The 60,948-nt window shown below is 34.8% G+C and overlaps 2 protein-coding genes across 4 annotated transcripts; one reads left to right on the forward strand and one right to left on the reverse strand.

The window, feature by feature from the left end:
- The first annotated feature begins 14,972 nt into the window (after positions 1–14,972).
- LOC143251913 (zinc finger BED domain-containing protein 5-like) lies at positions 14,973–16,792 on the forward strand. 2 transcript variants are annotated; one of them, XM_076503284.1, is made up of 3 exons: positions 14,973–15,364; positions 15,522–16,236; positions 16,507–16,792. In XM_076503284.1, the coding sequence occupies exons 2-3, from the start codon at positions 15,535–15,537 to the stop codon at positions 16,528–16,530; spliced, it is 726 nt and encodes a 241-aa protein (XP_076359399.1). In that variant the 5' UTR covers positions 14,973–15,364; positions 15,522–15,534; the 3' UTR covers positions 16,531–16,792. The 2 variants fall into 2 exon arrangements, with proteins under 2 accessions (XP_076359399.1, XP_076359390.1); XM_076503275.1 differs by lacking the exon at positions 16,507–16,792 and having other exon boundaries at positions 15,522–16,445.
- An 11,227-nt stretch (positions 16,793–28,019) lies between these two features.
- Positions 28,020–59,655, reverse strand: LOC143251922 (interferon regulatory factor 2-binding protein 2-like). Of its 2 annotated transcripts, none has more exons than XM_076503300.1 (3): positions 59,602–59,655; positions 33,691–34,871; positions 28,020–29,544 (listed from the first exon to the last, which is right to left on the reverse strand). In XM_076503300.1, exons 2-3 carry the CDS (start codon positions 34,529–34,531, stop codon positions 28,871–28,873), a joined length of 1,515 nt encoding a protein of 504 aa, XP_076359415.1. In that variant the 5' UTR covers positions 34,532–34,871; positions 59,602–59,655; the 3' UTR covers positions 28,020–28,870. The 2 variants fall into 2 exon arrangements, with proteins under 2 accessions (XP_076359415.1, XP_076359410.1); XM_076503295.1 differs by lacking the exon at positions 59,602–59,655 and adding an exon at positions 35,091–35,186.
- Between the last annotated feature and the right edge of the window lie 1,293 nt (positions 59,656–60,948).

Genomic DNA, 60,948 nt, shown 5'->3' on the forward strand with positions numbered 1-60,948 from the left:
GTCCACAGACGTATCACTGTACCACTGGGGGAGGGGTCATTAGTTTATGGATTTAACACTAGGTGTATATCATGAGTAAATGTAAGTTCCCACTAAAACACATTCATTTGCACATGGATTTAACTGTAGAATTACAACACTAGTACATGTAGTTCACGCTAATTCATAAATATATGGATTCAACACTATGCCTATATCATGAGTAAATATCATTCACATCAGGACACATTCGTTCGGATATGGATTTACTGCTAGTACTACAAAACTCTCTGACACACGCAATTTCACAATAGAATGAATTCCCTAGTGCATGTCAATTACATTAGGACTAATTCTCTAGTATATGTAGATCATGCTAAGGCTAATTTTAATTTACCAATGGATTTTGATCACATTAGTAATCTTTCGCTAATGCATATAATATATAGCAAGACTGATTGATTGCTACATGTTGTTTGCAATAGGAATACTTCATTACTTTATTAAGTTCATTGGTTTTCTGTATATGGAAATAAGGAACAATAATATTTTAGTTAGACATTTGAAAAAAGCAAATTTTGAAGGAACACAACAAGAATTATCAGTTATAAATTGGGCGGCTGAGTTATTTGGAGACACTGATTAGAAGTGGAATATTTTTTAAATATTCAAGGTAAACAAATTTCTTATAGAAAGAAAAAGGTAGCTGCGAATAAAAATCCTGCTTGGTTCACAAAGAGATTAAGAGAAAAAATTAAAGAAAAGTATAATAAATTTAAGAAATTTAAATTGACTGATATTAGGGACAGTTAGAATAATAAAGAATATTAAGAAGGTAAAACAGGAAATTAGTACATCAAAAAGTATGTATGAGAAAACGTTGACTAAAAATGTTAAAATTAACAGTAAGGATTTATTTAAATACATTAAAGGTAAACAAAATGTTAGAATGGGGACAAGACACTTGAGAAATGATAAAGGAAGGCTAGTACCTGATGATTATTAAATGGTTGGTTTATTAAAGTTTGCTTTTTCTTCATTTTGTACTACTAAAGCTGCATTAATTCTGGGCTGGTTAAGCTGGGAAGTTTTAAAAAAACAATAAGGCTCATGGCCCAGATAATATTTAACCAAGGGATTTGAAAGAGGTTGAAGATATGATATTTTTTGTGAGACTTTAAATAGTGGCTGGTACTAGAGGATTGGAAGTTAGTTGATGTAATTGCTCTTTTCGAGAGAGGCAATAATAAGTGTCGCAGTAAATATAAACCCATTAGTCTTACATCAGTTGTGGGAAAAGTTTTGGAAATTCTGTTTGCAAAGTCATTCAACAAGGTTTAGAATCTAACTGGATAGTCAACATGGTTTCACTAAAGGAAAATCATGTCTTTCAAATCTTATGACATTTTTTGAAAAAGTTACTGCCCATGTAAATGACGGTAAGGATCCAGATTTGGTATTTTGGATTTTCAAAAAGTATTTGACAAGGTGCCACACTCAAAAGGTTTATCAAATAACTTGTCTCAAAAGGTGTGGGAGTATAAGTTAGCAAATTGGATAGGAGACTGGTGGCTATATGGAAAAAAGTAGAAAGTTGTTATAAATGGAGTTCAGTCAAATTGAATTAATGTCACAAGTGGTATACCTCAGGGCTCAGCCTTAGGACCTTTGCTCTTTTTGATTCACATCAATGACATAGATGAAGGAATAGCCAATAAATTGAGAATTTAGGTCATTTAGTGAGTTGGGAAAATGAATGTCAGATGGGTTTTACTGATGATAAATCCAAAATAATGCATGTGGAATATCATAATTTGAATTATAAATATCATTTGAATAGGAATAACCTTAACAATGGTATGAAAGAAAAGGATATTGGAGTAATAGTCGATTACTCTCTAAAGCCATCCAAGTTACTAGTAGTAGAAAAAATAAGATCTTAAGTTGTATTTATAAAAATATTAAACATAAGTTTAGAAAGGTTACAATTTTCATTGTACAGATCACTGTTTAAGTCACATTTGTAATATTGCGTTCTTAACTTAGGGAAAACGTTGAATTGTTAGAAATGGCTCAGAGAAGGGTAACTGGAATGGTGCATCAGTCCAAGGGTTGTCATATGAGAATAGGCTGAAATCTTAAATTGTTTTCTGTTGAGAAAGGAAGAGTTAGGGCGGATCTGATTGAGGTGCTTGAGATTGTAAAAGAAAATGATATTATTGATGCATCCATCATCTTTTTCATATTGAACAGTGAGAACAGTAGAATCAGGGGGCATAAATATAAATTTTGACGAGGCAGGGTTTTATTTTTCTAACAGAGTTGTTCGCCTTTGGAATGGATTGCCTTCAGGTATTGTAGAGGCAGTAAATTTAAATGAGTGAATTTAAGTTACTTTATTTTGGAGTGTGAAACAGTCATTAAGTCCCAAAACGTTACGTTATGTTACTACATATATGTTCCACACAAGAACTAATTCACAAGTTCATTTATACTTTACTATTATACATAATTAATGATTGAAATTAATTCACTAATATGCATATTTTGAATTAGGACTAAATCACTCGTACACTATATGATTAAATCACTAGTACGTATACTTCCCACTAGAAGTAATTCACTAATACATGAAAATTCGCACAGGGCTAATGCACCAGTTGTGTTTGATTACTGTAGGACAATTCACTCCTTCGTGTGGGGCTCACGAAGACTAATTCACTTGTGCATATAGTTCACAGTATAAGCATTTCATTACCACACGCAATTTCACATTAGGTCTAATTTACAATTTACGACTAATCTAAGTTTTCTAAGCTCTAAAAGCAATGGGGAATATTACTGGGTTTACGGCCATAAATATCACTAAGAGCAAGGATTCCCAACTGATTTCTTGTTGTTTATTTCTTTTCAGAGATTCGTGCAAAGCTACTCAAGGACTAGCTGCACTAACCGTCATTAATTTAGCAGTAATAGATTGGAGGGCAGGCTAACAAAACTCACCAGCTCTTATTTGTCCGCTGTCACTTTCATAATCCACCCATGGCTCCAAAGTGCGGAGCGTGATTTCTTGTTGTTTTTTGTTGCTGTTACGGATCGATCTGCAGATCCATACTGTGCCACTCTAATCACGGACCACACTCGTCCCCTTAGCTTATAACACGATGCATTGTAAGCTTTATACGTTTTTTTTTTTTTAATTTCGCGCAAAGCTACACAAGAGCTATCTGCGCTAGCCGTACCTAATTTAGCAGTGTAAGACGAGAGGGAAACCAGATAGTCATCACCACCCACCGCCAACTCTTTGGCTACTGTTTTACCAACGAATAGTGGAATTGGCCCTTACATTATAATGCTCCCACGGCTGAAAGGGCGAGCATGTTTTTTGCGACGTGGATTCGAATCCGCGACTCTCAGATTACGAGTCGAACGCCTAAACCCACGTGGCCATGTCGGGCTATATTTATACGTAAGAGCAGTACATTTAATTACCAATAATTGCTATTGGATTGATTTTTAGTTTTGATATAAATGGATCTTTTGCTCTGGTCGAAAAGCAAAGTGAAACTGTGTTAATAATGAAAATAGTAATAGTTGATAGACTACGTATTGTGCAGTAATTATTGTATTTTAAATGTTGTTTTCTACATAGTTGTGTGTGTATAAATCAATAATTTTGATAATATAATGTTAAGTTATTTCTTTGTTCTTGATAAACAGTGCGTTTATATATGTATCTGTTATGCATAATCTATATAATCAATAACAAAACTTTGGATTTTGTGTAGTAATGTCTTTACGTTGTACACTTTCTTCAATAGATGTCGCTAGTAAAATTACAAGTTTTATTTATCGTTCTTATAAACGAATTTGGATAAAGTCCACAGTTATCTTAATAACCATCGACAAAAAATTGATAAGATATAGATGGCAGACCTGGTATAAAAATAACAGAAAAAAGTTATTAGAAGTAACATAAAACAAATTAACTTCTGTCTCTTTATGTGAATCAAATATCCAACAGAGGCTTAAAATTTTCTGATAAAACGAAGCAGTTTGTTTATTTTAGTATTTTTGGATAGAAGATACCGAAGTTTTGTTTTATTTAGCTCTCGCTTTAAACATTCGATTACTGTCAAGATGATAACTGAGATATAGAGTTACACAACAGTTAAACTCGTACTTTAACGAATGTTTTTAACTTATTAAAGATCGTTATGTAATAATACATAGATTAAAACTAATAGCTGACATTTTTTCTATGACAGTTGAAATTAAAGAATTTTCATCTGGCATTTAAATGTTAGTACCGTTTTCCGTCTGTGAGTGCACTTTACGGTTTTATTTACCTGAATTTACGAATGCAAACCAGTTAGTTGCACAGTTATGTAGAGGTAAACATATATCCTGTCAACAGTAGCATCATAAAAAGCAACGTTTCTTACTCGTGTGTTTGTACAAGTCAAGGTCCACTGAGATATAACATTTCTTTACATAGTAATGCTAAGATGGATTATTTCTTTCCGAATTTTTTGTTTTCACGCACAGAATTACTTGATTGTGAGAGTTACTTGTCCTTCTGTAGATAGTTGTTTTCTTACAACAAAGCCACATCGGACTATGCGTTGAGTCACCGAGGGGAATCGAATCCCTGATTTTAGTGTTGTAAAGCCGTAGACTTACCGCTATATCAGCGGGAGACTCTTTTCTTGAATTTTTTTAGCAGCGTCATTACGGTTCGTGGGCTGCCTCTAAGTTTTTTAAATGCAAACTTTTAGCTCACAGATCTAGCTCTTGGTCTTTTTACAATATAATTACCGCCGCGGCCATTGAGAATTCCCTCTTGTTCAATTTAGCATCCAAGAACGAACGGGTTAGTTTGAAAGATGTAGCTTTATTTATTTGTTACTTACTAACGAGTTTCTAACAGTTAAATAAACGACAAAAAGGTTTTATCGGATTTGAGATTCATAACCAGTAATATAAAGGTGAAACACTATAATCTCTTTTAAGGCTGCTTTAGTTGCATTGTGAACAGCTTTAATATACTGAAACCCCTATCCCAGACAGTAGCCTCAGTATCGGTCGACTTATTATCTTTCAAAACTCTCCTGACCTGGCATGGCCAAGCTGTTAAGGCACTCGACTCGTAATTCGAGGGTTGAGGGTTCGAATCCCCGTCACACCAAACATGCTCACCCTTTCACTGGTGGGGGCGTTATAATGTAACGGTCAATCCCACTATACGTTAGTAAAAGAGTAGCCCAAGAGTTGGCGGTGGGTGGTGATGACGAGCTGCCTTCCCTGTAGTCTTACACTGATAAATTAGGGACGGCTAGCGCAGATAGCCCTGAGTAGCTTTGCGCGAAATTAAAAACAAACCAAAAAACAAAAGCAATCCCCATCTCAAGCAGTAGCCTCAGTATCATTCAACTTATTATCTTTCAAAACTCTCCCCAAACACACCGTTCACCAATAAACTGGTACTTTTTATTAAGGATCTAAGCAATTATTAAGGCCTTTATACTTTAGAAATTTAGCAATGTTATGTGGTTTCTTTTCTTAATATTTGATAACTTTTGCAACTACATGTATATTTTCTCTACAACTGTTTTACGAAAGATGTAGAATTTCAATTTACAAGCTTAAGTCATTTTAAATATAATTTTCTAGTTTTTTGTGTTTATTAATATACTCACCTTATATAACGATTACTACACATAAACAACGGTAGTTATTAACTTCAACATATTTGAATTATGACGTCATTTATTCTGCTTCAGGGGAAAGTTTGCTAGAAAGACAAGTCAGGCTCGTACACCAATACACTGATGATTCACGTACCCTTTGTTACAAAACAGTACGGGAGCTAGTGACAGAAAAGGCGTAAAATGGGAACGTGGCTGACGTGCAGTCAACAGCAGTGCATATAGCACGAGACAGCAATAGCTACGCGCTGCGATTATGACGTCATATGTGAGAAACTCATGTACAGCAAGTAAGCAACTATCTCTCCACTGTTGCTAGGCCCTGTGCATGACCTAAGTAACCAGAGTGCGCATGTGTAAATTTTGGCGTTTGTCCGGGTTATCTATTCGTACACATACAAGCAATGTTTCATGGCGTCTCTGCCTGCTGTGTTGGTGAACATTCTCTCGTTGGCCTGACACGTGTCGTAAAGTTATTTTTATCTTAACTTGCCAAATCTGAAGGGGTGTAAATATCACGTGACAACTCACATTCTGGGAACTTGTGTCACGTATACCGATAAATAAAACACTGTTGCTAGATAAGGGGTTAACATATCAAGTAACGGGAGTGCTGTCTCCTATATGTTACTTGACTGAAGTCTACCTGAATAGATACGTTCATGTTTGTTTATAATACATGATGATACGTAACATGTAACACAATACTTTTAACGAAACGTTAGCTTCGTATTAAGATGCCGGTTTCCTCGTTACTAAAAACACGTGATTTATCTACTTCGGTTTATTAGATTTCTAGTTTTAACCACCAGAACTGCTGGCCTAAGTACGTGACACAAGAATGTTTACGTCAGTAACTGTCACGCTTGAAACAGTATGATATTTGATAAGCACAAAAATATGTGGATGAATACATGTTAGTAAATAGATACGCATGTCCTATATTTATTTCAAAACCTCATTTTGCCGTTTTTCATTGAAAAAGAAACCGTCAGGAATCCATTAATTTCAGTTGAGGAATTCGCTTGTTATATATTTTGAAAAAATAAATAAAAATAAAAAATGTAGCATTATCAACTTCAGATACCAATTGCAGACCACACTACACGTTATAATATCCGAAGGTTTGATGAATTATAACGGTCTTATGTTTCATGTGACTACAGTTACAATCATTGTATATTTATTTACTAACTGGAGTACCATCTTTTGGACGGGTGAAATAAAACCTCGTTTGTAACAAAGAATAAAAAGTTGTGCTTCGATATTTTGTCTTAACATAATACGCATTAAAATTTCAGTAAAAATATATAAAGGTACCAATACTGAAAAGAAAGACATAGTGTTTTCAAGGATTCTATAATATGAAAATAAATGAGGGTGGCGGTGTCCAACCAAATACACTTAATGACCTTCCTCATGCCATCCTGTATCACTGGGTCAACTTTGATGGTGATTCATCAAGAAATGTGAAAACGTATGAAGAAAGGATGGATATATATATATACACATACTAACGTTTATTTATATAGATTTTTGAGACGCGACAATAAATCAATACAACCAGACGTTTGTTTATATAGATTGTTGACACGTGACAATAAATCAATATATCTACGTCTCCAGAATTTAAGAAACAACAACAATAAGACTGAATATAATCGATTTGTCATCAAAAGTACAAAATTAACAGAGATTACCTGTCACGGTGTCCAGATTTATTGTTCAAAATATCTACATTTCTTTAGCTTTTAGGTTATCTAAACTTGTGGTGTCTAAGGAGTGCAGTGTAAATTATTTATCATGTCTCAATACCCTCGATCTAAATACAATAATTTGCTATTCAATGTGTGTGTGGAAGGGAGTTGGGAATGCTTAGTTAGACTGGCAGATCTTGCAATAAGAAATTAGAAGTATAAGGAGCTGATAAAAGCAGTTCTCGTGCTGCCAAACACAGCTCAATCTAGGGGAGTTCTGGGGCATGCCTCCCATGAACATTAATATAAGTTATAGTTGCTATATAAGTGAAGTGTGTAAAAGTGAGGGTGTTATAGCACCCCCCTGGTTCCGACGCATCTGCTATTAACTAAGGAATTAACATAGCTACAATGTGAATATATAATAGTATACTTTTGTAATTGCATGTATTTGCTTTATACAAAGTATGTGCATCTTGGGGCAGTGTTTTACTTTTCCACACTTTTATGAGTTAAGTGAAAACTGGATTTTATATTAACTATCAGTTATTTTTCTTGTAGTTTAATCTATCTTGTGAAATGTACACAAATTTCGAGTAAAGTTGTTACTAGTGTAATCAAAACTTATTCACCTGAATTTTTTTGTCAATGCATGAAATATACTAATGTTAAAATAAGGTATTATTATAATGCGTTTTTTTTTTGGGGGGGGGGAGGTAGGTGCTTTTGGATTATCTGGTTAAAGATAATCCGAAATACAGTCCACGCAAATTAGGTTATTTCTCTGTGCATTAACGTTTAGTTTGCTAAAGACTACTTTCACTTGTAGTTGAAGGCCTAAGTACACAATCAATGTCTCAATAGAAATCACGAGACTAATCGTATGCTTAGCTCACAAATCAGCTTACTCACGAAATTTCCTCACTAATCCTTCGAATAACCGGACAGACGCAATAAATTACACCTATAACACTGAATTTATGAATTCACTGAATACTGTCTAGTTGTATTTGTAAATGCCATATCCTTGTTTCTCGATATCAGGCTAAACGTTTCAACTGTCATGTCAATAATAATTAGCAGCTCCATCTAACAAACAGCTAAGCTATAACGTTAAAAATATAGCTTACAATACTGCTCTCCTTTCTGGGCTGTGAAGCTATTTGAGCAATCATGACACACGCACACACACACAAAGCATTACACTAAATTGTTGATTCACCAATTCTCTTTGTTGGTTTTCTTCTCCGAGAGTTATAGTATGCAGATAGTATGATTTCTTGCCCATCACTTGCTGTTCTGTCACTGGGAGAGTTTTCTCTAGGTAGATGTCGTAAAAATCCACTGGTGGCTCCAACCCTTAACGATCCTCTGGAACTGATCTCAGCTGAAGCCTTGGAATCTTCAACAGGTTGAAGATTATCTTTGGAAGCACATCAGGTAGATGACCTATGGTGTGGTGTGTCTATATTTCTATATTGTGTAAATCACATCATTTGATTCTTTCAGTTACAGTATGACTCTTTCCAACACCAGTTTGGCTTTGCATTTCATCATGTTTTGGAAGAGGATTGAAGAACCATACCATGTCATCTCGATGAAAGTTTTGGAAGAGGATTGTAGAACCATACCATGTCATCTCGATGAAAGTTTTGGAAGAGGATTGAAGAACCATACCATGTCATCTCGATGAAAGTTTTGGAAGAGGATTGTAGAACCATACCATGTCATCTCGATGAAAGTTTTGGAAGAGAATTGTAGAACCATACCATGTCATCTCGATGAAAGTTTTGGAAGAGGATTGAAGAACCATACCATGTCATCTCGATGAAAGTTTTGGAAGAGGATTGTAGAACCATACCATGTCATCTCGATGAAAGTTTTGGAAGAGGATTGTAGAACCATACCATGTCATCTCGATGAAAGTTTTGGATGAGGATTGAAGAACCATACCATGTCATCTCGATGAAAGTTTTGGAAGAGGATTGTAGAACCATACCATGTCATCTCGATGAAAGTTTTGGAAGAGGATTGTAGAACCATACCATGTCATCTCGATGAAAGTTTTGGAAGAGGATTGAAGAACCATACCATGTCATCTCGATGAAATCCAATATTATCAAAAAACATCATGGTACTTTTTCATTTTATCACTTACTTATCTAAATTTTGCTCAGATAAAAATTGTGCATAATATCTTTATTATTCAGTTCCACAAGAGCTCTTTCAACCATCACTCCTAAATGAAATGTGTGTTTGTGTGTTTTCTTTTAGCAAAGCCACAAAGGCTATCTGCTCAGCCCACCGAGGGGAATCGAAACCCTGATTTAAGCGTTGTAAATCCGGAGACATACCGCTGTACTAGCGGGGGGCCCTAAATGAAATGCAATACTGGAATGCTTAGTTTCAGTATACTACACCCAACATATAATGACTGATTTCTAATGCCTCCTGCTATAAGTATTTCATTTCCTGATAAGGCAGTCATTAATCTCCTCGTTATTACTGGAACTTTAGCATCTAGTATAGCAATTATAATACAGTGCACAGAAACTTTCTGGGCGTAGACTATGAAACTATTTAAACATAGCCTAACCTTACATTCAATTCTCCAGATAAAGTCAACTCTCAATATGCATTCTTTCTTAATGTCAATTGCACACGCATCACGTAGGGATAACTTCTACATTTCTTCTTGTTGGAATTTTATGTACACCTGCTGTTTCCATCAAATCCTCTTATTTCTTCATTTATTGAGGAAAGTTCCCAACTTTTTTGCCGAATCAGGTTGAACTATTATAGTTATAGAGTGGGTGTTAACATACTACAAAGCCTTTCTTCAATAAATCCATGGACTCAAAGACAGTTATCTTTAAATAAAGAACTTCTTATCCATTTCGAGCATTTGCAGATTAGACATCATCTCATATTATCAGCTCCTTCCTGTTTTTACAATATCTGGTTAGATTTGAAGACTCATCATTGAGGTATATTGTCTCATTGGGGTACTAAAAGTTATAAATTTGTTATAGGTTCGGTTTGAATTTTGCACAAAGCTATAAAAGGGCTACCTGCGCTAGATACCACTAATTTAGCTGTGTAAGGCTAGAAGTAAGGCAAATAGTCATATTTTAAAAACGAACGTCACATTAAACGCCCCCTTCCCCAGCTGAAAGGGTGAGCATGTTTGATGTGACGAGGATTCAAGCACTCGACCCTCAAACTGCGCTTCGAACGCCCTAACTACCTGATCATGCCAGGTCAATTTCTTACAGTCATGACTGTGTCTGCTGTTCTATACAGTATGACCTTTAAAGTGTAACTAGAAATGTTTATTGTCTTGGGGTTTGATATCTTCATTCTGTGGACTAGTTGTCTAGAAATTTCTTCATTCTGTGGACTAGTTGTCTAGAAATTACTTCATTCTGTGGACTAGTTGTCTAGAAATTACTTCATTCTGTGGACTAGTTTTCTAGAAATTACTTCATTCTGTGGACTAGTTGTCTAGAAATTACTTCATTCTGTAGACTAGTTGTCTAGAAATTACTTTCAGTTCTTCTAGATTGTAATCAGTGATGTTACAACTCTACTCGAGCTGCTGATACAGTAACTTCAAGTGAGTACTTGTAATATTTTATCTACGATTTTAGTGGATTTAATATTCATTGCAAACTAAAGCGCATCCTTTAAAGATATACATATACGTTGCTTCACTCAAATTCGTATAGCCTCGCCTGCCATGAAATATGTAAATCTAATAGTTGCCAATGAAACTATCGTTTCATTCACAGTTTTTGGATAAGCCAATTGGTAAAGCTATTCCAAATCTTATCCAAGTTTGACCAACATTTCTTCTTTCATTCCACTTTATTCGAAAACTTTGCTCTGGATACTTCTCTGTGTTACGTTCCTCCAAACCTGTTGGATAAAGCAGCTACCAATGCTTCATATTTGTTACGGCTCTCAAATTTTAAATCGTTTCATATCGTTATTTCCGGTCCTTTTAAATGGACAGCAACATGAAGAGTTTCTTCTTTAAAATTCTACCAGTTTAATTTTCAAATTATTTCTACTTGAGTCTGATATGCCTCCCATGATGCCTTTCCAACATGGTCTGTCATCTTCTCAATCGAGCAATGTTTTTTAAGTTGGCTAACTAAATTCGGAAACAAGATTTGGTAGTTACATACTTGGAGTAGTCTAGGTAGGTTGTGCAACAAATAACAAAGTAGAAATGTTAATAGGTGTTGGCCAACTAGGTTCTATTATTCTATATTTTGAAGTGAATAGTATTGAGCAGAAGCGGAAAGAGGTGTGGCTGATTTAATTTTCACAATTACCAATTCGTTTACCAGATGTTTTTTATGTCGCTGATGTTTTCTTTTCTATCTAAATAATCTGTTTTTTTATTTCTTGATCTTGTCATTACAACTTTCCTATACTTTGTTAATGTCTATTAACTTCTTCAATTTTATTATTACAGTCTTTCTGTAATCTGGTGTTTTTTGCATTATATCAAGCCTGTTGTTGTAACTTATCTGTACATCCCTTATAGCTTGACCAGTCTTGTGTTCTATCATATTTGTTTTTTAATTATTCTTTGAGCATTATATACTTTTGTTTAATTCTTTTTAGGTTTCCGTTTCTCACTTTTTGATCTTACTTCAGTTTGCTCAGTTTCTCTTTGGTTTTTCAATCTTAGATTTCCTTTTCCTGATTTTCTACCTCTTTTTCTTTTATTTGTTTTTCTTTTTGACATTCTGTTAACTGTTTCTTTTTTGACATTCTGTTAACTGTTTGTTTTTGACATTTTGTTAACTGTTTCTTTATTCCTAACAAGATTTCAATCTCACTTCTTGTTCTGTTGTCATTTTAAACAATTAGGGTTTAAGTTTTCAGTCAAAGTTCCATGTCTTTTTACCAAATTAACTTCACTTCTGGCATCAGTTGTTTGTTGTATCAGTTTCTTTAGGATTATTTGGTAAAAATAATTGGAAATCCAGTCCACCTAACGATAACAAGTTAGTTTATTTCTCTCATTACGTTTTTCACAGGCTAATTTTAGGTTACTCGTAGTCGTAGGCCTGTGTGCACAAATACTGTTTCAACAGAAAATTCTGAGATTAATAGTAAATATCTAACTCGCAAATAAACTTAAATATTTTCCTCACTAATCGCTCGAGTAAATGAATAGACTTGATAAACCTCACTTCTAGCACTGAACTGTGAACAACTTTATGAAAATGAACTCGTAAATTCACTAAATACTCATTAATTTCATTCACTGTCTGTTCGTATTTGTAAATAGTTCACTATTGTCAATCTATACTTGACAAACCTCTCGATTATCACATCATCATGACTATCAGCTTACTCTGTCAACTAAATTACAACAATAAAAATACAGCTTATAGCAGTGCACATGAAGAAAAGAGACATCTTTTATGATGCTTTCAGTTTGAATCTAAGTTGTTGTTTTTTCTGTGTGTATATAATTAACATAAACGCAACAATTTCTGTAATACTTTCAACCAAGAAAAATTTTGTTTAAGAAATTCTACTCAATGCTTTCATATTTACTTATTTATAATATCTTGTAAATATTTTTGCGCACGTAGTTTTTTGTATAAAGCATTAACATGTACTTTTACTAATAAAAGTGGGTTGTTTCATTCTCTAGTGAGTGTAGCAATAAAATACTGTTAAATACAAAACTGGCCGTGTCTTTTGATTACGTCATCAAAACTTTTCACATTTGGGTTTCGAAAGCTTCTCTAGATCAAAAACGTTAAAATATCTTAAGCCTTATTATCTTCGAGAGTGCAGTTAACGGATCCTCTTCTGGATTATTTATGGTTTTATTTCTTCTAATAAGCACTTGTATCACAAGATATGCAGATTATGAGAATCTCAGTGTCTTTAAAATAAATTCTTTAAAATGTCAAAAGTTTACATATAGTTTTTACCATCATATTTTTGATAGTTTTCAATATCATTTTAGCTTTTCAAAGAAATGTTTTCAAATTTGTTACAAATATTCTCTTATTGTAAGCCATGTTTAAAAAGCATTGACATCATATTGAAATACTTAGGGTTTTACATTGTATAAAATTAAGAATCACTTGTCTTCTTAAATTATAGTACTTGTTAATTGTTTCTAAAGTTAAAGAACAAGCCATCCATGATTTTCAAAACATTTTTCAGATACTTTTAATAAATTCGTCATGAAGTTTGCTGGCTAAGATATTCTACATTTTATATGTTATAAAGAACCAAAGCACTAAGTTTCTACCTTTCTAAGTTTATTTGTTTTATAAGTTATTTAGTCTTTGATTATACGTAAAAAAATACAATGAAATAGTTTAACTCTCTATTGCACATTGTAACGTACTGCTAACAGATTTATCTTTGTTGCTTAATCCAAACAAGTGCAAATGTTTCAGTTCTGTAGTTATATGTTCTTACTTGTAAGTAACAGTCTAAATAAATCAGGGAATTATTTTTGTTGACTTTTCAACTGAATAACATTTTTTCTTCAGGTAACGTCCCCATTTATAACTTACCAAAATATATCTTTTGTGCAATATACAATTACTTAAGTAAAAATTCAAAGACAAGATATTGTTCTACTATACAACGTATCTGCTCAGATGAGCGGTTTACAGTGAACACAATGCATCACCAGCACTAAACCAAAAGCATAAAAAGGATTAACACTATAGGATAAATATACATATATATATGCACATGCTGTTACGTCAAAGTCTGATGAACTATTTACATGTTAACATATAGTGAGTTAAGTTAAATATTTAAGTTAAATGTTTGCGAGAAAGACATTTGATAAATGTGACATAACAGTTCTCACACATACGAATATCTACCGAGGAAATGAAAACAGGAATATGTAATATGGAAGATGTAATAAGTTTATTCATGAACGAAGCATTTCCTTTTTCCCGTCTCGTGCATAAATAGGCATAGGTTAGATCATATGTAAACAACGAAGATGAAACAACATTGAAATCTCTTTAGTCTGTTTTTCTCTTTAGACATTATATGGTAAATCATGTGTGACCCACGTCGGACGGAGAATCTTTGGTTCGTGTCCCGTTATCGTTAAACCCCTAACTTTAGGGACATGGGTGCGTTATAAGAGTGACGATCATATCTCGCTATTCGATTAGAGTATTCCACAAGTTGCCGATGGGTGACGTTTAGTAACGAGCCGCCTTCCCTCTAATCTGTAACTTCAAAATTAGGAACGTTTAGCACATATGATCCCGAGTAACTTTGCAGAAAATTCGACAAAGGAAACAAATTGTTCAGTGTTATAACATGAAAAATAATATATTGTAGAAAACGCTTTCGTTACTTGCCATATAAGTAGAGATTTTGTTACAATTAGACAATCTTAACAAACAAATAACTTCCTTTTTCAAATCTAACTATTTTTCCTGATACAACCATGCTTTATATACTTATTTTATTACGAACTCTATTAACGTTTTGTAATACTGTTGGTTTCACGTCATTGTTCTAAACCAGTGGTTCCCAAACTGGGGGTAAATTACTCCCTGGGGGTAATTTAACAATTTATCGGGGGTAATGGAGGAGTGGCAGAAAAAAAGTTAAAATTCTGAAAATCAAGAAAACATTGAGGTAGCTGGTATTAGGATTAATGTTAACTTAGTCTTAGTATGTAAAGTTGTAAATTAAACCTATTTTAAGTATGTAATAAAGTTAAACCAAATAACAATAAACATCAAAAACTAATATACAGTAGTAGAAAAGAAAAAATATGTATCTAAGTGTGTGGTAACCTAAAAGTATTTTGACAAGTATGCTTCAGAACACAAGTCACTCAGTAACCCTGATGACTCATCGACGTGTCCAGTACGCGTCACTCACTGCCTGAGGTTGCCTCTATTTCACACTGTCAGTTTCTATGTGAGCATCAGCCGAGGTAGACAAAACCTGGTATGTATGTGTACTGTCCTGTGCAGTATAGTTAGTATTTACCTACTATTACATCATTCCTATGCTGAATAAGCTCTTTTAATGCTATCTAGAAAAAATAAATAATAAGTTCACATTGTTCACACTTTTTTATGCAGTTTTTTTTTCTTTTCTGCAGATTAAACAATAAAATGTCTAAAAAGCGCACCTACTCTGACGCCTTTCTTCGCTATGGCTTTGTGAATTTACCTTCTGGTGGAGAGGATCGGCCACAATGTGTAGTATGTTACAAAGTGTTGACAAATGAAAGCCTCAAGCCATCAAAACTCTCAGCTCACCTCCAGAAGTGCCATCCAAATCTTCAAAATGAGGATCAGGCTTATTTTCAGCGCCGGGCTGTAGCATTGAAGAATATCCAGTTCGGTTCATCTGAAATTCAAGCTGCGGTCAAAGCATCTTACTTTGTTGCATATAAAGTTGCCGAACAACAAAAATGCCACACCATTGCAGAGAATCTGATTATGCCTTGTGCATACGAGATGGTAAGCAAGGTATGTGGGGAGGATCAAGCGAAGAAACTGAGTGTCATATCTCTATCAAACAACACAATCCGCCGACGAGTCGATGACATGGCATCAGATATTATGTCCCAAGTTACAACAGAGATCATGGAAAGCTCATATAGCAAATTCTCCTTGCAATTTGATGAATCGTGTGACGTAGCCAGTTGTGCTGTTCTCCTTGGGTTCGTTCGTTACGTCCACCAGGACAAGATCAAAGAAGAGTTCTTATTATGCGAAGATCTGCTGACAACCACGAAGGGAGAAGATATCTTCAATATCATCAACAGTTTCTTTACCACGAATGGATTGGATTGGAACAGCGTTCAACAGGTAGGGAGAGATGTTTATATAAAGTCTAGATTAGTATAAATACAATGAATTACATGGCATATAGTCATATAGTTTTATTTATTGTACAAGTAGCTGTAGTGTAGCTAATATTTTATACATAATTCACAAAAAAGTATCGTGCCTGTCGTACTGAAATACTAAAGTACCAAAATAAATTAAATTAAATTAAAAACATATAATTATAACGCAAAAGATAAGTAAGAATGACTAACTGACGCAATCTATAATAGTTTTTCTTTTTTAATCTAGGTCTCCGTGGATGATGGGTCGTAATCGTGGATTACGGGGATACAAGCTGTGAATCCAGATCTGTAGATCATTGCATCATTCATCGGTACTCTCTTGGATCAAAAAGCCTGCCTGGTAATCTGAAATTAGTGTTTGAAGATGTGTTGAAAATCGTCAATTTCATCAAGTCCAGGGATGTGAATTCGCGCATATTCAGGGAGCTGTGCAAGGAAATGGGAGAGCAGTATCAAGTTCTGCTCTACCACACTGATGTTCGCTGGTTGTCACGAGGCTAGGTTGTACGTCGAGTCACTGAGCTCCGAACGGCTCTTCAGGAATTTCTGAAGCAAGAAGAATCTCCTTTTGCTACCAAGTTCACTGATAAAGAGTGGCTTGCTCGACTTTGTTACTTGGCTGACATATTTGCGGAGCTGAACAGTGATAATCTGCAACTCCAGGGCCAAAACACGACTGTCGTTGATGCCCATCACACTGTAACTGCATTTCTGGGAAAACTGAGACTCTGGATTCGACGCTTGGAGAAAGGAGTGATTGCTCAGTTTCCCAACCTAGACCAGTTTGTTGAGGAGAATAGTTATGATACTGGATCGCTTTTACAGACCATCAACAAAGAGATGAGCGCCCATTTGAAGGGGCTTGAAACAAGCATGCAGCACTACTTTCCAGAGAGTGACCTAAAAACAGCCAGTCTTCAGTGGATCATTCATCCCTTTTCTGTACCTGATGAGGCCATTCATGATGATGATTTCTTTGCAAAGGAGGAGTGGATCACAATGCGAGCAAATGAAGCCTTGAAAGTCAAATTTCAAAACCAAAATGCAGATTCCTTTTGGATTTCACAACTAGCTGACTCGCCAACTCTGTCCAAGAGAGCCTTGAAGTTGTTGGTATCATTCTCAACAACGTATCTGTGCGAGAAGGGGTTCTCAACCGTGCTGGGGATGAAAACAAAAAAGAGGACTCGCTTGAATGTTGCAAATGATGCCAGGCTGGCACTTTCAACCACAAAGCCAAGAATTCCTAAACTAGCTTCAAGTATGCAACTCCATCCATCCCACTGATGTTCTTGACATCTTTGGCAATATTCATTAGAAATGCACAATGATCAAATACAATAATTAAAAGTGTAATTCAGTGTAAATAAATTATATAAATAAATTGTAAATAAATAAAGTGTAATAAATAAAGTGCAATATATCTCTAGTTTAATTTAGCCATATATATCAATGTTGAAAACATTTTGTGAAAGGGGTAACATGCTTAATGTGGCATGTTAAATTGGGTAACAAGCTGAAAAAGTTTGGGAACCACTGTTCTAAACATTCATCTTCGTCACTGTTAAAGATAGTGATCCTTAGTTTTAGTTCATACTTGTAAATGCTCTGTTTAAAGTAGAAGTGAGTTGCATTAAACAAGAAAAAGGTTTAGTGATCGATGAACACGATCGAAAGAATACGGCTAATCGATAAACTAAGCATTCGCAACTTCATTTTCTCAGAACTGAAACAGAATTGTGTAGTCAAGGGTAACAAGAGCTGAAAATACCGCTGACAACGAGGGTATCCAACTAACGAAACAACACGTTATAATAATTATAAATAAGAACATAAGAATAGTATATTAAGTATATCTATTTCTGAATTGGTCTTTACATATCATCTGTGTAGGTAACATTATTTGATCATATACTACAATTAACGATACATAGCTGTTTAAAATTGGCTTCTTCAAATAAGAAAATAATGACAGTTTACTGGAAACCAGTTTTACATCATTTTGTTCCATCGACTGTATGAAGGTAAAGTCCAGTATAATTCCAGAGTTTAGTGAGTCACCTGAAAACCTAAGCAACCCACTAGATTAATTATACCATAAATGTGTTTAAATTCTCCAACTCCATATTTTGCATTTTCACAAACTATATTATTACAGAAGGAAAAACAAATACCAGAATGGTATCCAGTTTATTAACTGCACAACTTTTTGGTTTTAAACATTTGCTTTGCTGGCAAGTCACGATAAGTTTATTTGTTTCCACGAGTAGTTTTGGGTCAATGTTTTGATATATATTTAACATTCTGTGTTTTAAAAGCACGAACAGTCAGTCAGAAATGCTAAACTATTAAGTTGTAATGACTGTAATAGTCATTAATTTCATCCTCGTTCCATAACTAGCTTACAATATATCTTTTTTTAGATATTTTCGGGAGGGAGGGAACAATAATAGCACATCAGCATAATAATGTGATGATTAAAAAATTAAAAAAAAACATAAAAACTCACTGTTTTGTTGATTCCTTAATAATTTGTGTATTATTTTGCTGGTATGCTATTATGTTTTTTATTAATTAGAAAAAAAAAATCTATTCTTTAAATATATTCAGATAAAGTATTTTAATTTTTGTGTGCAAGTTTTTATACGTGTAATATAACAGTCTCGTTAACCGAGTCTCGGTTGTAAATTTGTGTTAATCGTTTTATCCACGTAAAGGGTGTATATATAAAAAGTTAAAAAAATTGTGTAATTTTTACCTAAAAGGCAAATTCTTACACAAGTTGATCTCATTTTGAGTTTTCTCTATCAAATATTGTTTGGATTCTGTTATACTGCACTTTGAACGTTTTGGCTGAACTTTGACCTGTGTGAGTGAGGGGAGGAAAGTCTCTTACCTCTAACAGACGGCATAGTTCTAAAATCTATATGTATAGAACATAGAACATATTTAGGGCTCGCTTCCCTTGATGAAAAACACGAACATCCAATTTATGAAAAACATTGGAAAAAAAAATGGATATATAACTTAAGAAAAGTCTCACTTAGCTACTTAAACATACTGGACACAATATGAACACACCCCTTCCTATTAAAACATGTGGACACAGAACTCATTAAAATACCCCTTCTCTGCTATAAAACTCTATATATACAATTTATGTAATTACTCTTTAATGATGAAAAACATTAGGCATACAGCTTTTAAAAATCCTACATCTCTGTTCAAAATAACAATGAACATAACCTCATGAAAATACACATTTCTTGCTAAAACATGCAACTTACGAAAATACCTCTTCCTTGCATAAAAGCAATCTTTGTCACACAACTTTCCCTGCAATAAAACACTGGAAATACAGTTTGTAAAACTACATGTTTCGTGACAGTAGCTCGGCGGCAGGTCTAAAGGCTTATAATGCACAGCACAGATAGTCCATTGTGTAACTTCGTGCTTTTCTACAAACAAATAAATCTGCTTCGTGATGGAAAATATAGAATAAATCATTATCGGTCTGAGAATCCAAGATTTTCCCACGCCTCTTTATCTAGCATATAACATGGTAGTTCAGTGTTAATGGTGTATACCCCAGTGACAGAGCGGTATATCTGCGGATTCTCACCGTTAAAAACCGGGTGTCTATACCCGTGGTGAGCAGCGCACAGATAGCTAAATGTGTAGCTTTGCACTTAATTTCAAAACAAACAAATTTTAATGGTGATGAGAAATGTTATGTAATATAACTCATTTCAAAAATACAACAGCATTAATTTTAATAGGAGTCAAACTTGGACTTTAATTATTACAGCGTTTCGACCCAGAGTAGACCTGGCCTGACCGCGTAGTTAGCTTTCTCGACATGTAATCTGTGGTTTTTTCTTTCAGCTGTATGGGCGTTATAATGTGACGGTCGAGTTCAATTTTTCCTTGTAAAGAGAACGTCAAGAGGTAGCAATGGGTGGTGTTAATTAACTGCCTTCTCTGTAATTTATTACTTCTAAATTACGTATGACTAGCGTAGATAACCCTGGAGTAGCTATGCTCGAAATTCAACAGACAAACGACCCATTTCATCAGCTTATCTTAAGGTAAAAGTTACATTCATAGAGGTAAAAATTAACGCTATTGTATTTTTGAATTCATTATTCATTTCAGTAGATTTCTCACCCAACAAAAGCAGTTTTGGTTCTCTAAGAAGTAATTCCTCTTCAGGTTCTTGTTTAGGCCTGATCTATTGAACTGACAATTTTAGTCTCATCTCTGATCCAGACCTCATGATTTGACAGCTCTAGTCTCTTCTCTAATCCTCATCCAATGACCTCAAAACTCTAGTTTCGTCTCTAATCCTTGTGTCATGACCTGAAAAACATCAGTCTATTTCCTAACCTTGGTGTAAAATTTTGGATTATTCTTGTTTTCTCTTTATAACCTGGCCCGGCATGGCCAAGCGTGTTAAGGCGTGCGACTCGTAATCTGAGGGTCGCGGGTTCGCATCCCCGTCGCGCCAAACATGCTCGCCCTCTCAGCCGTGGGGGCATTATAATGTGACGGTCAATCCCACTATTCGTTGGTAAAAAGAGTAGCCCAAGAGTTGGCGATGGGTGGTGATGACTAGCTGCCTTCCCTCTAGTTTTACACTGCTAAATTAGGGACGAATAGCACAGATAGCTCTCGAGAAGCTTTGTGCAAAATTCCAAAACAAACAAACAAACTCTTTCTAACCACTTTGATACTATTGTCTCGTTAAAGTTTGGAGCAAGGTTTAGGTGACATCAAATTCGAAACGTACATCTGAACCCACTACCTGAATGTATAACCTATAAACCCCTTCTCAATTAATAATACTGTACATAGAACAAATGAAAATACATTTTCATGTCAAATCCGCCATGCATAAAATTTATGAAAAGTCGTCCTCTTTGCTGAAAAACAATATACATGAAAGTACATCCTTCCTGACGAAAAATAATTGACAGACAAGTTATGCAAATACAACTATTCATCGAATAAAACACTGGATATATAACTTATCAGAAATAAAACAAGAGAAAAACCTATAGCAAGCGCTGGAAATGAACTTGTCTTCTTATGTCTTCAAGATCTATAGAGAAAACCAAGAAAAATCTTGTGTTGAATGCTCTATCTAAAAAAGGGGGCGTATTGCCATGTTTTGATAATCGAATTGTGCTTGTAATATTCAATTCTAACGGAAGTCTGGTCAAATCAGATCAAATACACAGGGAAGATATGTGACGTCAATAATGAAAAAAAGTATTTATTATACAAATGATAGAAATATCGATGTAAATGTTACGGTTATTTTCAACCTTGTTTAATATAAAACATTGTAAACAAAACTCAATGTTCGGGTTAGTTGCAACATGAGAATTGTGTTTGAAGTAAATACGAATACGAATTACGAATATCACGTATTTTGTGCTGGAAAATAGGTAGCACTGCAACACACACACAAATAAATACTGCAGGTCTCGTCTTTTTCTTGTTCAGTAAATACAACGTTCCAAAGAAATACACAACAATTTACGAAATGTTGCTTTTTTTTTTCTGTTAGCACTCACACATATAATTAAAATACAAAAATACACGATGAACTATAAAGATACGTAAACATCTTTTAGTATTGCAGCATACTTTATGTTTGAAGAGAAAATATCGAAATTAAGAAGAGCCACAATACATAGCAGAGTAAGCATTAAAATAATTCGTTTTAGATAAACGCCACTGATACTCAAATACAAACTATACAATCAAAACTTTGAAACAGATTCAAAAGTTAACTCTCAACATTAGCTACAGAAAAAATGGGACTGAATATATCAAACTCCCAGATATTTATACTTAAAATATTCCTTGATTATTTTCGAATCCCCGTCTCACCAAACATGCTCGCCCTCTTACCCATGGGGGCGTTATAATGCTACGGTCAATCCTATTATTCGTTGGTAAAAGAGTACCCCAAGAGTTGGCGGTGGATGGTGATGACTAGCTGCCTTCCCTCTTGTCTTACACTGCTAAATAAGGGACGACTAGCGCAGATGGCCCTCGTGTAGCTTTGCGCGCAATTCCGAACAAAACAAATCCTTGATTATTAAAACTGGAAATTGAAGTAAACCGAATAAAACAGCAAATTATGTAATTTTAGTTATACTTTTCGAAACTGTTTTGGAGTTTGTATTTTTAATTCATCTTCGTAACAGATGTTTTTTTGGTGGTGGGTGGGTGTAGTTGTTCATGTATTCTACACAACATTTCCAAATAAAAATCTAGTGTCACGTGGCGAACGCCGGAAAGCAAACTCGGTCAAAATTGTAATGCCACAGTGGAACCAACGCATGAAACTGTGTCTACGTCCATGACGTCACCTCCAGTCATGCCCAGCAAGTAAACGCATGGGTGGAGTTCTCGTAATAGTGACCTTGGTGTGATCAAGCGTGCTGTTGCTATGGCTCTTAGCAAGATTGTAACAGTAAAGAGGGGGTGATATGCAACTTGTTTAAGATGAAATAATATTCATAAGTGGATATTGAAACAAAATAGCTTGAACAGAGAGAATATAAAAACGTTTTACGTTATGAAAATTGTCTCCATTTCCGTTGATTAATTATACGAGAGAACAGAGTTGGTTACATCAAAACTGTCATTAATTAATAGAACTTTCAAAAACACGTGTCGTAACTTCGCTTACCGGATGTGTAATGTTATTTATATCCTGAGAACGTGTTATTCTAAAAGTACTTCTGTGAGGTTTAAAATATTATGTACGCTAATTTAGAACACAGATTACCGTACTTTAGGTTATGGGAAATTAAACTATTTCCAGAGTTTCAAGTACATACTTCTTTATGAATTAGGCTGTAAATGATAAAACTTATCCAATTTCGAATAACACACGAACAGCAAGGTTTAAAATTACATTAGTTATCAAATAATTTCAGGATAATCTGGTGAAGAATAATGCACTTTTAAATTTTTTTGTTATGATAGATAACATATTATCGTAAGCACACGAATAAAAATTTCAAAATTTGTCTAAAAATCTTTATACAAAGAGATTTTAAAACTACACAAAAATAGCTTATAAACGTAGAGATAGCATCTATTATAATAATACTCAGTTTTTGCCTGTCTTCAAAATGCGAACATTATTTTCTAAATGCGCATGCGCGCGGGCTTCATATTAACGGATGTAAACAAAAGGCGGATGTAAATATACTTTAGTAGACGTTTTGTACAACAACATACTAAACGTTTATCAAAGTTTATAAAAGGGTCCAGATTAGATCGCAAAATAACATTATAAGTTAATTTATTGATAGTATTAAGTACGGTATAGTTTTCAGCCACAACTAAACTAAAGCAAAAAATGTACACACGTTACACTGTTATCTCTTTATTGAATATAGGCTGTACTTAATTAAGAATTAATTAAGGTTAGGCTTAACACAAGTAAACTTAATAAATTTTGGTGTCTGTATATGTCTGCTTTAGAGCAAATGCCATATTGGGCTATCTGCTGTGTTAACCGAGGGTAATCGAACTCCAAATTTTAGCGTTGTAAGTCCGTAAACTTGTACGTTGTTCTACCGGATGATTCGGTGACAGCCATTGTAATTGTTTAGAATTATTCCAGTTCGCCTGTATTTAAAGACATACAATACCACTTTTACCACATATATTTCTGCTGGTTAAAAAATGGTCTTCATGCAATACATTTTATATTCGGACAAAAAATTGCTTCGAGAATTGTCTCCCCCGTGTTATAGTGGTGTGTTTGAGGACTTACAATGCTAGAAACAGTGTTTCGATACCTGTGGTGAGCAGATCACAGATAGCCCATTGTGTAGCTTTTTGCTTAATTCCAACTAAACCAAAATGATCTTGTTTGTTTGTTCTAAATTTCGCGCAAAGCTACACGAGAGCTATCTGCGCTAGCCGTCCCTAATTTAGCAGAGTAAGACTGGAAGGAAGGCAGCTGGTCATCACCACCCACTGCCAACTCTTAGACTACTCTTTTATTAACGAATAGTCGGATTGGCCGTTACATTGTACTGCCCCTACGGCTGAAAGGCGAAGCATATTTAGTGTGACGGAGATTCGAACCCGCGGCCCTCAGACTACGAGTCGACTGCCTTAAAACCACTGGGCCATCTAAAATGATCTTACGTTACATAAGTTCGCTATTGGACGAAAATATTTTATCTATAGTAATGATTTATATATTTTTCAAAAGGAAGACGTGAAATATATATATATATATATATATAATTCAACTTGTCCTTATTAAAATTCTAAGTGTTTAACGATTTTTCAAATAGTTTTTAATGATGGTTGATATAATTATTTTCTCATTTGAATAAATAGAAAAGCCTAACTTTTAAACATGGTTTCTGAGATAAAAATGTTTGCAGACGAAAATACGTAAACAAAAAGCTAATGCTATCAAAGCACCATAATTAAAATACTGCATTTCATAAATGACATATTCAAAATTCATTCGCTCTCTTTTTGTGAACAAATGAAATCGTATTGTTTTATTATTTTGAAAAATAAATATTAGACTTTAAATTAATATCAGAGTGAAGCCCACAATTCAGTTATCTCTTTCAATAAGTGAGATATATAAATGTGTTAATGACATCAAACAATTGTTTTATAAGTAATTGCCTACTACACTTTTCATTACCGTTGCATTAATATTATTGATTATAATGTTTAAAATAATTTTATGTACTGTTAGTTTTTTATAATTAAATTATTATATTGATAATGCATAATAATAATAGTCCATATTAAAACTTATATGGATTTAGGATTAGCTGTTTAAACCTCACGAAATATTAATAGTAAAGTCGAAAATATAATTAACTGTGTGCTTTAATGCACTTTTATATTGATTTTTTATACTTAAGTACGCTGGAATGTATTTATAAATTACATTTTCAGGTTCGAATCCTGGTCGCACCAAACAGGCTCGCCCTCCCAGCTGTGGGGGCGTTATAATGTTCAGGTCAATCTACTATTCGTTGGTAAAAGAGTAGCCAGAGAGTTGGCGGTGGGTGGTGATGACTAGCTGCCTTTCCTCTAGCCTTACACTACTAAATTAGGGACGACTAACGCAGATAGCCCTTGAGTTGCTTTGTGCGAAATTCAAAAAACAAACAGACATTTACATTTTCATTTCTAACTATTATATTTATAATATTTAGTTTAATACATACATTAAGGTAGACTAAGGTAGACAAAAATGAAAAACTTCTGTCCTTTTCGTTAAATTAAAGTCTCGCGATTTATTGGTTATACAACACATCACTTTCAGAGTTTATTTTCAATAAGAACTCTAAATCGAATTCTTGTGTTCTCACCACGTGATGGTTTATGTTTACACTCTTCAAAACGGCTGGATCGATCTATTTATTTGTCTGTCGTTAGGTTGTATTATATTGTATTTTTAACAATTAAACGACCGATTTGCAAAATCTAGTTTTAAACTGCAAAAAATATATAATACGCATTATTTTAAGAAGGAAAATAAATTATCATACAGTAAGCAATGCTATAAGATAAGAAATTTTAAAGAAGAACTTGTATCGAATAACCACTTTAATTCCATTTTGCGATAAAGTGTGAACATGTTATGATATTATAATATTTTAATATAATAACACAGTAAAAAAAAACATCTTAAATTATTTTTCAAAGTTATTAGAATTAAAGCTATTTCAATTCTTCTGAAAGGAGTCTTAATCAAGTAACATATACTCCAGAATATGTTGGCGTTTTGTTTATTTACAAACTGTCAACATATCTTTGTGACACTTTGATCCACGTGACAATGCATCTTCGACATGTTAAAGGTTTTAAGTGTGACACTTTGTCTTATAAAATTGAAAACGTTTTTGTAAAACTTAGAGTGGTCAGTTTTGCTTATGGAAGGAGGTTTTATTTTGATTTCTCAAACAAACTTTACAGTGATTCACCTAGCTGAAAATAAAATTGTTACTTTTACTTGCGAATCATGAAAACGTTTGAATCAATACTACAAATCTTAGAGGCTTTTGTTTTAAATACTTGGTGGTGAGGTTATCACCAATATAACACTCGAATGAAGAACATTCTCTGTATTAAAATGGTACAGCCTAAAGCTTGATACAATTTTGATGCATGAAGTACTATTTTTAAGAGAGGAAACCAGTCTGGTTTCTAGTACATTAGTTACTTTTGCCTTTTCGTTAAGCAGTGTAAATATTATTATTCAATAGAGGTGTACTGAATTTCGTGAACTTCTCTTACTAAAAATACTAATTTTAGTGGTGTTCTCCTTAACAAATTCGTCAGTAATTATTAGCTAATACGCAAATAGAAAGTCTTAATTATTACTTCGAAAGTTACTTTTAATCTGTTCCATTTACAAACAATTATTCAGGATACAAAATAATAACAAAACACCATATCCAGCCCCTTTATAATTAGGATCATAAGGGAGAAAAGTGGTTAACATTAAAACTACAAATGGGTAATGACTACCTTTTCTATAACAAACGAGACAGGACTTCACAGAAACTCCTTAAAATCTATGTCTACTTTTGTAGGACAATAAAATTAGTTTGCTGCTCACACTTCATTGAATTATGGGTATCTATTGTTATTGTTAAAAATTATATGAAGTTGATGCATTATATAGAAAAAACAAAACTGTCGAACGTAGTGTAAGATTGGTGCGTTCTACAGACTTAACTGAAACTTGGTGTACATGGTTATACATTTGTCAAAAATTGTTCTGGTGTGTTATAGAAACTGCATTAAAATTTGGTGTTTATCATTATGCAGAATATTGAGCACATTATATTAAAATAATTTTTGAATATGCAAATTAGGAAGTCATGTGACGACCACAGCCGATATATAATGGCGAAGGAACGACATATATGAAAACTGAACTTAGACTTTGCTTGGCAAATCACTGGTAATGTGATGCCACTGAAAACTGATCGATTTTGGGAACAGTCCTTTCTGATGTAAAATATTTGTATAAGCAGCTCGAGGATTTAGACTTTCCAAAATGGAGATATCCAACAGCCCTTGCTCTCATTAACATTAGAAAACAATGGAATATGGATCAACTTAGGGCCCCACGACCATCCAGAAAGAGACCAGCAAGAAGTCTACTCCAACTATGGTGAACAAATTGCGTCATCTTGTAACATTAAAATTCACGAACATAAAAGCTATCCATGTGCCCAATCCAAGAGTGTGCAATAAAATCAAGAAAGATCTCCCCTTGAAAACAAGGCCAATAGGGTATGAATTCTCCAAGATGAGAGATAGCACACCTCAAGCTGCTGAAGAATGAAACAGATATTTATGGACACCAGTTTCTCAGCGCCCGTTTTGAGGGAATATAGAAAGCAGGCAGGGAGAAGTAGTGTCCTTTAACCGTGACAATCTTACATCAAAGCCTTTCGCAATGGAAACACCTCATGACTATTGTAAAAATGCATAGTCTTCAGATAGTGTATCAGATAGTGTACGACGTACAAACTGTAACAACGTAAAGAAGTTCGAAAATCGTTTTGATGTAATATATCTAACCTTACGTATCTGTTAAACATTGTACGAAGCTTACGTTATACGCCCCGTTCTAATTTCCTTGATTTCTTCATTTGAAAATATTAATAAAAATTATAAAATTTGTTATACATTAAGAAATTACGAGACTAATACTAATTTCTGATCTTTATTCACGTTACGGATAAATACAGGCTGTCATTGAAAGAAATCCTGACTCTTGGAAACAAACGAGAGAAATATGAGCTACTACGTCAAACTTGACAAGACTAGTAGAAACAAACACATTCGTGCTGAATTTTTTTCTATGATACAAATTTGTTGAACGGCTAGACAACGACGTGAAAAAGGTAACAACAATAACGTTTGGCAACAAACAGATTGCTATAGCAACACATTTTCAATAAGTCAACATTACTACTTAATGCGTATAATTATGCAACAAGAAAAACGAATTTTAGTAAACATAAAATGTAAAAATTCATTAGATTTAAACACACACATAACGCAGCACCAACTTATGATTTCGAAGAAAATGAGCAAATCTCAGGCGAAAACGTTATATCATCCTCAAACATCAAGCAAATAATTTGTTCAATACAATAAAACATGGTTGGTAAACAAGTTTCAAAACATAATGGTCCTTTTACGTTGAAACAAAACAACGACACAAACATGGAAAAATGGCTGTTCTTTTTGCTCCCTGAACTGGGAAAAAAATTGACGTTTTTCTCGTTTTCTTTTTTTTTTCATCTCGCTTCACACACACACACAATGTCTTCGGCAGCTTCATAAATAGTCAAGACGTCAAGTAAAGATCCAACATGGCTGACTACCTTCCTTCGGCTTCATCTTACTTTTCAGCTGAAAAAAAATCCAAGCTTTATGAAACCAATGCAAGGCGTAGTTTCGTTTACGATCTCTGCACATCTGGGTTTTGAAAGGAAATATTTTGAAAATTATTCCTTGTTTCTCTAACTCTCGTTTCAAATCTCTTTTCTTCTTTAGGTATCTCTCTCCTTCTTCACTTTCCCAGAAGACAGGTCATCACCAAGAATGGTGGCAATTTCTCCTTGCATGAAAGCCCAAGGGACATTGGATCCCACCAGAGGGCATTTTTCACCGCTTGGACAGTAAACTTCGTTTCCGTTAACTGCTCCCTGACTTTTAATGCTTTCACGTGAACACGGAAAGCAGAACTTATGATGTTGAATCGATGGACACTGAACAAAATGAGTATCTTCCAGCCTCTCGTTACACAATGTGCACTTCAGACCAGTAGTCGCGTGAGATGTCTCAGACGAAGTTGTGGTTGTTGTGGCAGAAGTCGTGTTAGTGTTACTGGCTTCCACCTCCGTACTAGAATTACCAGAGTTATGGCGTCCTCCACCGGAGGATTTCTTTCCAGAACCTGGAGGTGCTCCAGTAGGAGAATGACGAGTGGTGGATGATGGCCTAGTAGCTCCACCAGATGGCGAAACCAGGTCTGTCCCTGGAATAACACCTCGTGGTGATCCAGGTGGGAGGTTATCAGTAACAGACATAAGGGCTGCCATTGGTGACGGGCCATTTTGAGATGTGGCAACAGCAACGCTCTCTGGTGATTTTGATGAGCGACTGTTCATAGAAGGGGTAGGCGTAACGGAGGAACTAGAAGCGTTGGAAATACTCGTGAAAGCTGTAGAGAGAGAAAGAAAACTTTACATTTAAACTAATAGTTAACTTACACAATATCAACCAAAAATACTTTTCAGTATTTTAAAATATTTCACTATTCACTTATTGTTGGATCAAATTAAAAACTTTGCAAAACATATTAGAAGACATATATGAAGTTAACTAACAAATTTACAACGGATACAAAAACCACTTACTAAACAAAGATAGATAACGTGACGTTAACATGCAGTATTTTCTTTTTTTAACACTTTATGTAGGTTACTCAAGACAATAACAGTGAACAGTTGGTACTGCGTCGTCAGTTAAACGATATGATCATTTGTTAATGAACCAGAACTAACTTTAAATATGTCAATCTGCAAGTCGACAGCATAGGCCACTAAAACGTATGTACGAGTAAATAAAAATTATTTTGCCATTATTTGTATTTTTTGTCTGTGAGTGCAAAAACTAAAAACTGTGAAGAAACAAAAAAAACAAATTCTAAGACAAATTTCATGTTAACCTATATGTAAATTAAACTGTTGTACATCTGTTTTACTATATACGCTTTATTCATTTAAAACTGTGCAAATTAATGTATGCCTTTACTAAAACACTAGGAAATATTTGTATACGCCCTAGATTGAGGAAAGCAAAAAACAAACTAAAACGATTGCGTTCTCTTTAGTTTGATTACTTAGAAAACAATTTCATAAAACTTGATTCTTTATAATGTACTTTTATTTCCTACAATTCCCATAATTTGCTACTTATTATACTATAGCACAAATGTTACTGTACAACAACGCAACATTTTAAAATACACAGAAACGGAAACTCTTCGGTAAAAGAATTATGTTGTCGACATGTAGGCCAAAGAACCTTAGAACCCTAACATTTTAGATAAAGACAGAATGTAAAGAAATAATATTCAAGGGTCCAAGAAGTTTAAAGTTCTAGAAATTAAGGGTGTAAATGTTGTATTTTCTGAAGAGGCACTTGTGATAGTAAAAAAAAAAAGTTATATAAATACTACGGTCGAGACAAGGGCAGTCTAGGACTGTTAGACTTACGTAAACAGTGTGTGTGTTTTCTTATAGCAAAGCCACATCGGGCTATCTGCTGAGCCCACTGAGGGGAATCAAACCCCTGATTTTAGCATTGTAAATCCGTAGACATACCGCTGTACTAACGGGAGGGGGTATGTAAACAGAGAAGACATAACTGAGAACACCGAATACGCACGTTAAGGAAGGAAGTTCGTTATTAACCATGCAGTCAGTCTTCAGTAGTTTGTTTAACAGTTTTGGTATGACGTGATAGAGTTGCTGTCAGATACTTGTTTCTCTGCTTCCTCTAAATGATAATCTTTTGACAAGGAAACAACGGAATCTTTTTTGTAAGCAAGCTTGATTAAAATGTCTTCCTATTGCGTAAAGTTTGGAGCATATTGCATTTCACAACTAACAAGTGAGGCTTAGCGAACTAATCTATTTACGGCATCTCCTGATGGAATAAAAGATAAAGCTTATAAATGCCACCAATAACATGCTTTATCTGAAAAAAAAAAAAAGTACAGGTTGATTTCATAAAAAATTTTCCCACTGACAGAAACAGATGGTTCGTTATGGAAATTACAAGTTTGTCTAAATCGTGTTCATCTTTTCGGTAAGCGAAAACTATATATATTCAGAAACATAAGCGTATAGTAAAAGCTTCTGCTGATAGACATTTATATTTTAGTTTATTTACATTACATTAATGTTGGGTCAAAAGATCGGGCCTAAAAAGTAAGATTTGTTGTAGTAATTTCGCGCAAAGCTACACGAAGGCTATCTGCGTTAGCCGTCCCTAATATTGCAGTGTAAGACTGGAAGGAAGGCAGCTAGTCATCACCACCCACCGCCAACTCTTGGGCTACTCTTTTACCAACGAATAGTGGGATTGACTGAAACTTTATGACGGCAGAAAGAGCAAGCATGCTTGATGTAACAGGGATTCGAACCCGCGACCCTCAGATTACGAATTCAACGCTCTAATGACCTGGTCATTAAAAAGTAAGAGCTGGATGGACTCAATAGGATTCCCCTCGGTGGGCTGAGCAGATAGCCTTTGTGGCTTTGCTAAAATAAAAACACAGGACTCAATAGGAATTGTTCAAATATATACCAAACCCTTATGGCCCGGCACAATCTAAAAAGTCTTATTTTCTTGAAGATACATACTGCATAAATTATATTTTCCAGTTTCAAAACTAATATTGTCGATTAACAACTTTTTATGAACTTTTTGGTATTTTATTTCCACGTTCAGCGATAAAAAAACCTACAACTTAATCAACCTGAATTTTATTACTCCACGCATTTTAAATCAGATATGTACATGGTATTATTTATGTGAATTATGAACACATAAATGCAGCACAAAAGTAATAGGAAACCTCCGTTGTAGGTGGGTGATACGAAATTCTTTTTAACACTGTTTTGCGAAAAATGAATTGAACGTTATTCTAATGTTAAACGTAATAAATCTACTGATTCATTTCTTATAAATAAGAACGTTTTCATTAGCTTGCATGATTTCAAAAATTAAAATAAATAAATTATGTCAGGTTTACTTCAAATAATTAGTTTGCTTTAATGGTGGGCATGGAACTTTTTTCCGCAACAGTTAAAAATAAGCTACATAATTATTTTATATTAAACAGTGCGAAAATAGTTATAGCCACTAGAGGGTTTGTAAATAACGTCTGTGTGGAGTTTAAGACCTTTGTATCATAATTCCACAATGGTATTACGCAAGCCAATGGCAGAACGAACTTCAGCTACATTGTAAGTTATTTCAACAAGAAGTAGAAGCACTTACACAATTAGAACATTTCCTAGCGAATACTAACAAATTACAATATCCTTCGGGCAGCCATGACTAAACATCTACATAACCGGCACTGCTTGTTAATCTATAGCATGTCCATACCGTTATATGAACGTTCCTGGAATTGATCCAGCAGTCTTTTACTAAGTATTTCTTTGTTTTTCCGACCTTGAACTGACCTCGAATTATTAGATTCCTTAACAGGCAGCCTCTTGTAAAAACAACAACACAAGAAATGTTTTTTATCTTAATGAAATCAAAACTATTCTGAAATCTCTTATTCGTAAACATTTATTTCGTCATAGTCTAACTATAGCAGCACTTAATTTCTAAATCAATTTGAAAGATAATATTTGTCTGCATGCCACGTGTAATACACGTCTCTGAAGTTGGTCCCTTACTGTCACGTGCAACTAAGTAATAGCAATAATCAGACTGTTATCCAACTCCCTACTTTACCTTAGCTTCTTACAATTACCATAATTTAATCTGAGTATTTGGCTTCTTAGATGCTGTGTATGGAAAATTTTCACCAGCAGACTATAAAGGGAAGATAAAATTCGAAGGGGAACTGAACAAATTTTGAGTAGCGTTAAGATTATCAGTTTTAAATTCTTAATTTATTACTATAAGGGGTAGATATATAAAAAGGGTTAAAGTGATAGAATCAAACTTCTCAGACAGGATTCTGTTAATATAATGTATAAATAACAATACCTTCACAACAACACTGTCAACAGAACAAAACTTTGTTTGTTTTGAATTTCACGCAAAGCTACTCGAGGGCTATCTGCGCTAGCAGTCCCTAATTTAGCAGTATAAAACTAGAGGAAGGCAACTAGTCATCACCACCCACCGCCAACTCTTGGGCTACTCTTTCATCAACGAATAGTGAGATTCATCGAAACATAATGACGTCCCCACGGCTGAAAGGGCGAGCATGTTTGGTGTTACGGGGACTAAAATTAGTAAAAAGGTGTTCAAGAAGCCACACGAAAGCGAAAGACATTTGATGGCGTTTTATAAACACTAACGAAAATAACCAAAAAGTTCAAAGGCGCGTAGAACTTACTAAATTATGATAAAAGTCGCGTTATTACGGTGTTAGAAATTAGTGAATGTTTCGTAACGAATAGGCTTATCTGAATGACATCTTTATAAATATATACATATAACTACTATTTTAGATTTTATTAATTAATTATTCTAAACCACACAAAATAAGTTTATTTTTAGAACAGAAATATTGGATAGCGCAATAATCGACTTTACAGTAGAGCACACTCACCAGCAGCAGCTGTGGCAGCTTTCAGGCTTGAAGCTGTAGCAGAGTCAAAGGAGTACACACGTCCAACCATAGGGTGATCCTTTTTGTAGCGGGCATCAAAGGGCATACCCATCATAGCGGCTGGAAGGCTTTCTCCGCGTGTTAAGGGAGGCCGTCCGGCAGCATGGTCGTCCAACAATGCACGTTTATGGCTATTTTCAGAACTGCTAGAATTATTAGAATTTTCTTCATCGTCTCTGTCACTTGGACGTTTGACTGATAAGGAATTTTGGCGGCCAGTTGGTGCAGGCAGTGCGAGATGTGTTTGTGGATGTGTTATGGACAGAGCAGCTGGAGGGGGCACTCGAACGGCCAGGTTTGGACTTACTCTGTTCAGGGCAGCTGTTGTAGCATCATGGGGTACGTCTTCGACCCGATGTCCCGATAAACGTTGGCTATTATAATCCAACAGCGCACGCGACCGAACATCATGACCACTGAACCTGTCAACGGACACCGTTGCGCGCGAGACAGCAGCAGCAGTGACAGGTACTGCATGAGATGGTAGGACCGTTGCTTCGGCTGATACCGCTACCCCATTCACAGCATCATGATGATTTCTCGCGGCTATCGAAGATGGCTGAGATTTATAAGTTTGCCTGCTGTCCTGAAACCCATGAGCCCGTTTCATTTGGCGGGCTGTTTCAATGATGAGCTCAATGCGATCCGCACCTTCATAGTTCACACAGCCTCGGCATACAGGTTCTGAAAAGTCATGCAACATGGCCCATGGCATTCTTGGTAAGTCACACAGGTAGCACTGTTGCCTATGGCCACGAGATAGAGAAGACATTTTCACCATGGAGATAGCAAAACTATACCTGGGAATTTATACTAACGCACCCAGAAAATGAGTACCCAAGTGTTTAATCCCAAGTCCCAATAAGACAGCTACTATTTCCAGTGCTCCAAGCTCTCACCCAAGCTTTTCACAGAAAAGCAAGGCAGACTTCAAGAACAACGCTTTCAAGAAACTTTGCGCATGCGTAAAAAAGACCTGCTCCGGTCTATTAAGAGCACACTTACAGTACTGCGCGATGATGTCATCACAACGGCCACAGAAACAAGGAATGTTGCAGTCGCACCACTAGAGGACTCTTCAAGCTAGGCATTTTTCTTTATTCAGTTGTTCGTTGTCTGAACTGATAAGGAAAAAAAAACGGCTGACACTTGAAAGTAATTGAGTAAAACTTATTTTTCAATGTTGAATCATATTAATTCATATAATTTCAATAAGTTTAATTTAAATTAGGGTGAATTTTACACTGAGGTATTTTTTAAATATTCTAGAAAAGTTGATTAAAAAGTTAAAATATTCATACTTGTAATTTTTATATGGAAATTTAAATTTAAGTATATACTTATTCATAATCATAAGACAGTGTGAACTGTCTTTGCTTGTTCAAAATCCTGGCGCAGATCCATCATCATGAACATTGCAGCTGGCTGTACGTCAGGTGACGTCATAATTTATTGATCGTCTGCGCAGCGAGAGAAACTTTGGCAGCATGCCAAAACCGTGACGTCCCCATCTCACCATGAAGTTGCTAGGCGAGTAACTTATGCACACGGCACTGCATGTACCTATGGTGAAATACGTCGAATGGACGAGACGTCCTTTAAACAATCGAAGTCAATGGAATTTATCAAAGAACCACACTTATTCACAACGCAAGGTTGTTTTCGCTAAGCCTATTTATTATTGAAAACAACCAGAACATCACTGTAAAACCTTAAACGCTGTTTTAAATACAGAATACATGTGCAATTTAAATTATGTATTTGATAAGCATTTTGACATTAAATGTAATGTGGAATATTAAAAATAACTAGAAAATGTTAGTTTTTATGAGAAGAAAATTTTGAAAGAAATTGTCTATTAGCGATAAATTTAATCTGCGCAAAACTGTCAAGATAAATAGTGGTTTAGAATTTTCCAAATAGCAGATATATGAAAATCATATACAACATGAAAATAGAATTAATATTAAATATTTGATTTGGTTGTGCGGTAAGGCGATGTGTAGGTACTATACGTCAAAATGTTTATTTTGCATGAATCAGATACAGTTGCGAGTTAACAGTTTCGCTAGTACTCTTTAGGGTGTAGTTGTGCGAACCAACACACACATTTATTCACGAAGTAGAAGACAAAACCTGGTGCAAAAATACCTAGTTCCACATACATGTTGTGCTTATGCCGAGAAGGAAACTAAACTGACTGGTTTAATTTGGTTTGAATTTCGCGGAAACCTACACGAGTGCTATCCGTCCCTAATATAGCAGCGTAAAACTAGAGAGAAGGCAGCTAGTCATCACCACCCACCGCTAATTCCTTAGCTACACTTTTATCAAAGAGCATGTTTGGTGTGAGAGGGATTCGAACTCGCGACCCTCAGATGACGAGTCGAGTGCCTTAACCACCTAGCCATGTCACATCGTGAGTGGTTTAGTAGCAATGTCTGTTTGTCATTTACAGCAAAGCAATACTGGACTATCTGATGTACACATCACGGAGAATAGAGCCCTGAATTTTAGCGTTGTAACTTTTTGGGGAACAGCACCAAAGTTAAACAAAAGGGAATCCTCAGCAACCACGGCTGTAAATAGATATCAAGTCGGTCAAGAGATGGAACTCCAATCTAAAAGTTTGGAACCGAAGGAAGTTTAATCTAGCTTTGATACTCGCATTCATAACATAAACAACTGTATGCGTAAAAGTGTCTTTTTATACTTCCTACATAAAATAACAACTACAAATAAACGAAATACTGACAGCGATAATTCCATTAACATACTACCCAAGACCTAAATGAAATTCAAATTAATTTTATTTTCAAAATATTCAAAATGTTAAGAAAAAAAACCCATTAAAATATTAGCCTAATAATTAATTACGATTTACCAACGAAGACACGTTAAAGGACAAAGTGAGCGCTCGAAAAGTTGTTTTACAATTTAATTTGTAATTCTAATATATATAAATACAAAGAATTTGATAAATACCGTGTGTTATTCTGGTAAAGGTCTTGTTTACTATTAGTTTTATAATGTAAATGGTAATGTTATTAATATTAATTTACGATGGAAGCATGCGCCCGACTTGAAGCGAGATTAAAGATCAACCTGGTGATAAAAATAGCTAATTAAATATACCTTTATTACTTACTGCTTGAAAAAATAAGAATACATCAATTTTTCATGAGTTGGGTATTCTCGCTATGAATGATATTTTTGGTAGTAAACCCAATAAAATCTCACGAGGTTTGGTCAACTCAGGAGATTTACGTGAGAAAGACGATCTGGGTAATAAAAATTATAATTAATATGATAAAACTGTATGCATTAAACATTCTAACCAATACTGTCAATGAAAATAACAATATAAGCAATAATAGAGTATTATTTTCACCTGGTAATGTTGTATTTCATGATTCGAAACTTTAATAATTTCAAAAATACTGACATTTTTTGCTCGAGGGCAAAATGAAAGCTGATCACAAGGCTGTCATTTTAAACTTCTAGCGAAATTGTCTTCACGCAATAATCTTCAATTTATTAATACGTCGATGAGTTGCATAATAGTTTTTACGCTGAGACTTTTGTTTTTCAAATACGTTTTAAATATTGAAGAAAACAGTTATATTTATGAAGCATGAAGTTCATAGGTGAACACGATTTCTCATACACTCAGGAATTTACATCCACAAAATTCATTTAATGAAAAGAGTTTATGCTGCGTGTGGGTAAAATAGGCATCACGGTTAATTAAAGAAGCAGCTGAAGATAATTGCATTAAAAACGACAACAAATCACACATACGCTTTTAGAATATGTATTTTTAAGTTTTATTTTGAGTAATACATAAATATACGAAAACGATGGTTGCTACATGAGCTGTATGGGAATTAATTTTATCATTCACTTAAATTCAGGATAGTTTATAAAGCAATGTCTCAACGTTGAGACTGCTGGAAATTCAGTGAACGTGCAGTTCTTCTCGAATGTAAAGCTTATTTGTTGATTCTGTAAGATGTATTCAGATTCATAAAATATTTCATTGAATTCACCATCATTATTCTATACATAGACAGTCATATAAACTACTGCTTATATATGGCTCTTCCAAGATTTAGCCTTTTTTATACATGTCTCTACCTATACCACCACCACACACAACACAGACAAACACACTCCTGGTTACTGTCCAATTTATAAGTTATTGCATCCTACGGCTATGGTTATATTCATTAATGTCTCCCGCTGGTACAGCGGTAAGTTTACGGATTTACAACGCTAAAATCAGAGGTTCGATTCCTCTCGGTGGACTCAGCAGATAGCCCGATGTGGCTTTGCTATGAGAAAACACACACACACATTAATATATTAACACTTAATCTAATTCACATCATAACACTTGTTTATGTACTTTAATCACATAAATAGTGTCTCAACCACTATTGTGTCGTCATATCCCAGCTTGCCTGGGAAGTCCTAGTGTTAACGAAAGGACTAATCGGTTTTAGATTTATCAGATGAAGTGTGTTTGTGGTGTCTTTATACACTCTTCTCTTCTTTCACGTACAAGCTTTTAGAATCTATAATTTTATACTTGAGGTTAGGATGAGCGTGTCAAACAGAAACAAATATACAAGTGAAAGTGGGAAAATATTTTATTTTAAATATATTTATAGATGGATAGATGTAGTCAAATGAAACTGGACGATCCCCTGAAGTTTATTCTGCCGAGTCAATCGGTGTTTCGTTTGTGAGGGTCCGTACGTCGTGTGTATTACAAGCCAATTAAATCGTGTATAGAAAGTTTTTGGTACTGTCATGCGCAAAACGTTTTCCTTTCTTAAGCCTAGGCACTTAAGTATGCCTTACGCCAACAGAGCATGCGTTACAGATTTACTATCGCGATATCAACTGTAAATTATTCAAACTTGACAAATACAAGTTGAGAGGTAGATTGTAGAATTGCATTGATATAAGCAATGTTTGTTTATAACACGTTGCTTGAAGCGAGAATTTTATACCTGAACGTAAATCTAATCGCTTTGTAACAGAAACAAACACGTCAAATTTGCTAAATACTTCACATTTCATTCACCTCGTCATCAAGAAAAGATTCACCTCGTTTATTAATAAAAACTCGTTCTGTCGTTTCAAAGTAATTGGATTTTCTACAACATAAATTGCAAATGAATTTCAGGATTTTTAGATATTTGAAACTATATTTCATTTTATTTGTCATGAGTCTGGACGTAACTTTCAATAGTGAACACACAAAAATAAAAAAAGAGGAAGGTCAGGTAGGGTCAGGGTTGTCTTCACGTATAGCTGCTTATTCAGAGTTAGATAATGATTTTGACGAACTATAAGATTGATAAATAAAATTTAAAGAAAAAACACTCTGATGACTAGTTTAATACATTAAGTTGGAATATGATCTGATTCTAATTCATATGCACTAATATAATTCCCATACATGTTTTTAAATATTTGATGTGTCATTTTTAGTTTCTATGTATTACATTAAAAGATGTGGAAATATTAATATTTTCCAAGTTGGAAATCGTATTCAATATTTTAACGTTTTCGAAAAACCAACAAAAAGACAAACAGTTTATCAATGTACCTTTGGTAATTCTTTCGATCGCTGGTTTCTTCACTTTCTTCTATTATTTTCAGATAGACTGAGGACTGTACATTGTCACTCCAGTTTAGAATGCATACTTCACTCGTCCTGCATGCGTATTCTAGTGACAGTGAGACTGAAGCAGCGTTGTGCAACATCAAATGTTAACATATGTCGAATGCCATTATTATACAAAGAAATAACCACTTGTAGCTGTTATATGTATCAATAACTTCTGCCACTATATGTATAGTACAGAAATAATGTTCAGGGTCACTCATGCATTTCTGAAATGACTTAGGAACGTTATGAAACCGCGTAATCGCACGTTGGATTACAACGTAGCAGAACTAAAACTTTCCAGTTACTGTACCCATTAAATGGACCAATAGTGTGGTGTTATAGTTTGACCTCATCAGCAGGTGAATGCTTGAACATTTGTAATAGTGTCTAGATTCGGGACGTAATGTTGCTGTGAAAGTTGAAATAAGTCAATCATTTATACAAATAGTGAGCATTCTGCTGATTAACGCATATTGAATGTGATAACACAGAATCTTAGACAGTAGCAAATCAAGAACCAAAGTCCAGTATGGGCTGGTGTTTGTTTTCCAGCATTCTGAAACACGTTCTTAGTAGATCAGTGAACACAAAACAATGATGCGTAACTTATGGAAGTTGTAAGAACAGTCAAGGATGTTGAATACTACACTATTACTGGGAGAGAACGACTTACTTTCAATACAACCTGTACAAATGTAGGGGCAGATCTGTAATGTAGACAATGATGAGAAGTCTCAGATGTCACAGATCGTCTGATCGTTATGAACTGAAGGGTACCAAAGAGCTTGCCATATTCCAGGTAATTTTCTGGTTGCATCTTTTGAGAGATATGGAGCTCTGGTGTAGGTTGTGCACTGCTTACGTAGCTCAGAGAAAGAATTGATCACACCAGAGAAAACTATAAAGGAGTCATAAACTTTAAATTGTAGAGAATAGTCCTAAGTATCTCCACACTCCTTCCAAGAACGGATAATGGTCGTCATTACATCCTGAACATTGTATACTAACTGATACATCGGCTCAGATAATTCTTGGCAGAGTAGACAGACAGTGGATAACTTACTTTAGAGCACCAGAACACACGTGTGTAGATCAAGGAACAGACGTTGAAAGTTAGCTGTGTGACGATTTGTATAATGTATAATTTGTATGATTTGCAAGGGCCGATAAAGTAGATAGGAGAGCAGCACTCGTCCACTAAATGATGATGTGTTGTTCTGTTGTTGTGGTACAGAAGCTCACATGTTTTAGAGAGCAAAAAGAGTAATTTTAACTTTTTAATTATGAGTGTTAAACCATGCAATTAACTTCATTACGGTAATCCTGGGAAAGCATTTAAATGCACTTAATTTTACGTTTTACTAGTGTCTATCTTATACTAATTCCTGAACTGTATCACAGAACAAATAGGCCAGCGCTCTCCATTTTTGCTTGGTGTAGTTTCAAGTAATAATCATATTAGCCACTTTGTTTCTAATCGCCGATGTGTAGGTTACTTTGGCTTGTGCTTACGGTATCGTTTCTCATGCACCCTTATTTTGTAAAACACATCAGGTCTTAACATCCGACCTGTAATACAACTGAAGGAAATAGCCAACGTGTTTGTTTCCTTTCAGCACATTGAGACTGTTAAATCCTCTAGATTTCAGGTAGATAGACCAGTTTCCATCTACTGACTCAGCATTCCATTGAATGATGAAGAAGAAAAGGAAATTTATCATCTGCCTATGAACCTCTATTTAGCTCTCCAGAAGTTATCTAGGTAGATAAAATGGCGTCTGTTCTTTCCATGGAGATCCGAATGTTTCCTCTTTCCAGATGTAGGAACCAAAGATTTGGTAATCAGCTGTAGAACTGTCTCAGCAGTAGTCGAAAGGAAAAAGTACTCTACATCACCAATGTTTTAACAATCTGTTGTTTCACCTTTGGAGAAAGATGTTGACACAAAAGTTAAATCACGATTTAAAGAAGTCAAAGCTTCAATATACTGAGCAGGAAACCCTGAGAAATTGTCAAGTGGTTTAAATAAAACTTTCGACCTAGCAAGAAAACTGAAAGCGGAGAAACTTAAAAATACAAGAGAAGTAAAACTAGTATCCACAGAAACTTCAGCTGTACTCGTGCTCACCCAGGCAACAGCTTCATTGTCCATTGTTAGTTGACTAAGGGTCCAGAGGATTCCAGCAGAATTCCCAAAGCAATGACGAAATGAAGACACAATTACTAAACTCAATAAATTAGATTAATCACCACGTGCGAATTCATACTGCATAACATAGGTCAGCTTCCAAATGGATGAGAAGGGAGATTCCAGGGTAGCCAGAGAAAGGAGGTGCTCACTAACATCCAATATAAACTTGCCTAGTATACTGTATTAATCTTCGTGATGTTTCAGAGGGAAGAAAATAAAACTCCACTGCAACCCTAAAGAATGCGTTAGTCAATCTGAAGTAGACCTATGCCTTAAATATAAACATGTATGTTTTATATAGTTATTGATTTCTTTCGTGTATTTTATTTTTGTTTAAATATATACGTATATGTTTGTGTGTATGGATACATATATCAATTTTTTTATGTTTGTAGTCCTTTGAGGGTTGTTGTATCATACATTGACTGAATTTGTAGGCACGTTTTGAAACCCTGAGCTGATGTTTTCGTTTCACTTTGGCCCGGCATGGCCTGGTGGTTAAAGCACTCAACTCATAACCTGAGGGTCGCGGGTTCGAATCACCCTCACACCAAACATGCTCGCCCTTTCAGTCGTGGGGGCGTTATAATATGATGGTCAATACCACTATTCGTTGGTAAAAAAGTAGCCCAAGAGTTGGCGGTGGGTGGTGATGACTAGCTGCTTTCCCTCTAGTCTTACACTGCTAAATTAGGGACGACTAGCGCAGATAGCTCTTGTGTAGCTTTGCGCGAAATTCAAACCAAACCAATCGTTTTTCTTTTATATATCTTTACTTTTATAAATCAGAGGTGTCCATCTATTTGGTGTCCCTATATAAATTATTTGGAATTAATATTCGATAATAAATTCGATAAAAAATTCAGGTAAACCTCCTGAAAGGTATAGATTAAATAAATAAGTAACTAGGCGAACGGATACTGTGCTCTGCCTATTTGTATTTTCCCAAGCACTACTGCTATGGCGCCTACTTTACCAACTCTTAATCACTTTAGTTCAGTAAACTTGCCTGTAGAATTATACACATGCATACCATCTCACGATCCAGTGAAGCCAGCGACTTACTGTGCATGGCGTGAGTACCTTTCCTATTTATGATAGATATATATAAACAGAGTTGTCTTTCGATCTGTCAATGTGGTGTATTGACATGACATGTTCTTGTCAGAAATTAGCTAAGCTACGTTTGGTGTAATTTGGTAGAGAAACTGAGTTAGAAACATCACAGATCGAGTTTCAAAGGTGCATTAATAGAAATAACAGTTCAAGTTTGGCAGATATGTTAACGTGTACTGCATGATGCTAACACCAACTGAAAGTGTCGTTTACTGCTATTGGTATCTTTACTGATCACCCAAATTCAGCAGAAAACATGGTACAAGCCTTCCCATGATTCCCGTGTAGTGAATAAAATAAAATTGTGCAAGACATGTTATATATGTATGTATATATATAAGCCTAGATTTTATGAATTTACATGTAATGGTTTTCTTATTTTATTTTGACTTTGTAATATTTATTAATATATATGTTGGAAAAAGTGTTTTTCTATTTTGTCGTATGGCAAAAGGAATATTTTATTCTGTTATGCGTTCAGTATTAACACGTATTATTAGGCCTGGCATGGCCGAGCGCGTGAGGCGTGTGACTCGTAATCCGAGGGTCGCGGGTTCGCGCCCGCGACGCGCTAAATATGCTCGCCCTCCCAGCCGTGGGAGCGTTATAATGTTACGGCCAATCCCGCTATTCGTTGGTACAAGAGTAGCCCAAAAGTTGGTGGTGGGTGGTGATGACTAGCTGCCTTCCCTCTAGTCTTACACTGCTAAATTAGGGACGACAAGCACAGATGGTCCTCGAGTAGCTTTGTGCAAAATTCCAAAACAAACAAACAAAACAAAACAAAACACGTATTATCATTATGACTATAAATGCTTTAGCGTATGTTGACATTCTTACCTTCCATAATTGGGCAAACATAGCTTAATGGTCATCATGTTGGGAAACTTGTCAAATTGTACAGAGTCCGAGACGTAACACTGCATTCTCAGCTGTGACCACATTATATAAGCGACAGTTAGTTTCATTATTTGATTCACAAAGACTCCTAGATCTCTGTCATCCATAATTTTAATATACTAACTAAAGACAGGGTTACCAGCCAGCAGAACCTTTTCCAACTTAAGTGATGAACGCATAAGGGGTCATTGAAGTTGAAAATTTTAGTTTTAATTTCTTTAAATTTAATTCAAATTTCTTGCATATTTTTAGACCTTGATTTTACTTGTAAGTTTATAAGTGAGCATTTTAAACCAGATTCTTAAAGATATCACATCTTTAGAGGCTGTTTTTATATTTTCATTGGTATGCATGATCGGAGTGACCACAAAGTCACTTTTTTGGAGTAGTTGATCCGACGTTCATGCGGAAGTACAAGACTGTCATTGCCATTAGCTGTTCTATAACTGATGTAAACAAGAATGGCAATTGTTTTGTGAAATGTAAAAATTACTTCGATCTATTTGGAGTAACAATGTAAGATAATCCTTTGCTATTCCATCAACTAACATTTAACTTCTCAACAATGAGTCTAGATGAAACGGTTCGTGGTCACTTTAAAGGAAAGTGACCCTAATTTTAGATAGAATTCATATAAATAAAGTTTACTTGTTTTACTGTGTTAAAATCAACAACAATATGTTTCTCCGATACATTCTTTACTGGCGTTCGAAGTTTCTACGCTATCACAATTTCGAGCTTCTTTGGCTTACAAGTGGTTTAACATTTCCATCATACTTTATCGATTTTCCTGTTATTACTATAGGTAACCTACCAGTATAAAATTTCTAACTGTTCTCAGAATTCTTATAATAAGTATACCACAATTTTGTTTGTTTGTTTTTTGAATTTCGCGCAAAGCTACACGATGGCTATCTGCGCTAGCCGTCACTGATTTAACAGCGTAAGACTAGAGGGAAAGCAGCTAGTCATCACCACCCACCGCCAACTCTTGGGCTACTCTTTTACCAACGAATAGTGGGATTGACCGTCACATTATAACGCCCCCACGGCTGGGAGGGCAAGCATGTTTGGCGCGACCGGGATGCGAACCCGCGACCCTCAGATTACGAGTCGCACGCCTTAACACGCTTGGCCATGCCAGGCCGAAGGAGGAAGAGAGAAGTTTCACATGTTCTATGAGTAAGTCACACATTAAATTTATGATGTGAAGCATGAAGAGAGAATATTACCCTAGTCGTTAAATTAAATTAGATAAATTAGTCATTAAATAGTGGGATTTATCGTCACATTATAACGCTTCCACGGCTGAAAAGACTAGCATGTTTAGTGTAACGGGGATTCAAATCCGCGACCCTCAGATTATGAGTTGAACTCCTTAACCCACCTGGTAATGCCGGGCCATAACAATTTTAACAGTAACATGGAATGCACAACATTAATATTTAACAGAACTTGTGGAAGAGAACGAGATCGATATAACCTATACCATTGAAACTATATTTTATTGGTATGCGACTCCTGGGATGCTTGAGAGTTAAGATTCTCGACTCGTACTCTGATGACTACAAGTTCGAATCTAGTCAGTTAAAATACTTGTTTGCTTATTTTTTAACCCTGGAGAAGTTTTAAGTTGACGATCACTCCCTTTTTTCGTAGATAAAATGTAGCCCAACAATAAGCAGTGGGAGATGCTGGCTACTTATCTTTCTTCTCTATAATGTATCATTTCTAAATTAGGGACGAATAGTTTTTCAGTAACTTTGCGTGTCATTTAGTAAAAGTAACAAACTTGTTTTGTGTGACTGTGGGAAGTTTTAGGCGCTCAATGACACCATTATGTAATTCTATTAGATTTGGAAAGGCCTAGGGCTGAACACTGTGATAGTGTTGATTGCCATCTTTGTAAGGACAATTTATAGAATCAGCACAGAACATTAAAACTCCCTGCATAAGTATCAATGCCTGTGAATAGATACACAAGTAGGCTTTAGAAATATTTATTTTCCTTTTATGGCGAAACTACTAGGCTGTAGGTCGTTGTCCCTCATTTTTTGAACTATTGACCAGAAGTAAAGCAGCTGGTAAGTAGCATGCTATCGCCCACCACCCATGCATGCTAAGGAACTGACTGCCATTTTCATAACACATGCATTGTTTTAAAGCGTGGGAAACATTTTGTAGTATCGCATGGATTCGAACTCGGCTTGCTATCTCCGAGATTCAGAGTTTTACCACAGGATAAACCTGTGCCCTAGAAGAAGCAAGAGAAATTCATCAACTTTATTAAGTTTACTTGTATAAGTTTTTTATATTGATGAAAACCTTCATTACTTTGTATTAAGCCCCTCCGTGGCACAGTGGTATGTCTTTGGACTCAAACCACTAGAAACTGGGTTTTGATACCCGTGGTGGACAGAGCACAGATTGGCCATTTTGTAGTTATGTGCTTAATTTGAAACAAACAAAATTCTGTATAAAGTATAGCTTGTTGTTAAGGTTTTTTCTAACACACTATTTCTCTAAAACATTAAAATCAGCCATTACTGAAAAGTACGCTGAGCGCAGCTCCTAAGAACCACAACATTTTTCTATGTTATGATATCTTCACTGAATTGTAGTTTCACATGACTATTTTCATAATTATTATATTAGCCTACTATGTCTAGGATAAGATTTTGTTCAGTTTACTGCTTGGTTGATGTAGCCCTCTGGGATTCAAAATTGAAAAAAAGTCCCCTCAAACTAAGAAAAACAAACAAGAGAAAACAGACCAAAGTTTTGTTTCCTGTAATTCAACTGAATAAACGAATGAAGACACGAAGGAAAAATTCAGAACTGTTATTGACGCAGAAATAAAATCAGTATAGTACATAGAAGTTTTAGTCTTCTATGTTAGTGCCTGTTTAGCAGTATGGCTATTGCATTATATTCTACACACGTTACATCTGACAAAAAGAAGGTTCTAATGTGTGTGTTTTTGGGGGGGGGCTATTCTGTTCTTGTTATAAATTTTGTGTATGTTTAAGATATCTGTAATTGAACGTAAACTTAAATTTAATTTTAAGTATTTCTTTTGTATGAATTATATTTCTGATTATATTCGTTCTCATTATACATGTGATTTATTTATAAAATGGCATTGTCCGAGATATTGATGTTGATAATAAAAGATCCTTTCTTATGTAGTTTGATTTGTTTAATTAAATACACGCATCTGTCCTAAAAAGTTGGAGTTTGCCCAAAAATTCACATAGCTTCTCTACTGTCAGGCTATTTGTACGCATTCCACGAGCTTAGATCACGTGATAAAATTGTCCAAGTTAGGAACGATACAACATGCGAGTGTTAACGACACTGGTCTCAATGCCAAGTAACAGTTTATGTAAAACATGTCGTGTGCGAAAATTGGATTACGTCCTTGAATCGAGCTAACTTCTCTAGAGCGTTCAGATGGGTCTGACAGCTAATCTTAACATTATGTTGATGACTGGTACAACATCGTCCTTGTTCTATTACTAATAATCTACAAGTAGAACAGTGAAGTCATCAGAAATGCCATCTTCAGAGCGATGAAGTCATCAAACAAGATTATTTTTACCACAAAGTTGCAACATAACCATCAATGCATAAACAAAATACCGACGTACTTAGCGGTAAATTAAGATGAATGAATTGTAAATATACAGGTAGCAAGTCTTTAAAATGGGTATTCTAAATCAAACATTAAACAACATGTTAAACGAAAGATTTCCATTAATTTAACACACTAAAATAGGCAGTAAAAACAGAATTGTTTTTAATAACAGTATTTGTGACATGACCTATATTTAGGAGTAAAATAAGATGTTAGGCTTTATGCGGAACATTATGTAATAAATTGAAAACTTGTGAGTGATGGTTATAGATGCTGAAAGAACTGAAGTGTGCTAACTTTACTTGTGGGTGGGGGAAGGTCGAACTGGAAATGAATTATGTTTGGTGGGTTGGGTCAGGAACATAATTCAGAGGAAAATGTTTACAATTAAAGTAACAATTTGGATTTACTTTGATACTGTTTGTGCCAACCAATTAACGCGACACATTATTTTTAACTTTAATATCTTAATTTTATATTTTTAGATCTTTATCTCCAGCTACAAAATTAATTTTAGAATATATTTTTTTACAAGTTGAAGACATCATAAACTTACCAAAATTTATGAGAAAGAGGTTGTAGATGCTGTATTCTCTGTAACGGAGATGGGATGTTTGGCCCCCTCTCTTTTAATCGTCAATGCTCTCTTAGCAAATTTATTATAAATAGTATCAATTTTAGATCACTAATAGTTAGAGCACTCGACTTATATTCTTAGGGTCCCAGGTTCTAATTCCTATCACATCCAACATGCTCACCCTTTCAGTCGTGGGGCGTTATAATGTGACGGTCAATCCCACTATTCGTTGGTAAAAAGAAGCCCAAGAGTTGGCGGTGGGTGGTGATAACTAGCTGCTTTCCATCTAGTCTTACAGTGCTAAATTAGGGACGGCTAGCGAAGATAGCTCTCGTGTAGCTTTGTGCAATTTCAGAACAAACCAAACCAGTTAGGTTTCTTCGAAAGGTAAATCAAAAATTTATTTATTTATCGTTGTCTGTATCAAACTAATGTCGGTAAATTTTACGTTAATCTATACGTTGGAGGTATTTTCTATATTACTGTAAAAAGTCTTAGAAATTAAAACAGTTTTTGTATCACAATATAAAGCTCATTTAACCATTTGTAGATTTAAGGTAGTATATTATTGATTTCAATTATGAAGTAAAGAATGATTCCGTATTCCAAGAATGCTCAGAATTTTGATTGTGCATATTTTAGAGTGAAAAGATACAAGGGTAACGCGATAATATTTTACTTCTTTTGATTCACGCTCCCTAGCTGTGTCTTTAAACTTAATATTGAAAATATGTCGATTTTTCTGTCATAAAACTAAGTTTTGAGCGAAAGGAAGACATGTAAAACTGTTAGGGTTGTACGTCTCGTGTATAAAACGTATAGATTTGTAATGTGTACAGGGTGTTCGAAAGTCTAGAACCACAGATGATTTGGAGCTTTCCTTATTTCAGATACGTGACTGATTATGTTGCTGTCAAATTAAGTCGAGTAATTCTGCTTTTAATCCAGACGTGTTTCGAATTACGAAGACAGCGCGTGAAGCATTATCTGTAAAACACGTTGAAGTGCCTGTGGTTCCAGTATTTCTCCACCACTCCTTGAGATTTTATAAAAGCAAACAAAAATGACAGAATATTCACATGCAAATTGTAATGGCGTTTCGTTGCATTTTAGTGTTCTCGACGGTTTAGGAATGTAGCGAGATGGTCCCTGGTGTTGAAGATGTGAAACTGTACTCAGTATTATCTCTTACCAGAATGAACCCATATGAAACAATACCGTGATTACCAGTGAGAACTATGGTATTGTTGCACTTTTATTAAATGCGTTTATTTCGAGTTGAATAGCAAAAGTCTATGAATGTTGTTGTAACGTAGTCTTTTGTTATTTGTGGTCTCAACGCAATCCACTCAATCAGTTTATTCCCTCCGTTGTAAGATTCTAGATGGTTTAGATTTATAAATTATACTACACCCCTCAAACAAAAGTCCTAGGACTAACGTACAATTAATCCACTTACATTTTTGTGATACAACTTTCTATCTCGTAAACCACTCTACAGTTTTGTTTATAAAGAATATGCTATAAAACTTTACGCCACCTCCTTAAGAGTTTCCTAAAAGTTCTAGGCCTGTTTTAACTCCTTGAACTTAATGTTATCATTCTCTGTGTACTAAGTGTCCAAACAGGACATTAATGACCATGGTCTTCCACAGATCTCTTTTCCCTGAAGCAAAAAGAATTCCCAGTGTCGATACTTTCATTCTTTAGACAGATTCTTGACGTCAGTCGACATCTATCTTCCGTGGTTTCTCTTTCCTCCAGTCTTTACATTTACGACTAGGTTTTCAATTTCTTCTTTCCTCACAACGTGTCCAAAAAAATTTCAACTTTCTCATGTTAATTAGCAGTTTTTTTCCTCTAACTTGATTTTGATAAAGTACCTTTATTTGATGTGTGACTTTCCCAACACACCTTCACGATACGCCTAAATAACTACAACTGAATTGCCTCAATTCCCTTTCTGCATACTTGGCGATATTGTACCAAAAACTGATGCATACATGAGAATTGGTATAATATAGTAATCCAAGTCATATACATTTTATTATTTGTCAGTATGTTTTCCATTTTCAGAAATACGTCATTTACCATCCATATTCTACGTCTTATGTTGTTATCACAGTTACCATCTGATGTTATCCAGCTTCCCAAGTAACTGACTTGTCTTACCTGTTCCTTATTTACTTTGACATTGCATACAAGAATGGTCAAAACCAACTGCCCTCTATAGCTAGCAAACGACAGCTTTTTCTAGCTAAGAAATAAATTACATTAAAAATCTGTATACATACAATATATAAGCACCAAACCGAAACATTACAGTGTATAAAGATATATCTTTTTTTTTTTCTAAATGATGTTACAATGTTTCTTTCCATACTGTGCCATTGTATAGAATGTCAGATTTTGAAGACATACCACTAAAACAGGGCTCCCCAGTGGCACAGCGTTTATATGTCTGCGGACTTACAGCCCTAGAATCTGCCTTTTGATACTCGTGGTGGGCAGCGCACAGATAGCCTATTGTGTAGCTTTATGCTTAATTACAAACAAATTCATACGTATGTTCTATTTAAACAACTGTAGTTTGTTAATTTTTTTCATAGTAATTGAATTTTGTTTGTTTGTTTGTTTGTTTTGAATTTCGCGCAAAGCTACTCGAGGGCTATCTGCGCTAGCCGTCCATAATTTAGCAGTGTAAGACTAGAGAGAAGGCAGCTAGTCATCACCACCCACCGCCAACTCTTGTGCTACTCTTTTACCAACGAACAGTGGGATTGACCGTAACATTATAACGCACCAACAGCTGAAAGGGCGTGCATGTTTGGTGCGACCGGGATTCGAACCCGCGACCCTCGGATTACGAGTCGAACGCCTTAACACGCTTGGCCATGTCGGGCCCATAAGTGAATTTAATGAAGAAAAATGTTTTGCACAGTCTTTGCTTTTCTACTTCTTTTAGAATCTTTAACAGAATCAGGAGATTCAGCTGTACAAACGGAAAAGTGTGAATCCATTTTTTAAACAAGAGGTAAGATCTTACTTCGTTTCAGTGACATTTGATCTCTATTATCTCTTTTCTATTCACTTCGTATGAGGTACTTAAATCAACTTGTATTTTTTAGAGCACTGTGACTTCATGAATGTTGATCACACCGAAGTATGCACGTGCAGGTATACAAGTTCATATCAACGTGTAGATTTTGGTTAGTGTGAAATTAAAAGTAAGTGAAGAGTAGTCGCAATGGAAAGCATGTACCATTGGCAGACTTAAAGAATACAAACTAGAAATGTTTACTATGTTATGTCACGCACGTCTCACGTTCAATACAGTTAACTCAAAATAAATGTAAGCCGTTCAGTACAATTTTATTGATACAAAAAGCAAATAAATAGTGTTATTAACCATTTGTTTCTTATAAAAACTCACAGTTCCTTTATTGTATGACCATAGACCTTAAGCACAATGTTTGATATTGTTCTCTGTCACTTTTTCCTCTTTTTACCACATATGTATGCTGGATTTCCATATGTAATCTTTCAGAACCTGCACACTTGTTTTTCTTTGTGTACATATGACAACTTTAATGCATGTAGGCTTATCTTGAACCAACTCGCATACCATATATTTACTATATAGGTGACAAACACGGTGAACATAACCAACCAGATTGTTTTTTGGTTCAGAAAAGCACGCCCTCTAGTAGCCGTTCCATTGTGTGAGAAAGTTTATCGTCAGTTTTGGCTCAAACGCAAAAGGTATTCTGGATATGGATATTCTTTATTATCAGATTTAGCCCTGAGTGAAAGTTTTGTTTTAAACTCTTGGTTCTAGTTTGCTACCAGGATCTACGTAATCTATAAAATTAAATAAAGTTCGCTGAAGATATTTTAGAAAATACTTTGTCTAGCTTGCACACACTTTTCTTTTGTTTTGTTTTTTAAGCAAGTGAAAACAGTAGGACTAGGGATATGTAAATAGTTCAGATTGTACTCTGTAAAAAAGACTATTTTTTTGGCAACAAAAAGGGATATCGTTAACAAGTCATGGTATTTTGGCATTGTGTTTCATTTCACCAATATTTTAGCATTGTTTTACATTTCATTAAGGAGATTTGTTTGTTATATGGTACAATGACGTTGAAAAGTAGTAGTTTTTTATTATTTGTAAACTGTTATGCTTTTCTTATACTAATTTTGAAAACAAGCTTGGGAAACCCAAATGAAAGGAAATTAATGCGTTTCTTTATTCTCGAAGGAACAGGAAAAGTGAGGTTTGAGGTAAGATAAACCAAAGAGATTATTTTATCAGAACACATTTCCTGGTTACTGAAAGTCACACTAAATACCCGACTGGAAAAGTTCTGAATTTTGGTTTGGTTTAGTACAACAAACGATGATACAGTTTGATTGAAAATTCTAAATAAATTCTGGGTAACTTGATTATTTCTTTCAGGACTTAGAATCTAAGAGTTTTTTAAATGGTGAGTCGCGACCCCCAAGGGATTCGCAAACAGGTTTCCAAGGGGTCACAAGTTGTCTGAGCCAATTCAATATTTTTTGTGTTTGTTCTTGAGATATTTGGGGGTTGTACGTATCACTTATCAGGTATGATAAACTGCGCCAAGGAACATCAATAATTTTTTCGTCATTTTAGAGTTAGTGGAGGTAGTGATGACCAAAGTCTGGACTTGGGGGTTGTATTACAAGTCCGGTTGACAAACACTAACTTAGATGAACCGAGTCATAAAAATCTAAGTGATCTAATTTTTCTGATATCAAGAAACCGATATCATTAGGACTAAATTTAATCTTAGTTTAATTATTGATTTGTCGCTAGGGGTGAGACAGAGTAATAAGAGGGGCCTATCGTGTCCAAAGTTTAGGTCCATTGTCAGTGCAACGTTAAAATTGTATACAATATTGTTGTTTGCTTTGTTTACGTTTGAAATTTTTCTTTTACATTTTTGACAGTCTTTTAAATGCAATATGAATTTAGTTACTGACTGATGGCACGTGTAGAAGTACGGACTGCTTGTTCAAAATTATATCAGGAATCCATTACGGTTTGTGACTAAAGCGTCATTGGTCTACGTGACGTTACCCTATACTTTATGTGGTTGATGTCTAATCTGATTGACAAGTGAGCTGTCCTTGTGTAATGTGAATGACCAATGTCCGACCTCTATCTTGTGGCTATTAGTGAAAAAGTTTCTAGACGTTCGATAAAGAAGTCATTGTACACTAAAATTCATTATGGATTTTTCTGTTGGTTCTGACTATAGGATAGAACTTGAGAATACTTGGAGAAATTATTGACATTACGTAGCCAGAGTCCATCTTCATAGGTTACTTTTTATAGTACCAGAGCTGTAGAGACTTGTTAAAGAAGTTTGTATGATTAGTAGCGTGGGAGATACTCAGATAAGATCAAACTATCATAAACTATCATGATCATGTTCAAAGCAATACTGAGCTTCAATGCATGCCTTCAAGATGAAAGACGTCATCCTGAAACAGGAAAACCTCTTTGTTGATCTGATAAATGAGGGTGTAGATTTCATAATAAAAGTTGTGATGTCAGATCAGATTAAGAAAATTTTGAATAAAGATAAAATTGGACAAGAATTATATGAAAAGTTTATCTCATAGAGAATTATCAGTCTGGTCTCCAATGAAGAAAGCATTCTTAGAGTTCTTTAAGATCTCTTCTGCTTGCAACAAAACAAAGATAAAGGGTAAGGTCATACAGCTACAGAAAAAACAGTATCTCTTGGCAAGATTTATAGTTATTCTAAGAAGACATCTCGAGATTCACCTCAATAAACCAAATGGAAAGTTTAAGTTGTCTATTGCTTCTGTTGTCTGTGCCTACTCTGACGAGTAACAAAACGAAAGAGACAGAGAGAACAAGTCAGATGTATTTTGTATTGATGACATGTCTGTTGAAGAAAGTGACTACTGAGTGAAGTTTTATGAAAAGTAGTGATATTCAATGTAGCACATCTGTAAAGTCTGCTTTCTTTTCTTATCTTAGCCACAAACATCTGAACTAATTCATTATCGATAGCTACTTTAAATCAGCAATCTGAATTTTTACCGTATAATGTTATGTTTTATGTATTGGCCGGATTATTTACGGTAGGTGTCTGTGATTTGTGGCGATAAATTTCAACAATAAACGAACAACAAACAATCCACTTTTTAAAAAATAACATATTAAAACAAGTCAACTGTATATATTCGTTACTTTGTTGGTTATCACACTTGTATCCAGAACTTTAACTAACTGTCTCTGTTACGTCAAATTCCACACAGATTGATTTAGTTACCTTATGATACAATTTGATAAAGCGAATTAATTTTTTTTTGCTCTGTCATTACAATACAGTCTGTAATTTCACTTTAAAAATTGCCATTACACATTCTCTATGGCTACAACTCACAATCACGCGAACTTAATTTATCTCCACGTCGCATTACATTTTCGACACGTATTTATACACCAATAGAGGTCTAGAACGTTCAACGCACTACTACATATTACGTTGTGATATTATTCAATTAAAACAACGAGAAAATTAAAAAATCTCTAGAAACATGACGCAATAACATAACAATTATCTATCTAGAACTATTGAACTACCCAACTTATGATTCGTAAATAGTTACGTAAACAAACTTGCAATAAACTATCGATTCTAAATTTAACACTCGCGCTGTATAAGCTATCTAAATCATAACTCTCGTATTAAGTTGAGCTGAAACAATTGAGTATATCTAACACGTTGTGTTTTATACAACTTCATTTAGATCAGATAATATGTATATTCTGACAACTTTTTGTCCTAGAAAACACATTAAATGTTTTATTAGTATAAGATTCTTACCTTTATTGTAATTCATTTGGCTATTATAGATATACGTGTTTTATGGAAAATGTTTGTATTCATATAACAAAAGTCCATTTTACATCAAAAATGCATGTAAAAAATACCAACCACATTTTCCTCATTGAAATGCCACTCTACAATATCAGTTAGTTTAATTTTAACATTTCATAAAAGACATCACTGTAGACTTCACTATATGGAAAGAGTCCATTTGAGTGACTATAAAAATATGGCAGTTAAAATTAACAAAGGCGTCACTAGACTGATAAGATGCTCAAATTTTAACTTGTTTAATTTTTTCCTGTATTGAATGAGAAGTCTTTTTTATTATTATTCTAGTAGTTTGAGTAACCTGAAAAATTAAAATAAATTAATAACCCCGTCGATTGTAAGTTGTTCTAATAAGTTTATTTTACGAGATTTCTTGGAGATATAATGCTGTCATCTGAACACTAAAACTATAATTTAGATTTTCCATAACTCTATACAAATTGAGATTAGAATAAAAACATACACAATAGGAAACATAGCGCACATGTCGAAGTCGAGTAATCCAAGTTCGAGTTGTTTGAAAGAACTAAATTACCTTTAAATTTCTCGAAAAGTTAATCGATGTCTATCTACGTTAGCTGTCTTTAATTTAGCAGTAATAAACTAGAGATAAGGCAGTTCTTTTGCCAATAAATAGTGAGATTGACCGTACATTATAACGTCCCCACAGCTGAAAGCGTAGGTATGTTCAGCTACAGGGATTCGAAGCAGCGACCCGTAGATTGCGAGTCGAATTCCCTGACCACTAGACCATGATGGGCCCGACTAGATTACGAATGACCTTTTGTCGGTTGGCTTTTTATTAAACTCATGTTACATGTTGGGTATAAAGAGAAAATGTTCCACTGATTCTTTCTATTTGGTAGGTAAGGTTAAGACGACTTCATTAAGGGTTCAGACAAGTAGGGATATACATAGAAGAGCTATGAAAACAGTCTACTTTCAAATTGGATATTCTTTTTATACACGTGAACACGGCGAAAACTGTAAACAAACAACTGCAGTGGACCACGTTAATGAAGCCACAGTTGGTAATGAAGATTCTGGTGTCATTGTTTACTAACCCCATTTGATTGTTAAAGCAAAGTAAACGAGTACGAAAACTTCTTTCTGAGCAATACGTGATGATGTGAGTTCATTTTTATTTTCTTCTTTTTTTCTATACTTATGAATAGATTCTGTATTAATACATTACAAAACAGTTGCAAATATTATACATCAGTTAATGATTATCTGGAAAGATGCTATCAAACATTAACTTGCCTTAAGGCCCGGCATGGCCAGGTGGTTAAAGCACTCGACTCGTAATCTGAGGATCGCGGGTTCGAATCCACGTCACGCCAAATATGCTCGACCTTTCAGCTGTGGTGGCGTTATAATGTGTTTGTTTGTTTGTTTCGGAATTTTGCGCAAAGCTACATGAAGGCTATCTGCGTTAGTCTTCCCTAATTTAGCAGTGTAAGACTAGAGGGAAGGCAATTAGTCATCACCTCCATCTCTTGGGTTATTTTTTTACGAAAGAATACTGGGATTGATCGTTACATTATAACGCCCCCACGGCTGAAAGGGCGAGCATGTTTGGTGTGAGGGGGATTCGAACCCGTGACCCTCAGATTACGAGTCGAGAGCCTTGAGCATCTAGCCATACAGGGCTGCGTTATAATGTGACGGTCAATCCCACTATTCGTTAGTAAGAGAATAGCCCAAGCTATGGCGATGGGTGGTGAAGACTAGCTGCCTTCCCTCTAGTCTTACACTGCTCAATTAGGGAATGGTAACACAGATAACGTTGTGTAGCTTTGCATAAAATTCGGAACAAACCAAACTAATTCGTCTTTTTACTATACAAAATTTTCCACGAGGATTTGACTGAAATTTCAACTTTAATGAATTTGCTTGGAAAGCAAATATTAATATTCAGTAACATAAATAAAATATATATTTATAAAGTGGCCAATTTTATTAATTTAAACTGGTAATAATGCATAGCAATCGGATTTTTTTTTCACGCATTTCTCTCGCTATTTGTATACTTATGTACACATGTATAAAGTTAAGCATTACCAATTATTGTAAATTTTTGCGATTTTTTGTTGAATATACGCTTTATAGTTGTAAATACGATTGGGAAGAATTAATTTTAGCTGAAGATAAACAAAGAATGTTCTATGTAGTTGATATAACTGGTATTCTAATCAAAACTAATTAACAAATTTGGATAATCTGATACTAATCAGTAATTGGTTAATCCATATGCAAATTAGTTCGGAAGCACATCTATACTTATCTTTATTTTACTGGTTTGCCCTATAGTTAGCCCGATTACAAACATTTGATCGAGAAGAGTATTTTTGCACGTGTGATATCATGGAGAGTTCTACCAATAATTTCATAACGTTAATTAAGCTTGTAGTGTAATGGTAACTAGAGTAAGGCAAATGTTTGTTTGCATTTGTTGGGTGTTTGTGTGGTATCATTAGGCCCCTACAGCTCTAAATATTAGATTCTAAGATGCAAGACCAACCTAGTTTCTTGCCTACAGCAGTTTACTAACAAATATTAGTAGGTAATTAACTGATATTATTATTAATTTTAAGACACTTAATCAAAAGTAAAAGTAGAAGAAATTTTCCCCCTGTTCACAAGCGTTTTTATGTCGTTTATTATAATGTTGAATTTTGAAGCCGGCGAGTCGATTTTGAAACCATGCAATACCACATAATATTCATTGCACTTTAAAATCTGGGTGAGTTATAAGTGTGACAGTTAATCCCTTAAAGTGGTAAGGCCAACCATGAGCAGGACCTTGGCCATTTATAGCTCCTCGATCTTCGTTGCTTTAGAGTTCAAGTAGTGTACGATGGTCTATTCTTTCTTGTTGTTCGAATATATCTACTGTAGGGGGTTACAAAGAGCGAAACGTCAGAACAGGGATGGAATCCACCCTTGAGAAGTCCTTTTCCATCGACAATTTGAATGGACTTTGCAATTCTTTCTGCAACATTTGATTTCATATCAATGCCTTCCCCTTTTATCTTTCTAACAATATTAATATTGCCGATCGTGAGAACAAGCATGGTATTCTTCAGTACATTTTCTAATACGCATACAACCACAGATACACAAGCTGTTGGAGCGGTAGCTATTTCTTGAACACATCTATAACGATCCTAATTAACGTAAATCAAATATAACCATGGATGCATATTGACCCAACATTAAGTAGTTCATTTTGGGAATTAAAGAACTTAAAGTGTTGGTAGTTTAAATTAATTCTCAATAACTGAACAATAATTTGGCGTTTTTGCAAATAAGTAAGCTAGATTAATGACAAAACCCTTTTATTTCTCCGGTGTTTTCCCTCTTACCTCGGATTCTAGATATTGATTTCACAGTAGACTCTCAGTTAAAAAGTCATCTATTTTCAGGACTTTTCCAAATTTTCTCAAAAGACCTTTTAATATTCTTTGATAGTGCAAGAAGTATTTTGGCATCAAGTAATTCTAGTTCTTTCTTGTAATTCTTGTGTATCCCCTACTAGCAAAGCGATAACACTAAACTGTAACAACAACGAAATTTAAACCATGTGTCAGGTTTGACGCGTGCTGGAAGTCAGTCGTTTCAAAATACGTTATTTTTTGGTCCACTCTGGCTATAGTAAAAAAAAAAAATTTTCATCCTCAAAAAATGTGCTTCAGCTCGATTTATTGGACTGGAACTTGTCTTTTACATTTGTAATATTGTCGAAACTAGTTTGAAAATAAACAGTTATATTATTTCTAAGTGGATAATGAACTAAAGAGTCCCAGACTTGAAACACTGAAATAATTATAGTTTCCTATAAGGTAACAGCTAAGTTCCATCATCTACAGTCTTGTAACTGATGAAAATGTGCTCATACAAGTTCTTTTCATGGTTTTCATTTCAGACACTTTCTTTTCATTTCTTTCTTTCTGAAGTAAAAATAGAAGAAACCTCTTGGTGGTAACACCAACCATGAGCAGGTTCTTGATCGTCTATAACCCCTTCCATCTTCAATGCTGTGAAGTTCAAGTGGTGGCTGATGAAAACATCCTCTTGATGATTCATTGATACTTTGTATTTTATACACTACAACAGCATTTTTCAATTTTTTCAGGTTTGTCTATCACGTTTTGTTTAAGCCTACCTTTCTTAAGTAGAAATTCAGATCTAAACAAACAAACAAAATAATAAAAAAGCAAATATATATATTATTGACACTTACTTGTTAATGGAAAGAATGCGATTGTTCTTCTGGCACAGTTGAGGAATATCTGGCACATGTTTTGTCAATTTGAAAGAAAAAAAAACATTAACAAGTCTATTCAGGCGGAGGAGGAGTCTCGAAATGAGGAAAGTAGTGTGTATATGGAAAGCTCAAGTTATGTTTATTAGAAATTTTATCATTTTGTTACAAAATTTTTTTTACCGCTTTCATGAGCGACACCTACTACAGTCTGCGAATCACTAGAATAACGTTTTTCATATTTAATTCTTTTTTTAATAATTCAGTTTCTTTATATCTTTCCACGTTCATTGTTAATTCGAACCAACTGTGGGAAATGGCTATTTTAAATTAGATATAATCATGTTGATTGTGGTTGTGTAAAATAATTACTGATAACAAGTTTTTGTGTTACTTGGTGGCAAACAATGAAAAAAAAAAGAGGTCAAGTTGGCGCAGGGTCGTGCGCAGGAATTTAACATGTATTATATATATATAAACTATGCCAATACGCACATACGTCATATGCATAAAATAAGCAGGATTTCACTCACCAAAATGACCGAGTCCGTATGCATACAGTTACTCCAGCGAGACATGTATTCCTTGCACCCTTTGTGCGCGTTCTTGAGTTTATAGTATTCAGGAATACGCTATCTTGTTTCTACTAATCTATTTTTTGGTCAGGAAACAAAAGTTAAGCTCAGAATAGATCAAAATACTGTGTCAAGGTCAGACCAATGGGAAGATTGAAAGTTAAAGTTAGAACTTCTGAATCACATAGGCGCTGGTTGTCCTTGTGGTACAGTTCTGGATTTTGGAGCTGGCGAGCAGGTTTCAGTCCGTGCAGTACAATAGTACACTTTAAAATCTGGGTGAGTTACAAGTGTAGCAGTCAGTCTCTTAAAGTGGGTGGTGAATGGTAGAATGCTGCTAACTGGCTGTCTTCCCTCAGGACAGCGGCTTGGCATGGCCAGGTGGTTAAGGCACTCGACTTGTAATCCGAGGGTCGCGGGTTTGAATCCCCTCCACATCAAATATGCTTATCCTCTTAGCTCTGGAGGTGTTATAATGTGACGGTCATTGGTAAAAGAGTAGCCCAAGAGTTGGCGGTGAGTAGTGATGACTAGCTGCTTTCCCTTTAGCCTTACACTGCTAAACTGGGGACGGCTAGCGCAGATAGTCCTCGAGTAGCTTTGCGCAAAATTCAAAACAAAACAAACCCCCAGGTCAGTAGTTCAAAATTCTGACGGCGGCAGAAAACTGTAGTAGCTTTACCATAATTACGAAACACAAATGCTGAAGCAGATAAAACTTCCAAATATCGTTATAAATACAAAATAATAAATAGTATCATTCATGTTAACTCCAAATTATACAATGTATTTTTTTTTTACTTTAGAGGAACAAAATTTTGAGATCAAAATAATCTAAATATAAGATATTAAACGTCATAATACCAAAATAATACACTAGTTAAGATATTCAGTTTAAACTGTGGTTTACTTTGTCTTAAACTGTAAATAAGATGTGATTATTTGTGGTTATGCGTGTATAATACAGACAGAATATGGGTCTTTTTTACCTACCAATGCTATGGTAATCCTGGTGTTTTTCTGTATTTAGTAAAAAGTTGCACTGCCATATTAGGACTAAAATTAATATACCTTAATTATTTTACCAATAGTCAATCTCAAGAGTATGCCTTCAGAGTGGAATAGTCAATATATACAGAAAACAAAGAAAAATCAGAATATTTTTGAAGGGATATAAATGCTTCTTAAAGAAATAGCAAGTTTTAAATTTTTAAGCCTAATTTATTCTAGAATAAGAAGTTGGCGCACTTTGTGGAAGTTGATATAAAGTTGAAAGTGTGGCTGTGGAATATCGTAATGCAGTTG

The sequence above is a fragment of the Tachypleus tridentatus genome, chromosome 1 (assembly GCF_004210375.1).
Source record: "Tachypleus tridentatus isolate NWPU-2018 chromosome 1, ASM421037v1, whole genome shotgun sequence".
Classification (NCBI taxonomy): domain Eukaryota; kingdom Metazoa; phylum Arthropoda; class Merostomata; order Xiphosura; family Limulidae; genus Tachypleus; species Tachypleus tridentatus.

What these genes read in the sequence shown, in the direction of transcription:
- LOC143251913 (XM_076503275.1), top strand. Translation starts at nt 15,535, where the DNA reads ATGTCTAAAAAGCGCACCTACTCTGACGCCTTTCTTCGCTATGGCTTT.
- LOC143251922 (XM_076503300.1), bottom strand. Translation starts at nt 34,531, where the DNA reads ATGGTGAAAATGTCTTCTCTATCTCGTGGCCATAGGCAACAGTGCTAC. An exon ending in AGCTGCCACAGCTGCTGCTG is followed by an intron (nt 29,545 to 33,690) that starts GTGAGTGTGCTC and finishes CTCTCTCTACAG; the next exon opens with CTTTCACGAGTATTTCCAAC.